At 40.8% G+C, this 69,104-nt stretch overlaps 2 protein-coding genes and 1 long non-coding RNA gene across 4 annotated transcripts; 2 read left to right on the top strand and 1 right to left on the bottom strand.

The window, feature by feature from the left end:
- The first annotated feature begins 11,535 nt into the window (after window positions 1-11,535).
- Window positions 11,536-19,022, top strand: parm1 (prostate androgen-regulated mucin-like protein 1). The gene is made up of 4 exons (XM_084034817.1): window positions 11,536-11,638; window positions 13,076-13,636; window positions 16,732-16,810; window positions 17,199-19,022. The coding sequence occupies exons 1-4, from the start codon at window positions 11,605-11,607 to the stop codon at window positions 17,278-17,280; spliced, it is 756 nt and encodes a 251-aa protein (XP_083890943.1). The 5' UTR covers window positions 11,536-11,604; the 3' UTR covers window positions 17,281-19,022.
- Window positions 19,023-26,889: 7,867 nt separating this feature from the next.
- LOC311029736 lies at window positions 26,890-30,568 on the top strand. Its single transcript, XR_014598909.1, has 3 exons — window positions 26,890-27,047; window positions 27,316-27,380; window positions 28,036-30,568. It is a non-coding gene; the product is annotated as an uncharacterized lncRNA (long non-coding RNA).
- Window positions 30,569-36,413: 5,845 nt separating this feature from the next.
- spp1 (secreted phosphoprotein 1) lies at window positions 36,414-42,227 on the bottom strand. Of its 2 annotated transcripts, none has more exons than XM_084034606.1 (8): window positions 42,109-42,227; window positions 38,734-38,806; window positions 38,512-38,553; window positions 38,355-38,402; window positions 37,889-37,951; window positions 37,671-37,757; window positions 37,249-37,590; window positions 36,414-37,020 (listed from the first exon to the last, which is right to left on the bottom strand). In XM_084034606.1, exons 2-8 carry the CDS (start codon window positions 38,785-38,787, stop codon window positions 36,664-36,666), a joined length of 993 nt encoding a protein of 330 aa, XP_083890732.1. In that variant the 5' UTR covers window positions 38,788-38,806; window positions 42,109-42,227; the 3' UTR covers window positions 36,414-36,663. The 2 variants fall into 2 exon arrangements, with proteins under 2 accessions (XP_083890732.1, XP_083890733.1); XM_084034607.1 differs by having other exon boundaries at window positions 37,255-37,590.
- Between the last annotated feature and the right edge of the window lie 26,877 nt (window positions 42,228-69,104).

Here is a 69,104-nt window from a genome sequence, read left to right as displayed (position 1 = left end):
TATTTGACATGTCGATTCACACTTCTTGGCTAAGAAACAAGTAAAATTATCTTTATCTATTATCTGTTTATAATTGAGTTTCACTTTTATCTTTTTAAACCACACAACCACAGTTTGATTTCAGTTTTGTTTCGGTGGAATTACAGATAAATGGGCCAGTATTAGGAAATTATGATGAAAACTACAATTGAATAAATTCCCATTAACAATTAAAGTATTACTTTGCAGGTACATTTCAGTTTTGTTACCGAAAATAATGTTAAAGAAAAATAATATATATTTATAGATTTGTGCACACATTTCTGAGCACTTAATAATGTAATATTCTGCAAGAAATATAATACTAATAATTAAATAGTATACATGCAAAAAAACATAAAGCAAGTTTGTACTTTGTACTTTGTAAACTATTAGTTACTTACGTTGCCATTTAAAACAAAAAAATCCAACTTCTAATACTGCTGATATATATTTTAAAAATACTCTTGGGACTTCATAGGAACTACTACCCCGCCCCCCCCTCCACCCTAAACTGGCACACACACACATCCTCCTCCCCATCTTAAAAAAAAACACACACCCTTCTCCTCTGTCACAATTTTTATTTCCAGTTGATACGTTCAAATATGAGTCTCATGCAACTGTAGTATTCCTTGTAATGTAAGTGAACCTACATTAATGTGATACATGTTCATTTTATTCACAATTGCCATTTTGTTCGCTTCGTTATTCAGTCTTACATTGTTTGTGTTCATTAACGCCGTTGGGGTATTTTGCCCCAACCAATCAGTCGAGAGTGATATATCCATGGCGCCATCAGTATCAATTGACAACAACGCTGCAGTAGTGGTTGCTAGGAATAAGATCTGTCACGTCGATGGAAGAAATATGATGATTTAAGTGATCTGTAAATTAAAACAGCAGCTTGACCCTGTCCACACTGTCCACTGTGGTGACTGATGAAAGCATCCTGAAGATTAATGTTGGAAATCTCTTTCTATGAAACATAAAGGACAAAGCTGGAGTTATTCAATTTTTTTTCTTAAAGATCCAAAAAAAAAAAAGTGTGTCTTACCGTTGACTACTGTTCAAATATTACTGTACATATTTTTCCAAATATGGTTCTATGGGGGACACAGGAAGGGATGTGACCTACCATCTCAGTAGTTGTCAAGGTATTTGAATCTGGACAAAAGGAGCAAGCAACACTGTAATGCTGCTTCCTGTGTATTAACTGTTAAGCTACCAATTCAAGAAGTACAGTCCTCGTCTAATACCGCCTGTGTTTACAGTACTAGTTTAATGATAAAACACTAGCACTGTTAAAGTTAGCGAGCTGCACAATAAGATTGCTCATCATAAGTGTTTGGATTAATCTAGTACCTTGGGATTCAAATTCTACCTCTCTCACAAACCTGAAACCTGAAAACCTTGAAAAATATGCTGTTCTTTTTTATTTTTTCAGCATTAAGCCATCCAATCTAGAGTTTCAATGTTGTGATCAACAGACACTCTTGACTTTGCAGGGCTGCCGTTGTGCCGTGCCCCAATGGGACAGAATGCAGCTTCCAACGTCCAAACAACACCATCAGAATTTGCAAGAGGACGACAAACCTCTCTTACTCCCACAGCTGATACAGACTTTGAACACACAACCAAACAGGTGACAGAGGATGCCTCACAAGTCATACCGGCCACAACTCTCCAGTACTCATCCACCCGACCTACCCCGTCACATGCTGAGGTAACTGCTACAAATTCAGCTCAGTCCACCAGTGATGCTGATGGCAACTTTACAGTACCGGCTCAATCCACCAACCGAGTGACAGGCAGGATGGGAGAAACCAGCACCACCAGCACTGTCAACGATCCAGCTTCATCACCAGTGGACTCCTCCTCAGTTCAAGCATCTTCCATCCCACCATCTCACTCAACTTCAGGGTCAGATGCAACCTCTGTGATCCAGACTACACCAACCATGTCCACAACCAGCCCACCTAACAGCAGCATCAACAGCAGCTCTTCAAATAAGGAAACTGGCTCTGTCAGCCAGAATTGCTCAGGTAAGATTCCTGTGAGACTGTACTTGTCTCTGTGAGACTGTACTTAGTCACAGCAAAAATGCCAATGTCACCATGGTAACATGCGATTTGATATGCTATTTGGCACATATAATGTTTGGCTTCTTGTTTTAACATGTTAGCATGCAGACATAAGCACATGTAACCTACAGCTGAGGCTGAGGGGAGTGCCATTCGTTTTGCAAGTCAAAGTATTGGACAACTTGTAGTTCTGACCCAATAATAATAGCAATGTTAAAGTTAGCTAGTAGTCACATTAATAATGCCAATCGCCCAGCCAACATTTCAGTCAGCCATTTATGTGCATGTTATACTAGCCGTGGCTCCATAGCCTTCGGCCACAAGCCACAAATTTACAAATGCTTTCATACAGTATGTCAGAACAGATAACATCATGTTCAACAACATATAGGCTAAAGTCAAAGTGAACAGCTGTTCATATTTGATTAGATACAAACACAAATATATGTACGAGATATACGAATACCAGGGCATGGGAGAGGAAGACGCATACCAGGACAAGGGAGAGGAAGGAGAGTACCAGGACAAGGGAAAGTAAGATGAGTACCAGAATAAGGGAGAGTAAGATGAGTACAAGGACAAGGGAGAGGAAGACGCATACCAGGACAAGGGAGAGGAAGGAGAATACCAGGACAAGGGAGAGTAAGATGAGTACCAGGACAAGGGAGAGGAAGGAGAATACCAGGACAAGGGAAAGTAAGATGAGTACCAGAATAAGGGAGAGTAAGATGAGTACAAGGACAAGGGAGAGGAAGACGCATACCAGGACAAGGGAGAGGAAGGAGAATACCAGGACAAGGGAGAGTAAGATGAGTACCAGGACAAGGGAGAGGAAGGAGAATACCAGGACAAGGGAAAGTAAGATGAGTACCAGAATAAGGGAGAGGAAGGAGAGTACCAGGACAAGGGAAAGTAAGATGAGTACCAGAATAAGGGAGAGTAAGATGAGTACAAGGACAAGTATAATATACGAGTACTTGACAGACTAGCTCAGAACATACAAAATATTACCACATGCATTTTTAAACGTTTTTTGAATGCTGCTTTTGCTGTCAGAGCATCAGCGTTCCGAATCGCAACTTTAAAAAAACACAAGAAACACAACCTGTACTGTGATAGGTGCGTGGTTGGCCGAGCAACCCCCCCTCCCCTCCCTGCAGCGTTTCAGCACCAGGCAGCCACAAACCGAAGCAGTGAGGAGTCCAAAATGATAATAGCATTTAACAAAGCTTATAATATGAAGAAGATCATTTAAACAATTCAGATTATTGTAATTTTTTGCTTGTGTTGAGATCCAAATAAAGAAAAATGTACGTTCTGCTTCCTGATGAAAGAAGGCATCCTTAAACCTCCAACATTTGGCCTCACCCATCTATGCTCTTATAATCAGTCAGTCACTATCAGACAGACACACTCCGACTATCCACACACAACGAACACAGAGCTGCATGCACCACGCGAGTCTTCGATTTAAAGAAAACCACAGTGATGAGGTTCGGCCTGCAAATTCTGCTAGCATGAGTAAACTCTGCCATGCACCCACACTTGAATGTTGCTCGGCCCTGAAGACAGAAGTATTGCCCGCTGAAGAACACCAACCAATATTTATATATAAAATATAGTAGTGTAACGATTCATGCGATGCATCAATGAATCGGTTGTCAGTCCTACCAATTCAACTAAATCGATCAGCTAAAATAAATAAATAGTATGAATCGCTTTGGCTTCACCAATAATCGATATGAATGCGTTTAAACTTATGAATCTTATATTAATTAATCGTATTAATATTAACTGGAAAAATGGTTGAATAAAACGGTTACACCCTTTAACATTTGATAAATATCTAACTCTTAGAACACTATTTCTTAAAATAATGGAATTAGATGAAATTATCACAAAAATAACAGATGGGTGAGGTGATCCCAGTTGTTTATTTGACATGTCGATTCACACTTCTTGGCTAAGAAACAAGTAAAATTATCTTTATCTATTATCTGTTTATAATTGAGTTTCACTTTTATCTTTTTAAACCACACAACCACAGTTTGATTTCAGTTTTGTTTCGGTGGAATTACAGATAAATGGGCCAGTATTAGGAAATTATGATGAAAACTACAATTGAATAAATTCCCATTAACAATTAAAGTATTACTTTGCAGGTACATTTCAGTTTTGTTACCGAAAATAATGTTAAAGAAAAATAATATATATTTATAGATTTGTGCACACATTTCTGAGCACTTAATAATGTAATATTCTGCAAGAAATATAATACTAATAATTAAATAGTATACATGCAAAAAAACATAAAGCAAGTTTGTACTTTGTACTTTGTAAACTATTAGTTACTTACGTTGCCATTTAAAACAAAAAAATCCAACTTCTAATACTGCTGATATATATTTTAAAAATACTCTTGGGACTTCATAGGAACTACTACCCCGCCCCCCCCTCCACCCTAAACTGGCACACACACACATCCTCCTCCCCATCTTAAAAAAAAACACACACCCTTCTCCTCTGTCACAATTTTTATTTCCAGTTGATACGTTCAAATATGAGTCTCATGCAACTGTAGTATTCCTTGTAATGTAAGTGAACCTACATTAATGTGATACATGTTCATTTTATTCACAATTGCCATTTTGTTCGCTTCGTTATTCAGTCTTACATTGTTTGTGTTCATTAACGCCGTTGGGGTATTTTGCCCCAACCAATCAGTCGAGAGTGATATATCCATGGCGCCATCAGTATCAATTGACAACAACGCTGCAGTAGTGGTTGCTAGGAATAAGATCTGTCACGTCGATGGAAGAAATATGATGATTTAAGTGATCTGTAAATTAAAACAGCAGCTTGACCCTGTCCACACTGTCCACTGTGGTGACTGATGAAAGCATCCTGAAGATTAATGTTGGAAATCTCTTTCTATGAAACATAAAGGACAAAGCTGGAGTTATTCAATTTTTTTTCTTAAAGATCCAAAAAAAAAAAAGTGTGTCTTACCGTTGACTACTGTTCAAATATTACTGTACATATTTTTCCAAATATGGTTCTATGGGGGACACAGGAAGGGATGTGACCTACCATCTCAGTAGTTGTCAAGGTATTTGAATCTGGACAAAAGGAGCAAGCAACACTGTAATGCTGCTTCCTGTGTATTAACTGTTAAGCTACCAATTCAAGAAGTACAGTCCTCGTCTAATACCGCCTGTGTTTACAGTACTAGTTTAATGATAAAACACTAGCACTGTTAAAGTTAGCGAGCTGCACAATAAGATTGCTCATCATAAGTGTTTGGATTAATCTAGTACCTTGGGATTCAAATTCTACCTCTCTCACAAACCTGAAACCTGAAAACCTTGAAAAATATGCTGTTCTTTTTTATTTTTTCAGCATTAAGCCATCCAATCTAGAGTTTCAATGTTGTGATCAACAGACACTCTTGACTTTGCAGGGCTGCCGTTGTGCCGTGCCCCAATGGGACAGAATGCAGCTTCCAACGTCCAAACAACACCATCAGAATTTGCAAGAGGACGACAAACCTCTCTTACTCCCACAGCTGATACAGACTTTGAACACACAACCAAACAGGTGACAGAGGATGCCTCACAAGTCATACCGGCCACAACTCTCCAGTACTCATCCACCCGACCTACCCCGTCACATGCTGAGGTAACTGCTACAAATTCAGCTCAGTCCACCAGTGATGCTGATGGCAACTTTACAGTACCGGCTCAATCCACCAACCGAGTGACAGGCAGGATGGGAGAAACCAGCACCACCAGCACTGTCAACGATCCAGCTTCATCACCAGTGGACTCCTCCTCAGTTCAAGCATCTTCCATCCCACCATCTCACTCAACTTCAGGGTCAGATGCAACCTCTGTGATCCAGACTACACCAACCATGTCCACAACCAGCCCACCTAACAGCAGCATCAACAGCAGCTCTTCAAATAAGGAAACTGGCTCTGTCAGCCAGAATTGCTCAGGTAAGATTCCTGTGAGACTGTACTTGTCTCTGTGAGACTGTACTTAGTCACAGCAAAAATGCCAATGTCACCATGGTAACATGCGATTTGATATGCTATTTGGCACATATAATGTTTGGCTTCTTGTTTTAACATGTTAGCATGCAGACATAAGCACATGTAACCTACAGCTGAGGCTGAGGGGAGTGCCATTCGTTTTGCAAGTCAAAGTATTGGACAACTTGTAGTTCTGACCCAATAATAATAGCAATGTTAAAGTTAGCTAGTAGTCACATTAATAATGCCAATCGCCCAGCCAACATTTCAGTCAGCCATTTATGTGCATGTTATACTAGCCGTGGCTCCATAGCCTTCGGCCACAAGCCACAAATTTACAAATGCTTTCATACAGTATGTCAGAACAGATAACATCATGTTCAACAACATATAGGCTAAAGTCAAAGTGAACAGCTGTTCATATTTGATTAGATACAAACACAAATATATGTACGAGATATACGAATACCAGGGCATGGGAGAGGAAGACGCATACCAGGACAAGGGAGAGGAAGGAGAGTACCAGGACAAGGGAAAGTAAGATGAGTACCAGAATAAGGGAGAGTAAGATGAGTACAAGGACAAGGGAGAGGAAGACGCATACCAGGACAAGGGAGAGGAAGGAGAATACCAGGACAAGGGAGAGTAAGATGAGTACCAGGACAAGGGAGAGGAAGGAGAATACCAGGACAAGGGAAAGTAAGATGAGTACCAGAATAAGGGAGAGTAAGATGAGTACAAGGACAAGGGAGAGGAAGACGCATACCAGGACAAGGGAGAGGAAGGAGAATACCAGGACAAGGGAGAGTAAGATGAGTACCAGGACAAGGGAGAGGAAGGAGAATACCAGGACAAGGGAAAGTAAGATGAGTACCAGAATAAGGGAGAGGAAGGAGAGTACCAGGACAAGGGAAAGTAAGATGAGTACCAGAATAAGGGAGAGTAAGATGAGTACAAGGACAAGTATAATATACGAGTACTTGACAGACTAGCTCAGAACATACAAAATATTACCACATGCATTTTTAAACGTTTTTTGAATGCTGCTTTTGCTGTCAGAGCATCAGCGTTCCGAATCGCAACTTTAAAAAAACACAAGAAACACAACCTGTACTGTGATAGGTGCGTGGTTGGCCGAGCAGCCCCCCCTCCCCTCCCTGCAGCGTTTCAGCACCAGGCAGCCACAAACCGAAGCAGTGAGGAGTCCAAAATGATAATAACATTTAACAAAGCTTATAATATGAAGAAGATCATTTAAACAATTCAGATTATTGTAATTTTTTGCTTGTGTTGAGATCCAAATAAAGAAAAATGTACGTTCTGCTCCCTGATGAAAGAAGGCATCCTTAAACCTCCAACATTTGGCCTCACCCATCTATGCTCTTATAATCAGTCAGTCACTATCAGACAGACACACTCCGACTATCCACACACAACGAACACAGAGCTGCATGCACCACGCGAGTCTTCGATTTAAAGAAAACCACAGTGATGAGGTTCGGCCTGCAAATTCTGCTAGCATGAGTAAACTCTGCCATGCACCCACACTTGAATGTTGCTCGGCCCTGAAGACAGAAGTATTGCCCGCTGAAGAACACCAACCAATATTTATATATAAAAAATATTGTAGTGTAACGATTCATGCGATGCATCAATGAATCGGTTGTCAGTCCTACCAATTCAACTAAATCGATCAGCTAAAATAAATAAATAGTATGAATCGCTTTGGCTTCACCAATAATCGATATGAATGCGTTTAAACTTATGAATCTTATATTAATTAATCGTATTAATATTAACTGGAAAAAAAGTTGAATAAAACGGTTACACCCTTTAACATTTGATAAATATCTAACTCTTAGAACACTATTTCTTAAAATAATGGAATTAGATGAAATTATCACAAAAATAACAGATGGGTGAGGTGATCCCAGTTGTTTATTTGACATGTCGATTCACACTTCTTGGCTAAGAAACAAGTAAAATTATCTTTATCTATTATCTGTTTATAATTGAGTTTCACTTTCAGCCTATCTTTTTAAACCACACAACCACAGTTTGATTTCAGTTTTGTTTCGGTGGAATTACAGATAAATGGGCCATTATTAGTAAATTATGATGAAAACTACAATTGAATAAATTCCCATTAACAATTAAAGTATAACTTTGCAGGTACATTTCAGTTTTGTTACCGAAAATAATGTTAAAGAAAAAGAATATATATTTATAGATTTGTGCACACATTTCTGAGCACTTAATAATGTAATATTCTGCAAGAAATATAATACAATTAAATAGTATACATGCAAAAAACCATAAAGCAAGTTTATACTTTGTACTTTGTAAACTATTAGTTACTTACGTTGCCATTTAAAACAAAAAAATCCAACTTCTAATACTGCTGATATATATTTTAAAAATACTGTTGGGACTTCATAGGAACTACTACCCCGCCCCCCCCTCCACCCTAAACTGGCACACACACACATCCTCCTCCCCATCTTAAAAAAAAACACACACCCTTCTCCTCTGTCACAATTTTTATTTCCAGTTGATACGTTCAAATATGAGTCTCATGCAACTGTAGTATTCCTTGTAATGTAAGTGAACCTACATTAATGTGATACATGTTCATTTTATTCACAATTGCCATTTTGTTCGCTTCGTTATTCAGTCTTACATTGTTTGTGTTCATTAACGCCGTTGGGGTATTTTGCCCCAACCAATCAGTCGAGAGTGATATATCCATGGCGCCATCAGTATCAATTGACAACAACGCTGCAGTAGTGGTTGCTAGGAATAAGATCTGTCACGTCGATGGAAGAAATATGATGATTTAAGTGATCTGTAAATTAAAACAGCAGCTTGACCCTGTCCACACTGTCCACTGTGGTGACTGATGAAAGCATCCTGAAGATTAATGTTGGAAATCTCTTTCTATGAAACATAAAGGACAAAGCTGGAGTTATTCAATTTTTTTTCTTAAAGATCCAAAAAAAAAAAAGTGTGTCTTACCGTTGACTACTGTTCAAATATTACTGTACATATTTTTCCAAATATGGTTCTATGGGGGACACAGGAAGGGATGTGACCTACCATCTCAGTAGTTGTCAAGGTATTTGAATCTGGACAAAAGGAGCAAGCAACACTGTAATGCTGCTTCCTGTGTATTAACTGTTAAGCTACCAATTCAAGAAGTACAGTCCTCGTCTAATACCGCCTGTGTTTACAGTACTAGTTTAATGATAAAACACTAGCACTGTTAAAGTTAGCTAGCTGCACAATAAGATTGCTCATCATAAGTGTTTGGATTAATCTAGTACCTTGGGATTCAAATTCTACCTCTCTCACAAACCTGAAACCTGAAAACCTTGAAAAATATGCTGTTCTTTTTTATTTTTTCAGCATTAAGCCATCCAATCTAGAGTTTCAATGTTGTGATCAACAGATATCTCTTGACTTTGCAGGGCTGCCGTTGTGCCGTGCCCCAATGGGACAGAATGCAGCTTCCAACGTCCAAACAACACCATCAGAATTTGCAAGAGGACGACAAACCTCTCTTACTCCCACAGCTGATACAGACTTTGAACACACAACCAAACAGGTGACAGAGGATGCCTCACAAGTCATACCGGCCACAACTCTCCAGTACTCATCCACCCGACCTACCCCGTCACATGCTGAGGTAACTGCTACAAATTCAGCTCAGTCCACCAGTGATGCTGATGGCAACTTTACAGTACCTGCTCAATCCACCAACCGAGTGACAGGCAGGATGGGAGAAACCAGCACCACCAGCACTGTCAACGATCCAGCTTCATCACCAGTGGACTCCTCCTCAGTTCAAGCATCTTCCATCCCACCATCTCACTCAACTTCAGGGTCAGATGCAACCTCTGTGATCCAGACTACACCAACCATGTCCACAACCAGCCCACCTAACAGCAGCATCAACAGCAGCTCTTCAAATAAGGAAACTGGCTCTGTCAGCCAGAATTGCTCAGGTAAGATTCCTGTGAGACTGTACTTGTCTCTGTGAGACTGTACTTAGTCACAGCAAAAATGCCAATGTCACCATGGTAACATGCGATTTGATATGCTATTTGGCACATATAATGTTTGGCTTCTTGTTTTAACATGTTAGCATGCAGACATAAGCACATGTAACCTACAGCTGAGGCTGAGGGGAGTGCCATTCGTTTTGCAAGTCAAAGTATTGGACAACTTGTAGTTCTGACCCAATAATAATAGCAATGTTAAAGTTAGCTAGTAGTCACATTAATAATGCCAATCGCCCAGCCAACATTTCAGTCAGCCATTTATGTGCATGTTATACTAGCCGTGGCTCCATAGCCTTCGGCCACAAGCCACAAATTTACAAATGCTTTCATACAGTATGTCAGAACAGATAACATCATGTTCAACAACATATAGGCTAAAGTCAAAGTGAACAGCTGTTCATATTTGATTAGATACAAACACAAATATATGTACGAGATATACGAGTACCAGGGCATGGGAGAGGAAGACGCATACCAGGACAAGGGAGAGGAAGGAGAGTACCAGGACAAGGGAAAGTAAGATGAGTACCAGAATAAGGGAGAGTAAGATGAGTACAAGGACAAGGGAGAGGAAGACGCATACCAGGACAAGGGAGAGGAAGGAGAATACCAGGACAAGGGAGAGTAAGATGAGTACCAGGACAAGGGAGAGGAAGGAGAATACCAGGACAAGGGAAAGTAAGATGAGTACCAGAATAAGGGAGAGTAAGATGAGTACAAGGACAAGGGAGAGGAAGACGCATACCAGGACAAGGGAGAGGAAGGAGAATACCAGGACAAGGGAGAGTAAGATGAGTACCAGGACAAGGGAGAGGAAGGAGAATACCAGGACAAGGGAAAGTAAGATGAGTACCAGAATAAGGGAGAGGAAGGACAATACCAGGACAAGGGAGAGTAACATGAGTACCAGAACAAGGGAGAAGAAGAGGAGTACTGGGACATGGGAGAGGAAGACACAGTACCAGGAAAAATGAGAGTAAGATGACTACCAGGAAAAAGGAGAGGAATACAATCTAACCATATGGCGGTATCGGTGCAACCCACTAGATGGCGCTGTGAGGCCCACTAATGGGTTCCAGCCCAGTTGTTGAAAACAGCTGCTATATAACGATACCATATTGAATAAAGTACAATAAAAGGTACACAGGATACACAGGTACTTTTCATTCTAAAAATATACTACCGGTACAGTCTCACTATAATGTTACTTCCTGTGGTCTTCAGTTTTTATATCTTCATATATGATCCCCCCCCCCTTTTTTTATGTGACTCAGTCATCACATAGCCACGCCCCCAGGCTGTTATAATAAGTCACTTCCAGTCACAGGCAGCCGCCTGTCCATGGGGAGCACAGAGCACACAGCTGCAGCTACAAGTGTTTGCGGAGATATACAGTGAAAAGAGCACAATGTTGAGGGTCAGCCTGCAAACTCTGATAACATGTAAGTAAACTGTAACATTAGTGCATGCTATTTGATGCGGTTACTTGCCTTGAAATCTGATTTCTTTTTATGTATAAGACTTGTCAATGTCTTGAGCAAGTCAGAGTATGGGGGAGATCATATGAAGTGTCAAGATAATTTGCTAGATTGAAGAAAAGTTTAGCTGGATGAGGTTGTGGGAAAAAGACATGTGAATTCTGATTAATATCCATTCTCCATTGCAAAAAAATGTCCTTTCCATTTAATTTAACTTGCTGTTTGGGCGATATCATTTCCTGTTTATGATTATATCAGGCTTGTTTCAAGACAATTATTTCACAATTCAAGTTACAAGATCTCTTAAGAACAGATCACAAGTTAACTCAATGACATTACCATCACAAGCTGGTTCTCCCTGATGAGGGTTAGCATTACACAACAGAATGCTTCTTTGTTGTGTAACATTGTTTTTTACTTTTACCTTGATAAACGGTTCGATATGCATCTAGATACACAGGTTACGATTCGATTCAAACGATATCCTTTTATTACAGACCGATTCGATTCAAATCCATTCCATACAGTGTAAGAAGGATACGATTCGATTCTACGGTTAATATTTGTTGTAGATATTTTATAAAATAAAGAAGCTGATTCTATGAAAGTGACAGTACAATAGTTTCTTTTCAAATATGTAAAATACCACATATCCCCAAACATTGTGGCTGTATGGCACTGGCGCAAAAAAAAAAACTTGCGTTGTTTTAGAGACGCTGGTGTAATGCCGCCCATAGATATGATGCGGCCGACCGCTTCAAAGTCTCGCGATACCCGATCCATGACTCTGTAACCGATTCATCTAGGAATTCATTGATAATTCGTATCGATTGAGGAGGCTGCTACCGATGCGGCCGTATCTCTCACCTGTTGAACCGAATATCCGGTCGCATCGGTTTATCGTTCACAACCCTAATGTGTACGCGCATTATGGAGACAGGGGGAAATGGCGACACAGACGGTTCGGTGGGGAATTCAAGCCAGACTGTAAAATGATGCCTCTCACACATTTAATTTCACTTCATATCACACATTGGATTGTGTAAATTAGCACATTCTGGAACTAAAGCCAGTCATTACACTCCCTATCATCCTTACATGAGCCCCAGTAATAATGCCGGCCAAGTTCACCATCACAAGACTACAAGAGGAAATTGTGCACTGGCAAGGTTTTATAAGTCTGATATTTTTTCCCGACTTTTGTGCGCATGAACACTTTTAGTATGGATCCTGGGTCCTGTTTTATATTTTTATAACCCTAGCCCTTATATTTTATATTTGGTCACTGTAGTCTCTTATACAGTTCTTAAACAGGAGGAATTAGTGCATTTTTCGGGGACTATTTTCAGCAGCAGATTAATAAATGTACTTTAAACAAACATCTTTTGTCTTGAATTGCAGTTCAACTGTTGTGCAATGCAGTAACAATGGAGGACAATATTACAGTTTCTGCATCAACGTCCCAAAATACCGAACAACTCCCTCAAACAACTGCACTGACTTTGACCACGTCGACCAACGTGAGCACCCAGTCTACAACTGTGAATTTATCAACTACTCAACCTACCATGTCAACTGCTTATGTCAACAATACAAATTCTACGACTCCAACTCTGTCCATCAACAATACAGCCTCGACCCCAACAACAGCCAGAACTGTGGTAAACTCCACTAAAGACTCGACAACTGCACCAGAAACACAAACCCTGCCCTCTTCATCTTCTTCCTCATCCCGACCTATCACAACTAACACCCAGGACTCTAGCAACAGCATCAGCACCAGTCCTACATCCAGCACCACACAAACCATCAGCCCCGCCACAGCCACCAAAAACACCAGCCCAGCAAGTACCACCAGTACCACCACCAGTACCACCACCAGGAGCACCACCAGGAGCACCACCACCAGTATAACTAAAAGCACCACACTGGAAAAAGAAAGGTCCGAGGCTCTGAGCTCAGGTATTCATTTATATACTTTTTAAATCTTTAAAACTGTAGATAGGCCTATTTTCTAAGTTTAGTCTTTATTCCAAAACAAATGTGGAAAAAGACCAAGAATTAAGCTCTGCTAGCAGTTCTGAGAGGCTACACTGACACTATGCTCGTTTGAGCCAAATGCTCATATCAGCATTCTAACGTGCTCACAATTAAAATGTTAACCTTATTTTTAGTAGCTATGATATGAACCATGTTTGTCAGCATAGTTTAGCATGTTAGCATGCTAACATTTGCTAATAATGACTAAACTCAAAATGGCTGAGACATCATCGGGTTTACAGGGAAAGTGTATGGTAAATTAAAGTTTAAATCAGATGATGGATGCTGGGTGAAAGGACTGGGATCACAGTTATTGCAATTCAACTCTGGGGACTGAGCATGTCTGTCCCACATTTTATGACAATTTAACCAAATGCTGTCAAGAAATTTCAATAACAACGAAAACATTCCATCAGCTAATGGCACAAGAGGAAAAGTCAACAACTTTATCAGGATGCTTTGTCTGGGGTCCTCTAATGTTCTTCCTAATGTGCCAAAAAAAATCAAATTTTTTAATTTGTTTCTGATGTAAATAGTCCTTCTGTCTTAAAACCCCAAATGTGAGTGTCTCTGAATTTGTCAAATCTAAACAAACACACAACCACTGAAAAGAAAACCAACACCTGTCTGATTAAAGAGGTCAAATGTACGCATGCAGTGTCCATGCATCAGATTATCTGTTGTTCCTTCTCTTTGACCTCCTTAAGCATGGTGTCGAACTGTGGTTAATATTTGAAAAAAACACTTTACTATCGCACTTCCTTGTTTACTTTGTAGTTGAATCTTTACAAGTTGAATGAGTGGCAAGCGGCGGCTGTTTGAAGAGAAGAGAAACCTAATAGTAAATGCTAGTTGTACAGGCAACCCTGGCATAGAAAAATCCTTAACTTGATATCTGTGCTAGTACTTCTGACTGCATAATGTTATTGTAGCTGAGATTGAACTCTGTCCCTCGTGTGCTGGAACGGGAAAAGAACTTCCTTCCCGATCAGTAATCATTGAAATCTGATCATCTAAGTCAGAAATGTTATGGCATTTCTCCAGACTGGCTGTTTGAACTTTGAGATATTTCTAATGCAGTCAAATCGACTTAGCAGAACAGTGGCTCAAATCTGGCCTATACTTGCTTTCAAGACTTTCCAGACAAGCAATGAATGATTAGTCAAAATTGGCCCGAGTGTCCACCCAAAGCTGGCTCGGTCCTCCAGTGTCAGTTAGCAACTGCCATTGGCTTGACAACTGACTAGCTGGTTCATAGCTCATTTTTATTGTCATGATTACTGTGAATAATGCCTTTATGAGACAGTGACAGAGAGATGACAGGAAATTACGGGAGCAAGAGATGGGGAATGAGCTCCAACAAAGGTATCTGGCCAGACTTGAACCAGAGACTGCAGTTGATTCTGTGTGTAGCACAGACCTCTATCTTACACTCCACCCACTGATGACACCAAGTAATTTCTAGGATCAGATAAGTTTGTTCCATGACAGATGGTAGATTGATTAGATAAGCTACAGTAAATGGATTAATAACATCATTATGTCAGAGCATCCAAATCCCCCAAATGTCCTCCTAAATTACTGGTCAAACTCCACAAGTTATCTGTCAGCCAAGAAACTTAAACTTTGACCTCAGAGGTAGATGGTCTAATTTCATGGTCTTTATTGATTTTATTCTGCTTCCAGATAAGAGGAGTGAACTGGAGTATGACAGTTTTAAGAAATGTTTTGCTGGGCATCAGTACAATCTCACACATGCAAGCAAACATTCAGCAGTGTATTTGTGTCTAGTTTCCCACCAGGAGATTACTAATTAATACTTAATTTCAAAGGTCAGCGTGGTTGGCTGGATAAGGAATTATCTTAAATGTGTGAAGGCAGCTATCGCGTTGTACCTGATACAGAGTTAGAGATTTACCAGGAGAAGAATAGTCAGTCACAAAGTATAATCAGTTGAGGCCAGCCACCTATTGCATGGGTCAGACCAATCAGGGAACTATGAGCTAGATGACGACATGACAACACCTGGATGGCACATTTTTTTAAAGTTGGACCTTGTAAATCTTAAACAAAAAGGATTCTGTAAAGTTTGATGTCTCAAATTAATTATTTCATGGCTGAATGAATGGCAATGTCTATTGATCTGTCCATCAGCCCACAATTTTGGTTCAGACTGAAATATGTCAAAAACTGTGGGATGGATTAGCATGACATTGGTTACCAGACAATTAACCCTAATGACTGATCTCTTGCTGAGTGTCCTCATACCTCCACCAAGAGGGAATGTCTCAACAACTGTAAGATGGATTGCCATGAAATTCGATGCATGCATTCACATAGAAGTTAGATGCTTGTGTGCGGCCCACACATACTCGTCAGTATTTCTAGCAACACGCTGTCTGCGCACAACATGTAGCTACAGCCAGAGACAGTTCAGAAAGGGCATATGGCCCTGCAAGTCAGCTTCCTATCAAGTGGGTTTAGCCACTGCCTCATCCCTATAGAAGGGAGGCCCGATTGCTCTATAGTCCCCAAAGTAGTATTGGACCCATTTTTCACAAGCCACATATCTGCCGACCATTCTGACACTAATATGGCATTTGTCACGTGACCTGGCAACTAATGTATTTAGTGCGTCAAAACCAAATAAACAGCATGTGGTGAAAAGATGAAACACTATCAACTTTTGAACCAGACGTCAAGTTGCGGTGCCCAATCACGCCACCGGCGATCAATGGGCCATTCAAATCAAAGGGGTCAATCAAATTACTGCAAATGCAATGCCTGATATGGCATGAATACAGCCAAGCACCGGCACTCTGGCAGTCTGCCAGCTACTGTCAATCAAACACAAATCCCCACATACCTTTTTGCTTCCTTTTAATAATAAAACAACCAGCAATATATTAAAGAAATGTTAGGAAGAAACTTAGGCAGGAGGTTAGGAAACGTTGGACAGATCATTAAACTGAATGTATTCTGACCTATCATCTCTTTCTTTCTCTCTCCATCTCCAGGAGGAATTGCAGTCATTGTTATTGTATTCATGATAACTGTCATCCTAGTGTTCATTGGGCTGTATTACTGCAAGATCAGGTGAGTCCAGCACTCAAACAAATCTCCTACAAGTCCATTTTATATGACTGTTGTGCATTAAAACTCAAGTGATGACACTTTGTGGGAGCTGTAAGATCCAAACAAAAAATGTCTTTGTGTTTTCATAAAGCAAACAAGCTGTGAACAGGTTTCGTAGAGACTAATCTAGTAGATGAATGATTATTTCAAGTTTCCAAACAGCTCTAAAATGTATGTAAAAACAAAAAGGCCTTTTTTTAAAACTATATTTAAATGTCATTATCCTTAAAAACAAGACTACCATCATCTAATCTTTGTTTGTGAATACAATAAAGGGATTCCCTCTCACACATATTCTGTCACTCAACTTCTCTCTCACTCTATTTTCTCCACTCCCTTTCCATTCCAGACGGAGATCATACGGCCCTCTTCTGGACAACAATGCCCGCGGCACTTTTGCAAACTTCAGCAACCCCATGTACGATCCTTGAATCTTAACTTGTGCGCCTCTGATTCCAGAAGGGACCCCTTAAACCCAAAAGTCCTTAGTCTGCAGGAGATGTTCTGAATGTAGTGTTTGTAGTGTGTAATGAGTCACATTTTATAACTGTGACATGCTGCCTGATATCTTGATTGTCAAAATGAAAAACAAATGTTTCTATTGATCTTTGTTCAAGTAGGCGTATTGTTTTATTGCTAGTTAAAGTAAACATGGAAGGACATACAATTGCAACTATTTTTGGTAGCTTTCCAAACAGCTCTGTCTACATAGACACAGCGTGTAATCATATTAGGACATCTGAAAGGTTAAATTTAGAGTGAAAACTAAAAAAACACAGCGTTGTAATCGGGGTTATCATCAGTCTCCCAAGATACTTTTCCTTTTCTAAGTTTTGTCTGACAAAAATGAGGAGGGATTTTGTGAACCCAACCAGGATGTTTTTTTGTAAAAATGCACAAACAAAAAAACCTTACTCACAGCAATTGTAAAAAAGATGGCTTAAGGCAGTATTTAGGATTGGTTATAGATGAAGAAAGTGATTTTCTACTGTCTTTAAGCGGCAATGGAAAGACAGTATTATTACAAAAATCAGGCCAACAAGATGTGTGATTAACAAAGTGATGAAAGCCTCCATTTTCAGTGAGAACATGAATGAAGTTCAGTAGATAGACTACACCATGATGACATTGTTTTTTTATTTATTTGGACTGTACCTACTGGGATAAAATTTTCTTAAAATGATGAGATTTCTGACGTGAAAAAAATGGTATTTGTTCAGATAGCAATGTGAATGTAGGCAGACAAACAAAGTTCAAAGCTTGAATAGCACTCTTCTAGAGATGTCCTGCTTTCAACACTGGAGGACATGAAGAGTTAACCATTCACCTTTGGAGGAAATGGAAATTGTGATAAAGGCACTAAAAAGGATGAGGATAAAAAGATATAAAAGCTGTTAGGGTTAGGGTTAGGGGTTAGGGTTAGGGTTAGGTTTTTTTTTAGGCAACACAAAGGGGTAAGGTTATCGTTAGCAGCTAGTACCACCCAGAAAGGAATACAATAATTTGTGGAAAATGTCTGAGGTTTCATTCATTATTTTTCAAATGTAGTTTTTATTGTGTTTTTACATTCAAGGATTTGCATCACAGGCGGTCCTTTATAATGTATATGAATTGTTTTCATACTACAAACTGAATGGTGCAGAGGCAGAGACTTTAAAAGGACAATTCCTGGTTGAAGCAGTGTTTCATCCTGCTGAAGCGAACATGAGCAAAACACTGAATCCCTTTCTGCTCCATCTGCTCGTGTGCAGCCTGAATCGTGTCAACGTATCATCATATATTACGCCTTACCTTTGACCTCTCTGTAGAGCAGCCAAATTATACAGCAATCATATTAGAATGGAGAACATACATTCTAAGAAAAATGTTCATGGCCTTAATTCAATGCGGGGCAGGGAATTGTGTCTCTTTCATCCTCGAATTCAACTACTATTTATGAGTGAGTTTCTTTATTATAGAATGTTATGAATTACTTATTTTTTCATGTTCCAATGTGATTTTGCTTTGCTGTAGAAGCTCAGGCAGGCTTCGTTTCTGAGTGTGATTGTCTCTCCTTCAGTATTTCATATTGCATTGTTTGTTTGAATTCAGGTGAAGAATAATGTGACAACATGTATTGTGTGTGATATGATTGTATTGAATTGTTAATGCAATAAAAGTATTTAAGGAATAATGTGAGCTCCTTTATTCTCAGAACTTCACAAACTTGTGTACATTATTTGCATACATACGCATTGCAGTACATCATTTGCATACATACAGAGGTCAAACTGACAAAAAATAGTGAGGGATGCAGTTATATCAAAAATCCAAAAAAACATTGTTTACAAAAATATCTACAGGCGGCAATCAAGTTTGACCAGCCTGCTGATCAGTTCACTTTACAAATAAAATCAGAATCCTGAAGGGGAAAAAATCCCTCAAATAACAGTTTGTCACATTGCCACAATAAATCCATAATTTTCTCTGAATAATCCTAGGTTATGTAGGTTATGGACTACACAGTGCCAGCAACAAACAAACAAACAAACACACACACACTGGTATAGAGAGCATATTGGTGAAAATGGCATTGGAGGACAGAAAAGGTTCAGATCTTCCAGCTCCTTGTTATCCAGAATTACTTCAGTAGCTATGTTGATTACAAAAGCATGAGAGCTTTTGAAGCATGTGAAACAAAACACGTGATATGATAACGGAGCACATAAAAACACACATGGATGCTAAGGTTCAGCACAATGCCTTCATCTCTGCTCCTCAATGAGCTGCAGAGCATTTATTAGTGGGAGCTTTAATGATGGTCCTGTCATGGCTGCCCTCCCATCCTAACGGCTTCCATTCTTCCTCGTTCTTAAACCCTTTCCCATGACATCCTCCTCTCATGCCCACACTCATCTTCTCTCTTCCTACTTCACCCCACATCTTCCTCGTGTTATCTTTCTAGCCTCTCATATTCTTTCATCATCTCTATCGAGATCCGAAAACTGTCACCTTGTAATTTAGTTGATATATTAAATATATTATTAATATAAAATATATTAACTATTGTTGCCCTTTTAAACCACAAAATTCATGCTTGCATATAGCTAAAATTGTGTACTGCAACTGAACAATCATTGACTGGTTAATCTCAACAGAGTTGAGGAAGAACCTGACTGTCACCAGTTATGTCCATGTCTTTTCTAACCTGTGTTAAAGTTTAACACTCCCTCCCGATTCATTTCCACGTTTACTTCCTGTCGTATTCGCTAATACAAATCCCACAATGGACATGTTAAACTGTGTTCAGATCCAGGAGAGAGATAAAAACTAGAAACACGATAATGTGAACCGGCCTTCATTACAAGGAGCCGCCTTGCATTAAAAATGTTATACTGACGCTATGTAACTTTTTGCTGAACAGCGACCACGTGGCCACAAGTTCATTTTTCAAATGTCTTGAGTAAGGTGCTTGTTTTACTGTTTACAAGTATAAAATGCCATAACATAGAAGTACTCAAGTATATACAGTTACCTTTTAAAATGTACAAAAGCATTGAAGTGTAAATGTACTTAGTTACTTTCCACCACTGCTGCATCGCCTCTCGCTTTGACGTCATTACTGGGCAGCAGTAATAATAGAGGGTGCAGATTTCTGTGATGCACTGTTATTATCAGGCCTTAAATACTCTAAGCAGTGTGTGTGAGTGTGTATGTGTGAGTGTGTATGTGTGTGTGTGTGTGTGTTTCTTTATAATTACACTGAGAGAAAGGCAGGACCATTTTACAAACATCTGCACAACAGCACTCCAAAAGTATATACAGCCGAATGCCTTGTACAGTCCTTTAAATGAGCCACAGTCTGTCACGGTGGCTGTTATCGACAGATATGACCTCTCTTGAGGATATACTCTATAGTGCACGTATGTGTCAGCAAACAGATATGAAGAAAATGAGGAGTAAAAGTCACAAGTGATGCTCAGAACTCACTGGACAGTGTGTGTGAAGTGAAGACTTTGGGACACAGGAAGAAGCTCCTTCCTGCCTCGTTCTTCACTTGCTCAGTTTCTAACCGCAGTCTGACAACATGCAGTGTGAACAGAATGACAGCGCTTACAAGCTGCCGACATTCACAATGTGTTACCATGACAGCTACATTTACAACCTGCGTTTACAAGAATAGTTCATTTAAATTCACAAAAATTGTTACAGGATAATTAATTAATATTAATATGCTCAATATGATAACATATTCTGACATGCGCTATACAGTCTGGTTGATCAATGACATTTAAAATCTGACAATGTATCATACCAATGCTTCAAAATGACTTGCAACCTATAGTAAAAAAACAAATATCCAGCTGTATTGATTAATGTAGTTTATTGTTCTTGAGTCTGAATCCATGCTGTAAAATGCATCTGTGAGAGTAGAGTTCATGTTGATCTTCAGCAGGTATAACTTTACCATGTTCACCATGTTCACCATTGTTGTTTGTGTGTTAGCATGCTATGTTTTTTAGGTATTTAATCATTAAACAAGATGAACAACTCAATAATTGTACCTGCTGGTGGCGGTATAGGAAAAGTAAATGCCCTAAAAAATATTATAATTCATCCTTGTGGCACCATGGATATGAATGTAATCCAAATTTCATGTTCATCCAGCAATTATTCAGATATTCTGGTCCCCAATTTTGAAGCATTTCATGTTTTTGTAAATGTAAAAAGATAAAAAGTTATATAAAAGTGTACCAGTTGGAATATGAAACCTAAACCACACAGGCAGCATTTGTGAAGGGCAATAAATCACACACACACACACACACACACACACACACACACACACACACACACACACACACACACACACACACACACTCACACACATGCAGTGTATTGGCCCACACACACACACACACACACACACACACACACGCACACACACACACACACACACACATGCAGTGTATTGGCCCACACACACACACACACACACACACACACACACACACATGCAGTGTATTGGCCCACACACAGACATCTACTAACAGAACGGAAACCACTGTTGTTTCATTTACTTGCAAACAGCAGTTGCAGGTTTCACATTCTGCCGCACTGTTTCAGGTTTCTTCTCACTTTTATACGTTATAACTTCAGGACAAGCTGAGTCTGACAACAACTAGTTAAACTATTCATGACTTGTTTGATAAAGTCCAAACTGCTCTGCTCTAAACTAGAAAGAGGCGTATTAACCTATATAAAATGTATGCACACACACATGCGTTGTTTGGTGAAATTCACTTAGAAAAGCAGTGTGACCACTGTTATAGATATATAGATATATTGCTCTTGCCACATTATAATGTTGACTAATGCAACAGACACACTGACAGCTCATGATGCCATAAAACAAAAACGTACAAAAATGATAAAGCTGACAATATAAAAGTGGCATTCAACTTTACACAAATAAATAATACAACTTTAAATATCAATACGATATGAATGATAGTTTACTGGGAGACTGCGACTCCTAAAAAAACACAGTGGTGTTACATTTCTAGTAATCATCTTCCAGCTGTTACTATTTAACCAAAGTACTTGTTGCTGTTTTGACAATAATTAAGGCTATGTGTGATTTTTGTCAATCTTCTAAATATTTATTGTCGGTAGGATACCCTGTGTGTATAAATTTAGGGACATAGAAGATAATTAATTTGTACTTTCCCACCAAAAGTGATATACCATAGGTGTGCATAAAGAAATGAGGTATAAGTAGTCATCTATGGTGTATGGTCAGTATGAGTGTTGCTACTAAAGTGTTGTATTTAGAGCCAGAAACTAGAAAGTGGAGGACAAAGGTCCTCTTTCCATTTTGATGTTGGCAAAGTGAGGTGTTTCTGTTCATTTGTTAACCCCCTTGTGTTTACTGTAGGTTGCACATTATTTTTTATCACCAGTAGAGGTCACTAATCACAAGGGTTTGTACTCCTCAGATAAATGAGTATTTCCCAGTGCTCGTGTGCTCTCCCTGCTGAACACACTCTGATAGTGCAGGTAAAATTGTATGGTGACGGAGCAATACAATTTTCTGATTGGCTTAGGCTGACTGGTTTCAGTCATGTGAGACTGTGGGGCTGCACAGGAACAAAACCAGAACCTAAGACAGGCAGCACATTGAAATAGTAAAACCAGCAAACAGACATGCTGAACAAAGGCATTTGTGTACCATGAGGTGTAACAACAGCATTCGTGGACTCCTCCTGATGAATTTTGTTTGAAATAAATGTGAGTGAGGAAATGAGTCCAGCCGCGGCCCCCGGGCGTATCCCGAAGTCAAACCATGTGTGACTGACACTGTTTTTAGCATGGAGCAGTATTAAATCAGTGACGATGCCTCTCTGCAAGAAAAACAGTTGCTTCGTTCCTTCAGTGAAACTCGAGCTTGCTAGGTTTAGTCCAATCAAATCGCAGCTCAAAAGCAATCCTGGAAAATGCGTACCAAAGTCCTCAGCCAAGGCCAAAAAACACCAAAATTAAACACAACAATTTGGGCAATACTGACCTTGCTAATAGTTGCAACAATTATTTTATCTCCATAGGTGAAAATCCCTCTAACAAAATGAGTCAAACATAGTCGCTACTTTCAGCAAGTGACTTCAATTTTTCATTCTTTTTGATGCCAACTGACAGAAATGAAGTCTCTAAAATCATAGTCGCACACTGCGCTGATGGGTACTTGCACTGAAGAGTTAAACCATTTTCATCAACACACTGAGTCTTTGTCTCTGGTGCCAATGTCAAAAATGGTTAATAATATATACATATATATTATATACATATATCATTATATATATATATCTCTTACAGAACAGTGGCACTGTGGAATTAAGTCGTATTATCATGTACTCTGTACGGTGGGTCATTCTCATTTTCTCTATTGAAGCGTGTTATAAAATATGAAAAGTATCATCAAATCAACACACGCATGCACAGACACACACACACACACACACACACACACACACAGACAGACCACTAATTAGACTCAAAGAAAACATTCCATTAAGCCATATCACCTCACTTGCAGTTACCTCAATTACCTTTTTCATCTACAGGTGCTGACAGCAGAGTGTGCTGATTCCAAAACAGAGGGATTTTGTGGTTTTTAATTTGCTTGGGGAAAATGAGGCTGTTTAAATGAACTTGAACTTGGTTTGAAGCTTTAAAGTCAAGTATTATTTGACTTTCCACACCTTAACCTTGCCTTAGATGCCACTAGGGAAACATTCTGACATAGAGTACAAGATGTCCTTCTGCAGTCAGCGTACATTGTATGTTATCAATAATCTCTATCGTATGTATGTTGTATGTTATCAATAATCTCTATCGTATGTATGTTATCAATAATCTCTATCGTATGTATGTTATCAATAATCTCAAGCAGTACTTGTTTCTATGTGTTGATTTGTTATTAAGAGGCTTGAATTTCTCTATTATAAGGAATTGGCATTGATTACAGTGACAAGACATAATCAGAAGTTTGGTTTTCATTTGAGTTCAGTCTTTACTGTGAGGCATTTGCAATCCTGTTTGTTACTGTAAGCACAATGTTTGTAATAACCACAACAGCTGGAGACAGCTCTAATTGCTAAAATGAGCAGCAATGTTGCAGAAAATGTTGTCAGACTGTCCTTGAGCAAGAGATTTATGGGAGATGCTCGGTAGCCAACAGACTAATTATTTTTATTTTACATACTCTAATAAAAGTAAAAGCATGATGTCTTTAAATAACAGGTCATATTCACGAAGACAGAAAACAGAGAGACACTAGGCCTTTAACTATCACAGGAGAAAGTAGGCTTAAGGGAAATCTTTTACCGCCAGCCCCTACGGCCTTTCCTCAATTCTCAAATCATCACAATGAGTTTTTTTCAGAGATTTCTTTCTACTAATTAACCAAAGTTGAACTTAATTGTGTTAGTTGTGTTAGTTATCCAACTTCCACAAGTTTGTTCACTAACTAACAGTTAACTGACATAACTTGACCTAAATGGGCACTTCCTCTGCTTGACCATACCTGACAAAAGACTGCGGTTGGATGACGTTAACAATTGAGGGATGATTTTCTCTTCATAGCTCTGGATGCAATCTATGTGGTTAAAATTGTTTCCACAGCTGTTTCTGACTCAGATTACTGAACATGTACCAGGACCTTTATGTGCGTACATGAACAAGGATGATTGTGCAGTAGGAAGTGGGTTTATGTCTCATGTTGTAAGAGACACAGGGTTTGTTTGCTGTGATGATTATGGATATGTATCTGATCTATACTGAGTGGAGCATAAGTGTCTATTTAAATTTAACAATGTATTCTCTGAATTGTTTCATGCAACATCCAAAATGTTGCAAGAACGAGCCAAACCTGGTGTTCGCGTGAGTACAGTATCGTATAGCTTCAGCGAGAGATGTCTTATACCTCCAACAGTAACAATACAACAGAATTTGACTTTTTTGATATGCAAAATTATCTTTTAAATTGACAAACATCATATGTGTATTTCAAGCCACAATTCAAACGGGATCAAACATTGATCGACCTTTCGCCATTGACTTCCGTACAGGTTTTTCCAAAATAAGGTCCCCCGGATGGGGTATGACTCAGCCTCTCTATTGACCTCCCTAGAGCCACGCCGCTACCATGGCTAAGAAAATGCCCACAGAAATTCCCAGAGGCCAAGACTTGTTTTGGATTTGATTTGTGGTACTGATCCGTGTCCTTAAGCTGCTAATTTAAAACCTTTTCATGATTCATCTTGTTTATGATTCACCCTGAGGTGAAGAGAGAGGAAGAGAGGAGAGGAAAAGTTTCAGACTGATGAAGTCACACAGTGGTGTCACACAGGTCTGATCAAAGTGTGACTCTACTGTAACATTCCACTGGCTGCTTAACCATGAGCCCGTCTGTATGCTGGATCATTTCCCCATCACCTCGTTCAGACTTCCGTCTCCTTTCGTCATTTCTCTGTCGCCTCCTGTCATCATGTCGCATTTCAGTTCAGTGTTTAACAACAACGTCATGCAACATCCAATTCCAATGAGATTTCTACATGGAAACTATGGTTACTTGCGATTTGGTAACAATTGTGGTTACGGTTTAAAAAATTGTACTTTTAAGACATGACTATTCAACATCACCACCTCAACAGTCAACAGCCTTCTTTTCTGTCTCACTACATGCCTGCATTGGTACAGAATATGTGCATTGGAAGTGAAACCTGAGGAGCACAAATTGATCCTTCCTGTGTACCACCCCGCTACGTACAAGCTTGATATAAAAGAAACACGGCCACATCTGTTCTGTTTAGCAGAAAGCTGTAGTTTGTATTAGATCGTTTCTGTGGCAGGCAATAGCTTTAAAAAGTTGACAGCACTGACTACAGCCTGCCATGGAAGGATATGTCACAATGAGAACCTTCACTCAGGTAACTTTTCCTGTAGGGTTGTCAGAAGTTGTGTATATCCAGAAAGATAACACCAATAGTTACTTTAGAGTGGTTCATAGAGATAACATATAGAAAGTGCATCGGCCCTGATCTTCCCTGGATAATGATAATTCATGTCTTCTTAAGAAATAAGGACGAAGCCAACCAAGCTGACGTTGGTGATCTATGACACCAATGACCTCCATACTCCATAGTAATGTTACCTTTAAACAGATGTAGCTGATCTAAGTATAACAGGAAAGGGGAACGTTGACTGAGGTTCTGCCAGGTTCCAAGCTAAGATCACATCAACATACACCGCAAACTATAACGACCTGTCTGACGTACGGAGGCACACAAAGGAATATTTAATTTGGCTGAGAAAATATATGAATCATAAAATATATGACTCATGAAACAAAATATTGTTTACAGCGATTCATCTAGCATTTTGGTGATCTGTGAATGTATGTGGTTAACTTCCTCTCCTGCCCCTCCATTCCAGCCCATAGCAATAACTCTTGCCCAATCCTTTCCACAGGTCCCTACCCGTCACAGCCCTGCCCAGCCCAGCCCAGCCTGCTCTGTCCAGGCAGCATATATGAGCAGCAGCCAGTCTGAGTGGAGGTCAAACGTCTTTCTGGACTGAATCAGAAAGTTGTCACAGCTGCACAGAATCCAATTGATTTCATTCTGAATACAAGAGAGGAAAGAACTAGTGCAGAAAACGGGTATGTTTTTAAATTCATTTAAATTAAAATTCAATTTTGATGTACATGTTTTTAATTAACGTCTTGTATGTCTTGATATGTTATGGGTTTATGACCAACTTCTCACCAAGTTTGTGGTCATTTTTTTATTTTTATTTTTTTAGATAGATTATTGCAATTCCCCTTTGTTAATCCGATTGTTCTGCTAGTGTCTCTTTTAAGGTTGCTGTGTAGTAAACAATGTGTTTTTGTTTGTGGCTTCCCTCCTTCGCTGACACCAACCAATCAGAGATGAAGCTTTCGACAGCCGCCCTCGTCATCGTACTTCTGTTTACAACAGCCTCCGCCAAGCCGGTAAGCTAACCGCAAAGCTGAATCTTCCCTCATCCAGTCAAACTGTAGTGTTTTTATAGCATGAATATTTACAGATTCTCCTTGAGATGTTCTGGTTTAAATCATCTCTATTCATTGTCCTGTAGTGTACATATTGAGACAATTCTCTGAATTTCCTCTTTCTGTCTACAGCTTTGCTTTATGTTTGTTGATACCTGCTTTCCTCTTTTGATTATAATTATCAGAAGACCTTTCCTCTAGCGCCAAGGACAATACCTTTCATCCCAGTACTGATAAGCCTCTAGAATTGCTACATTGTTCCTGTTATGGAATGTAATATTGTAACCTCTACTAGTAGAGATGCATGTATCGACACTGATGTTGTTAAATTTACACCGAGACCATTGTTAAAATTACATATTGGTCCAATGCCTGCACTTCATAGCTTACTGCCAGTATGGAGAACCTGATTACAGTGTTTTTAAAAGTTGACAGCATTTACTTCCTGCCTCACTAATGTAAGACACACTTCCTCCTGCATTGGCGCTGAAGGTAAATCATGTTCTGAAGAATCATGCAATTTAGAGGTGATATTGAGGGATACTGGGCTAAGAAATCAGGCAGGAAAGTGTGGGCTTCACTTAATAGTTTCATTCATTTTATATTCCCTCCACAGATTGGTTGGCCTCGGCATCAGGATGCTGATATCGCCAACAATGTCTTGACACAAGAATGGCTGGAGGGGAATGCCAGGGTTTTTTTTAGGTCTTCCGATTCTTCTAGCGCCTCGTCTTCAGAGTCAAGTCAGTCACAGGAGTCACGGGAATCTAGTGACTCTTCAGACAGCGACTCTTCGGAGGAGTCCTCTGAGGAAGTTTTAATCACGGATGAGACCACACCGGCCGTGACCATCACTGCCATGACATCCGTCACTGCAGAAGACGGGAGTACGCCCACCCTTGAGCCAGACACAACAGATGAGTCGAGTGTGACACCCCCTCCAGCGACCCCACCTGTTGTTGCCACGTCACCTGGATGTGACAATGGTTGTTTTACCGCTGAGATTCCAACATTTCCCATCACAGACAACAGAGGCGACAACTAACTAACCACATTCCTATTAAAATGTGTCACCTTCAGGACTTGTTTTAGTTCAGCTGCGAGAATTGTGATGAAGTGATAATCTGATTTCCTTTTAAATACATTTAATTTAATTCTATCACTATCAATGACGGCATGAGTTAATGCAATGGTAACTGAGCCTATGGCCCACTGATGTAAGCCTTGTGTATGCAGTATTACAAACCGTCTGTGGTGACATTCTTGGGAAAAATCACAAGCGCTCTCTACACTGCAAAAACAGCCCTTCTAGAAAGAAGTAAAATATTCTCATATTCAATCAAATTATCTTGTATCAAGCAAAAAAATCTGCCAATGGGGTAAGCTTTTTTTGCTTGACAAGCAATTCTTAAAATAAGCCCAAATTTCTTAGCTCCGAAAGACTAAAATGAGACTTTAAACTAGACAGAAAATCTTAAACTAATCCAAATTCTTCTAAAACAAGCAATGAAAAAAACACTAATTCAAGATTAAATTACTCAAAATTAGAATTTTTTGATTTACTCATTTAAGAAATTACACCTTAATCTGGGATTGATAATGAGCATAAAAGTAGTTAAAATAAGACATAATTTCTTAAAACAGCATAACAAATATAAAAGTGATGTCTTAAATCAAGATACCAAAACTTTCTCAGTTACTTTTTTTTTTTATGGCTGGAGTGCCATGCAAGCCTTTTTTATTTTTATTATGAGAGAGACAGTGTGGAAAGGGGAGATAGAGGGGGAAGACATGCGCGAAAGAGATTGCCGGGCCGGGAGTCGAACCACTGATTTCCGCGTCGAGGCTGAGCCTCCGTACATGGGGCGGCTGCCTCATCCACTGCACCACCGGCTGAGCCTCCGTACATGGGGCGGCTGCCTTATCCACTGCGCCACCGACCGCGATAATTTTTTTTATTAACTTTGCAATACAATTGCTCAATTCAACATCCCAAAAAAAAAGGGCACTTCTGCATTCCAGATCCATCATAATCAAACAGATTGAAAAGCCAGTTTTGATTTGAACCTCACTATCAAAATAATAATACATCAGTTATTGTAGCAGCATAGCAACTAAACATCATGTTGCAGCTGGTTTGCAGCATAATATCCCATATGGTTTTCAATCTCACCAAGCAACTGTCCTGTAATGAAAATGATAATATTAATAATAAAAACTTTTGTCCTTGTTTCATGGCATTCTTGAATTGAGATGTTGTGCAAATGGTCTTACTCTTAAAATAAGGCAAATAATCTTGGTGCCCCGCTGGGTTTGATCGTAAAACATTTTTATACTCTTTTTCTGGTTCATTCTAGCTCAAAATTAGCTGGAATATCTTATCAAGAAAAAGTAAGGCATACTTTCTTAAAATGAGATATTTTTTCTAATGCAAAACTTGCTTGACAAGATTAATATTCTTTTTGGACAAAAAATAAGACTTATTTTCTTGATACAAGGCTTTTTTTACTTTCTTGAAATTCCATTTTTGCAGTGTAGGAATTGAGATCCAAAATCACACCTGCAATTGCTGCTTATGGGCATAGTGTAGGTGCTGTCAAAGATACAGATACTCAGCGAGGCCAGTTTGACACAAACTAATGAACACATTCTAAATAGTATATTCCATTTCCGCCAATAAAACCCCCTAAATCCTACACATGGTTCTTTTAAGTATTAACTGCCACACCAGTATATTTACAAACTGTGGAGGGTGTGTCAAACTCGAATGTCGAATTATTGCCACAGTGGGTGGGTTTAATTATGGGTTGTGAGTTCACATATTCCCAAATTAAATATGTGGTCTGAAGACGGTTCATTAAAGTTGTCTGATTGGTTGTTCTAACACGCGTCGTACTTCATTGCGTTGAACTGGATCTAAAATTCCTCTATAGTCCAGTAGTGGTATCTAACCCATGCAGGTCATTTTGTTTGTGTGTGTCAGTATTGCAACTACTCCAACATTAAGGTGAATGGACTTTTATTTACAGGAATCACAGCACTGAAAATTATATTCAAATGGTTCAACAGCAATATCTCTCTCACATGCTGTATTTGCAAGTAATATTGACCCTGTGGTCTGAGAAGTTTTTTAAAATTGCTAAAAACGTGCTCTGATCACTCATGTTCATTCCTATAACTCAAGTCTAAAAAAAATAAGAATCTGCCCCATCTAGTGGGGAACAAAAGTTGTTACAGTCTAGTTGGACCTTCAGGATATCAAACAGCTTTCTGGCTGATATTTGGAACTTTTAAACACTTATATTGCCCAACAATACCCCTGTGAAAAAAGTCTGGTCCGTAAATAAAAGTTCTCCACCGGCTAGGGGCCCTGAACCTCAACCCCATCCAACACCTTTGCAAAAATGCAATATTGGGACGCAGATTATGTAACATTTTATTAGCAAAGTATAAACTGAGTGTATACTGGCAGCTTGCGAGTGGTGTGGGCATCTCTTAACTCCAACAACTGCATTCTGTCATCCTCAAATTACTAATTGAACTGTAGTGAGAGGAGGTCTTGGCCCAGATATCCGGGACTACTCGGAACCGCAGAAATATTAGCACCCAGAGGGTACATCCTCGTCTCTAACCCTAACCAGAGTACTTTACTGGGCAGCACTACGCAAGATAAACTGCGGTAGGTCCATTAAACTCCTCAATGTTTTTCTTTCCTTTATGGCTTCTTCATGTCTCATTTCTGACTGCAGAATTACACAGGTCTCCCCGTGTGACTCATGGATGAATAGCCTATAGTTATAATAATCAGCCTATTGTCCTGTTATTATTTGAGTTTTACATAAAGTAGGAAAATAAAACCAAATCTCTGCTAGACCCTCTGCAGAGCTACAACAGTCAACAGACTAAACAAGACATTAAATATCGGCGACATTAACACAACGACTCCAGTTAACAGACACACAAAAATGCAAAGTACATTTAAATAAGTATTCATAACAACTATTTAGCAAATATACACAGCAACAGACACATTCAGCCACATTAAGCCAGTAGAAATAGTTGTTGTAGGGTAGCCGACAGCTCCCTCTAGTGGGCTTGTGTGTGTATGGACTCGGGCAGTCGTCACGCGTCAGTCCTGTTATGCGCTAACTCGTTCAATACAGATGACTATGAGACACAGCCCGACTCCGTGTATTCTTCTATGCACCTTCACTTGCAACATGGTGTCAGAAGTGGTTTTGGAAACCAGAGTGCGTGCTACGTTGCCTGTCAATGGAACAGCGTGCGTTTATTTGTTTTGCTAGACATAGTTAGAAGTTTGGGCTGCACGGTGGTGTAGTGGGTAGCACTCTCGCCTCACAGCAAGAGGGTCCTGGGTTCGATTCCCGGGTCGGCCCGGGTTCCTTCTGTGTGGAGTTTGCATGTTCTCCCCGTGTAAGCGTGGGTTCTCTCCGGGTTCTCCGGCTTCCTCCCACAGTCCAAAGACATGCAAGATGGGGATAGGTTCATTGGTGACTCTAAATTGCCCATAGGTGTGAATGTGAGCGTGAATGGTTGTCTGTCTCTACATGTCGGCCCTGTGATAGACTGGCGTCCTGTCCAGGGTGAACCCTGCCTTCGCCCAATGACAGCTGGGATCGGCTCCAGCCCCCCCGTGACCCTAAATACAGGATAAGCGGTAGAAAATGGATGGATGGATAGTTAGAAGTTTCAGTTAGCCTGTTAGCGTTAGCACCGCGCGGGGAAGATGGCTTCCAACATTCCGCCACCGGAGCCCATGAAGATGACTGGGGATCTTCACTGCCACTGGGCTAGCTTTCGTTCAGAGTTTGAGGATTATCTGCTTGCGACCGGGATCGACAAGGCAGAGAAGCCGGTGCAGGCAGCAACGCTCAGGAGGCTAATGGGGAAGGATTGCCACCATGTTTACAAGCACAACCTGGGACTCACAGAGGAAGAGCAGAAAGACGCGGGTGCGATACTCGACAAACTGGGGCAATACTTCACACCCAGCAAGAATGTGATCTTTGAGAGGTATGTTTTTGGAAACCTTAAACAAGAGGATGGAGAGTCAGTGGATGCTTTTGTCTTGGTATTGTGTTATACTAAAGGAAGGGAGATGTTGTAGGGTAGCCGACAGCTCCCTCTAGTGGGCTTGTGTGTGTATGGACTCGGGCAGTCGTCACGCGTCAGTCCTGTTATGCGCTAACTCGTTCAATACAGATGACTATGAGACACAGCCCGACTCCGTGTATTCTTCTATGCACCTTCACTTGCAACAATAGTGTACATCAGGGGTCTTCAACGTTTTCCAGGCCAAGGACCCCCAAACTGATGGAGAGATGGAGCGGGGACCCCCTACTTATATATATATATTGTATAAAATTGTGTTTTATATTAAACCGGTCCTATAGTGCCTTGTAGAAATGTACCTTGTTGTTGTGCATTCAATACTAAGATATTCAAATAATAAACAGGTTCATATATTCATGTTTTTATTTTGAACATGCAAGGTACAGTGGTATGGGTGGCCGTGCCACTGCCATTTATAAACATACCTCAAACTGATACCTGCCAAGATTATGTCTGTCAATTGCATGTAACCATGCACAAACACTATTGAAATTGACATTTTTAAAACATGTGCATATGCATACAATACTTAACTATTAACCTAACATTGACAGATCCATGTCTTAATTTTAAACATACATGTAGTATGGGCAGTGAATCCTGTGAAAAGTGAATCACTGAATACATACTCCCACATTAGTGAGATGTCTGACCCTGATGAGTAGCACACAACTTGTCTAACCTTGGATGGATGGACCTTAAAAACAGCTGTATAACATTTAAAAAGAACTTCATATAATTTTCTGTGTGTTTAAAAAAAATTGTGGAGGTGAATATAAAAAAATGTCTAATCAACCAGCGGACCCCCTGTTGAAGACCTCTGGTGTACATGACTCACGTTATTTGTTTATGAAGCCCGTTCTTCTTTCGTGGTCATGAAGTTTATCGTCATTACATGATGTTTCGTTTGTTGACAAACTGCTAGCTTTAGCTAACAAGCTAACAGCTAGCTAGCATCATTAGCTACATAGGAAAATTAGCTAACTATTGCTGGCCGTTTCTGAGGATTAAATCTCATTTCTAACTGTCCAGAACAATAATATCTCACTTCAATTCACGTTTTCTCTTGTTAAATGTTACAGTAACTGTGACTTTATCTGACTATTTGTTGTTTTTCATTTTAATGTATGGGTAGACACCTTTTAATAAGCACAATTAACCTTTCACCACAGTGGCTGACTGACATTTACCAGCAATTATACGCAAGGGGGCGCTGTTTTACTAATTTGAAGAAAACTGGGGAATGCCACAAAACAACATAAAAAAGTACATTTTATGTGACAAAGACAGTTATTAAATGTTTCAATGAATTAAATGACACAGATTGTTTTAATATCAGGGAGTCCTGTGATGACACTCTCCCAGAAGAACTTTTGCTAACCATATATTCATGATAATCTGCCTTGCTTTAAGCAGTGTCTCTTTCACACAGAGGGATAATAAAGTAAACATAAATCACTGACATGGGACGTCAGTGTAATCCGACATCAGAATTACAATGATACAATGTCCACGTCAGGGTTCGCTTGATAATCCAGCTTCATTTTATTGTTAAATATATAAATAATACTGAAAGTGAACATTTTCTTATTGTTCCTGCAATAATTCATCATGGTGAAAAATTGTGAAATGCAATCTAAAAATTAAATGACACCCACTCAGACTAATTAACACCTACTGCATGTTGAGCTGAGGCTGAGTCAGAGACTCCCTTATATGATGTAATATGATGGGAGGGGGGTATGTCTTGTGAATGGAATGGCTGGTTAATTGCGTTCTTTGCACAATATCATGTACAACAATTTTTTGCACTGTTGTTCAAATGTTTTTACTTCTCTTTCTTATGTTTTTAATTGTCCTACCCATACGGTTAACTAGCTGTGTGTTGTGTGTTGTATGTCATGTGATATCCTACTGTGATGCAGCAACCAACCCAAAACCGAGACAAATTTCTCCCCTGGGAGACACAATAAAGTGAATCTTGAATCATCTTGAAAATCATGATTAAAATCTCTTAATAATTCTTTATTGAATAATTATTTTCAAGGAAAGCTAAAGTATAAATTTTGTTTAAAATTCAGCCTGCAAGTGGATTAATGTACATAGTTATATGATAAAGAGACACTATTAATTAAATGCAAATTAAAGAGTGTCCTGTTGAATCACAAAACAGGTACTTCTTTACTACAAGTGATGACAGGAAGCATATTTATGAAAAAATCAATAAATGGAAGAAACGTTGCGCTGATCAGTCTCACACGGTCCTGTCCAAAATTATTTTTCAGATGCATGTGAAGCCTCTTCGCCTGCACAAACGTACCCAGCATGTTTATTTCCCTGTAAACTGTGAATAGTTATCTCTGTAATATCACTTTCACTCCATTGACGTATACTGGATGATTAGCAATCACAGTTGTGACAGGAACATCAATCTGAAAACATTTTCTCCCTGCTGTCTCGTCTTCACCCCTGAGGGGCTTCGCTGCTGCAGCTTGGTGTCACAGACGATATGAGGCCTGTAATCAGTCAGAACCCCCTCTGTGTTTATGTTTCTACACTTTTGAGAGAGGTGGGGGGCATTAACGGATGACAATGATGAATATCAGAGAAGATGAAGTCTAGACAAAAAACTAGGCGCTTCAAGAGGTTTATGTAGAAATCACTCTAATATTGCTAGTTGTTCTAAACATAGAGGAGGACGGATTGATTCTGTCCCTGAAAATTGTGGAGTAAAATATGCAAGGAAGAACTTTTCACAGTTGCTTGCTGGTTTATCATTGATTCTTTGACTTCTTTTATCACGATGGATGGGGCTGATTGCAGGAGTGTAGGCCAAGATGGTGAACAACTTATGATATGATATGCGGTCGAGTTTAATTCGACAGCCTATGAATCCTTGACAATTTTTAATGCACGCAATTAATAATGTTTGTCTCCAATGCTGAAAGTGCTTGCTCTGCAGGACTAGATAAAACATTTTGGGAAAGAAGTTTCTTTTGTGTGAGATTAGAGGATCTATTTATCAAAATCATGTCTGTGTGTTCAGTGGGACTTGGGGTCATGAGGCGATTAGCCTAGCTAAGCATAAAGCCCTGGAAGCAGAGGGTACAAAAACGACTTTTCTTATCTTTTCTGATTTTTGTTTTGACATTTGCATTGGCTTATTATCTCTCTTCTCAGCCTGTCATCTCACTACTCTTACACACGTCTTCACCTCTAAAACAAATGTAAACAACCAGCATCTCTTTTTTATGAAAAAGAACTTTATTAATATTTTATAAATGGTACAATATGATACATTACAATAAACAACATGGGACTAACAACATGTAGTGTACGTAGGTAACTGTGCAAATCAACAGGTGTGTGTGCATGTGTGTGTGTACTGCATCTATACCTGACTGAACCCTGTGATAGATGGGGCATCTCTCTCTCTATTTACATCCTTTTATCTCCACCAGCACATTTGATACTAGCCAGCAACAAAGCAAACCCACACAGGCAGCAAACATATGGCCTAATGTCAATTTTAAAGGTTATTATGCTAGAAATTATATTACAAGTAGTTAAATAAATTGTGCTCTTTCCTCTTTTCAAGCAAGAAAAAGATGTAGGTCTGCATTTTGCAGTGAGTAATGGTTAAATGCAGTATTGTGCTGGTGTAGATATCAAGACTCAAATGTTATTTCTTCGTTCCTTTCCAGTTTTGACATTTTACCCAGCTCTAGTGGAGGGGAGAGAGGCGAGGACAAAGGTCATGAGGTTTGTCAACCTCCACGTTGCAGTCGTTAGTTTCAACATCCTACAGTTTTCCCCTGTGGGGTCAAACATGGGATTTACCACGGCAACCAGACCACAGGATGCAGGAGTTATTGGTTTATTTAGATACAATCCAGAAGGAAAAGCATTTCTGCTCCCCAAAAGATGCACAAATAATCACAGAAATATTGTCTGAACACATAGAGATCAATAAAAATGTATGCATGGCTGTCCCTGTTTGGCCCTACAGTGGGAGGTAGGGGGGCGAATTGCACCTGGATGCAACATGTGCTCTTTATGTGACTCTATCTGACACTACCATCCACCCCCATTTCCTAGAATGGGTCGGCACTTATTTGGCAGTGATGACCACTGGCACGTCAGTGGTGGCGTCGGGTGCCGCAGCCTGCTCATCTGAATCACTCCCGGCACTCTCATCTGAATCGCTGTCAGCAGCTCCGGGTGTGGCTGTGGCCTCGCTGCTCTGGCTGTCCTCATCCTCTGACTCCTGGCTGGCGCTGGCGGCGCTGGCGCTCTCCGAATCTTCCTCTGGGGCGCTGGAGCTCTCGCTCTCGCTGGTGGTGGCATCATTGGTGCTCTCCTCTGGGAGAGAGGCCTGGCGGGGGCTGGGGTCCTGGTCAAGGCTCTGGCTCTCCACCTCAGGGGTGCTGGTGTCCTCCTCCAGGAGGTCGGTGTGGACCTGAAGGGCCTGGAGGTGAGGCAGAGGAGGATGAGAGGATTAGTACCTGCAGTGCAGCCGTTTTTACATCTTGGTGTATTCAGGTTTTTTGTAGAATGAAGTGAGAATGGTTTTGTGGAGTTCCAGCTCTGATTCACCATATTGTAAACCCTGACATATGGGTAATAGAAATGTTACAGACAGACAGTTGTAATTAATGTAGGCTCTACGGACAGATGTTAAGAAAATCAAACTAACCTGTACCTTATACACCTTCAGTGACTTGTCCACCTCATTGTCCTCCGTCATGTCGTAGGCCGTCTTCTTTTCCACGCCCATATACTCGTAGGACTTGTAAGGAGCAGGAACCTTGTGGTAAGATTTATCCTCCACGTAAACAATGGACTTATAGTCGCTGGGGTAGCCTCCCATGTTGTCGCCGCGGGTGTCATCCGTGACGATGGTCGGCACAATGGGCTCAGCAGTGGTCTCGAACACCGCCGGTTCTTCTGTGACGATGACAGGGGTGACGGTGGCGGGAGCCGCCGTGGAGGCCTCACCTGACTCGGAGCTGTCGCTAGAATCATCCTCCTCGGTTTCCTGGAGACACAGAGGTGGAAGGTGAGCACAAACCTCCTAGCTCTGTGTGCAACCAGACGTGCGATTGGCATGTTACTCACACTGTCCTCTGCATCGTCATCGTCATCATCGCTGTCCTCGCTGTTGACAGAGTCTGTATTGGGCGATGCAGTTGTGTCTGCCGCTTGCTGCAAGAATCGTTAAAAGAGAGCCATAAACGTCACCAGAACTGTAGTCTGCAGACAAAAAGAACATCTGCAAGATGTGTCTAGGTAAAATATGATTGATCTGATTTAATATATTGATTTGGCATTCTTACCTGGTCTTGATCTGAACTGTCTGCGCTCTCGTCTGAGTCGGCAGCTGCTGTTGCTACAACGTCCTGCAACGTGACAGAAACAATATATCATGTTAGTCCTCCTTTTACGTTTGACTGTTTTTTGAGGCTTTTACATTCTTGTCACCTGTCTCACAAATAAGCTGTTGGACTCCCTTAGCAATAACAGCACAGGACATCAGGATGAGGTGTTGATGCAAGACTGGAAGGGATAGTCCAGTGATTTAGTTCTGCACTTCCATACTTTTCAGGGGCTCACAAAAGACAATTTGAAGGAGGAATGTAAACATTGAAAGAGCAGAGGCTGATTATGATTTGCCCAGATTTGTCCTACATTTCCCATAATGCAACTTAAATGCCCACTTTTTTTGGACTTTTTTTAAACTTAATAAGACCAGAGGGTGTTCTCCAACCAAACACAAAGCAATGAAAAAATGTAATATTTTACCTGCGTCACCTCTGCTCCTTGTCTCGTGAGGAGTGTAGCTGCTCCCCCCTGTGGATGAAACCAACATCAGTCAATGTGGAAGTCTCTCTCTCTCTCTCTCTCTCTCTCTCTCTCTCTCTCTCTCTCTCTCTCTCTCTCTCTCTCTCCAGATACTCACCACTTCTTCAGAGCTCTCTGAACTGCTGGCAGATCTTTTCACCTAATAAGCAAAAAAGGATATATGCACATTTTATCGTATGTCAATAAACCTAAACTGCTGTTGGAATTCATTGAAACTGCCGTCAAAAAATGTTACATGATATTAGGAAAAAGCCGTCATGCAGTCGTAATTCAGCAAAATGTATTGTGAAGTTTTGACGTTAAAGAGAAAAAAACTCACCGGCCGGCAGAGGACGGTGGCGAAGAGCAGAACGAAAACAACGGCCACTTTCATTGTGTCACAGTTTGTTAGTCTATATTGGGAGAAAAGCAGAAATACACAGATTTAAGTCACACAATAAAACATAAGCTTGTACGAGACCAGAATACTCGCCCGGAGGCCATAAACTAACAATAAACCCAATGCCATTTCAAACTCTCTAAAAATGGATGCTGCATGGTCACATGACCAATAACTAGCAGTGGCACTTCCTGGGAAGTTCACAGGATTGTCATTATCCTTAATTACACATCAAAGGGAGTGGTTGTGTTTCGGACAGAGTAAAACCATTTCTCTCATCAGAGAGAGAAAATCCCATCGCTGCGTGGTTTATTCAACTATGAGACGGGAAGTTTGTGGACGATTTTGGTCCAGTAGATGTGAAAAAATAACCGTTATGATCAAGAAAGAGATGAAAGTGGATGTTTGGAAAGTGGATGTTTGGCAGAGTACAACACATTTGGTGCTCTAGTGAGTATTTACAGCACCAGGACTGTGTATATGGGATTGTGTCCAGCAGTGTGGACCCACTAATGTGCTTTTAAAAGGTTGTGGCAACAACAATGGAGCTCTATGGTACATTAGATATATCAGCTTTCAGGTTCAAAAGACAATACTTGTTAGTGGGATCCGTTCATTGTTGGTTTTAGTCTTGGAATTTGCTGACAGTAACTATTTTACCGAAGTGAAATATCAGCTAAATATAATGCATCCTCTTTTGTCACTACAGGTGTTAACAGCAGCTTAAGAAAACCCTTCCATTGTTTCTCTGTTCCCCTCCCTTCCTGGAACGAGCTCTTCTTTTCGTGTATGTCGTGGCAGGAGCAGTCTGCGTCGATCCGTAATGGTGGACTCTGCCTATACTGTGTAATTCCCAGGTTATAACTGGAAAGCCACAGAGCAGCTGAAACACGCCAGACGCCCATACGACTGTATGCGTGCGTATATTTCTGTAAGGCTGTCTTTGGGAGGCCCGATTTAGGATTCAGACCTCGAGAGTAGGCTCTGGATAATTTGTCTGGTTCCCACTTCTTCCAAGTGCTGCTTGAATGTTACATCTTGGTTTCAGAGTTGAGGTTCAGAATTGGGTTTAGATTTAGGGTAAGAGAGCTGTGGTTGTTTTGGGAAAATATGCTTACTTGCATTCTTCCCGAGAGTTATAGGAAAAGATCAATGCCAGTCTCATATCTGTCTGTTAGGTCAATTAACTTAGCTTAGCGTAAAGTCCAAGTTACTAAATCCACCACCCACCACTCCGAAGCTCACTAATTAAAGGGTTGGTCCATCTGCGTTGGTTTGTTTTTCAAATGGAAACTCTCACACACTAATTAGCAAAAAGAAATGCAGGAGTTTTCCAAAGCAATCGATAAGGTTAATAATAAAGTGAATATGAGTCCACATTAGCTGTGCTATGTTTGCAAATGGGTAAAAAGGGTAGTTCAGATTATTTTGAGGTGGGATTGTGTGTATATTCCCGTGTTCTGAGAAATAAAATTACTGTTCTTGTCAATAAAGTATTGTGGCTTTGAAAAGAGTGCACGGCTTCAGTTCCATATCCATAAAAGGGCTGTGATATCCAGGTAAAGCGGCTGTGGACGGGAGCATCAGAAAAACTATTTTGTTTCACCTAAACAGAGGCACACCTAAACAAGAAGCCCTCTCTGGAGGAGAACTGAAGCCATTACATCACTGTCTTTAAAGCCACCAGACTTAATTCACAACAGTAGTATTTTAACCTACTTGCTTGTCTACTGCTGCATGAATCGATTAGCGGTAGATAGCTTGGATCCTGTGACTGTCTGCTTCACCAAACTGGGAGCATGCCTACAGCCATCTAAATGACTGCTGGTAACTGACTGGACAAGGTTATCTGGATGTTTGTTACATCAGGTCACATGAATGCAAAATTGTGATTTATGAGGAGTAATGCATCAGCCTATTTCTTATTAGAGCATTGACTTCCTGGATTCTTGTCTTAGGCGACCAGCGACTTTTAGCCATAACCTCTTATTTTGAAAGTGGACTGAGGCGTTTAACAGGATGAGGCCTCCCACCTTTCTCTGCAGTTTGAAATGCTGCTGACCGAGCTGCTAGTTAATCAGCATGCATGTGTTGTCAGTGTGGTTACTCAGTGTGGTTAGTCGGTGGGTGGACCTGGTTGGTCATGTGACACAAAAACCCACAGAAATTAGTGTCCTGCTGCCCACAGTTTCCCCTTTCCTGCTTTGGTGTCGCTATGCTACTAATCAATCAATCAAACACAGCCTCCCCCGGCTTCACCTCCGGCCAATCACAGGCGGAACCTCCATGGCCCAAAGCTTTAAAAGAGAACTCATAATTAACTACAATTAAGTGCAGCTCTTGTATGGTGGATAACCAAACCCTTTTTGTGGCTCCACAAGTTTAATATTAGTTTGACCCTCACTTTTTGTTTCTACTAATGTTGTGCAAGTGTGTTGGAGAAAAAAGAGATAAATGTAGTGGGTTAATGAAAATGAAGGCCTACAGTTAGACTTTACCAAACTGAAAAACAATCAATATTGCTTTTAACCTGTTTTTAATTGAGATGAGCTTCTTATAAGAGTATCTTGAAACGGCATTGTATTTAAAGGATCAAAACAAATGGATTTTTCTTTTTTAAAAAACATTTAAAACTTTGTTCATATTGAAGCTGAATTGAACTTTTCTTTTGTTGTCTTGAGAAAGTAAGACATTTTGGACATTTCTTTTTGCAAGTTTTTGATTACTTGTATTGACAGTGCTGGGAGAAAAAGAAGAAAGCATATGGACTAAAATATGATAGTTGAACATGTCGTTCCAAAACAGCCTGCTGCTAAATCAGCCTGCCTACTCCCATTTAAGTGCATTAGTGAACTCCAGCACTGAAGTTTGGGTTCCAGTCCATCCCAAAGGTGTTGGACAGTGTTGAGTTCAGGGCTTTGTGCAGGACGGTCAAGATCATCCACACAGAACTGAGAAAACTATTTCTTTACAGAGGTTTGGAGGGCAAGGACCCGTTAGCACAGTTGGAAGCACACTTTTGTCTTAAAGCATTGAGGTCCAGTCCACACCCGGATAACGGCCCCAGGTTGGGACAGGGTTGTCCACATACTTCTGGCCGTGAAGTGTATTTCAAATGCACGGAAGACCTTTTTACACTGCAAGTTTCTTAATGTTGAATTGTATTCTTTAAGCTTAATAAAGGATATTTCCAGCAGCTTATGCAAAAAAAAAAAAAAAAAAAACTGGACCTGCCCTCCCACCTCTCATCACACCAGCAGTGCTGCAGAAAAACTACATCCAACAGTAAATATAATGTCATATCTGTATTCTGACCTTGTATCGGAGTCGTAGGAAGCTTCAAGAGTTCAGCGGCTGCAGAAACAGACAGACGTGGTTTCTCTTTAGTTTATCTCCTGGGTTTCCCTGGATGTTGTTCCCTGCTCAGTGATGCTGCTGCTGAAACCGAAGCTCCTGGTTGGCTTATAAACCCTCCAGTCTCAGGCAGCAGCCAATCAGCTTTGAGATTGTGATGTCATGAGGTTAACCGCCTCTCCTCTCTCTCTCTCTCTGTCTCTTTCTTGCTCTCTCTCTCTCTCCCACTCTTCCTGTGGTCGGTGCTGTGGTGGTGTGGGGGCACACACAGACGCACACACACACACACACACACACACACACACACACACACACACACACACACACACACAATGCAAAGACAAATACATGGATAAAGACATTCAGACATTTACAGCCCAGACAGAAGTATGTGAAATCACTTTTTTGCCTCTTTACTTCCCTCCCCCCCTGTCTCTCTCTCTCTCTCTCTCTGCGTATAAAGTTAATTTAAGGACATGTAGTGACAGGCTCTGGGGGAAAAAAACTCCATATAGCGGCGGTGGTATGACAATGAATCAGCTTCCTCACAGACATAAGAAAAGCATCTGACTGAGGTCTCTGGATAATTGAGAATTTGTCTGCAACACCAGACTGATGGGTGTAACAGTCTATGTAATGTCTCCAAGTATGTCACTTTTTCAAAAATGTATCATAAAAACGACATTCCCATACAACAAAACTGCATTGTTACATTTCAGGGGAATTCATTTCTTTCCCCAGATTACATTTATTTTTGACACAAATATGTTTCATTAAAGTCAGGGGAATCTGTTGACACAGTGCTGCACATTTTGGCCTTGAAAATATTTTCATTTTACATCAACACTCACTTTGATTTGAAAATAAGCCTAAGGGGCATGTTTTCATGAAGGGAAAAAAATGAAAAGGGGGTGAGGTGGGTTTGTATCCAGACAGACATGCATTCTCTGAATTCTCTTATAATTTGGATGTTATGGTTGCAGATTTCCCAATCATTAAAGTGGATTTGGCTCATAAAGTGTCTGAGTCTGTCTGATGATATCCACTGTGAACATACATGAATATGCAGAGTTTTTCACATACACTCGTACACTAGACATACGCAGACACATCCCTACATATTTTGAGATAACTAGAGACCACCTTGGGATGGGATCCCACCATCCGGGACGCCAAACCGGTCAGGGGGATGAATCACGTTGACAAAAGTCTGCCCCTGTCAGACAGACAGAAATATTAACATTAGGGCGTTTAGTAGATGCTTTTATCCAAAGCGTCTTACAATAAGTGCATTTGTCGAAAGAAAGAAACCACAACATATCGTTGCCGATAAAGTAAGAGCGAAAAAATAGAAACAAGTGTTCTGTCCTCATCTGAGTAAAGTAGTAGCTGTTCAACAAGAAGCATTTTGCCATGATGACACATGCACAGATGTGAAGGAAATACTGTGGCAAAACATGTGTTCTTAAGTTTGTATGTGTTACCTGAGACTGAGAAAAACGTGACCTAAGTCACTGCTGAGCACCATCACCTCGACAGTCACACACTTTACATTGCATGAGCGACCTGATGCTCAGTTTTCCTTCGTTGCGTTTCTTTCTTCACTATTGTTGGTTAAACTGTAATTAGGATAAACACAAATGATTCATAAATAGTCATATAATGCATGGGATACACTCATTTTTGAACACACACACAAACACAAAGAAGACAGTTTATCTGTCAGCAGCGTTGACTGGGCTAACACGCACGCTGACAGCCTGATTATAGTAACACGGTGTGTCATCGCTCCGATCAACTGCTGAACTCTGACAGCTCCATGAGTTCTGAGGCCTTACAGTCACAAACGTGCAATTACTTAACCACTCGAATCCAAGTTTTTCTTCACCGACACACAATGTGCACACACACAGGTCCTGCTGGGTCTTGTTTGACCCCAGATAACCGTCGCTGTCTGATAATTGTAGAATACAGATCTTAAGTGTTTTTAAAGATGTGTCTGTCGAAGAGCTGAAAAGTATATCCCCCAAAGGAACAGCAGCACTTTGTGACCTTAAATTAGGAAAATGGGATGTGTGTCTGTCTGTCTGTCTGTCTGTCTGTCTGTCTGTCTGCGGCTACTCTCACATCAGCCTAATGATTGTAGTACTTGTTCATCACCGTATGCTCAATCTCGTTACTGTGGTGATAACTGGCTTGTTGGGATGCTACAAGTGACCAACGACTGCTTCAGTAGCAAAAGGCAGTCTAAAATCAAGTCCTTCTAGTCTCTTTCGGGCCACATGTTGTCCTTTGTCTTGGCTCAAAAACTGATGTCAAAAGTTTGACTCAAGTCTGAACCATGTAATCGGAATGTTAATTCCATACAGGCTTTATTAACATTCAATAAAGTCAGGCACGATATGAGATTAATTAAATCCCTTTGCTGTCGAGTGACATACAGACTCTTCTTTTTTTGGGATGGGAGAAGCAGACACACCTGTTTTTGCCCTTTAATACGTTTTTCAAAAGCATTTTTTTCTACATTTTTTCCATCCATCCATCCATCCATCGTCTACCGCTTATCCTGTATTCAGGGTCGCGGGGGGGCTGGAGCCGATCCCAGCAATCATTGGGCGAAGGCAGGGTTCACCTGGACAGGTAACCAGTCTATCACAGGGCCGACATGTAGAGACAGACAACCATTCACTCTCACATTCACACCTACGGGCAATTTAGAGTCACCAATAAACCTATCCTGTACATTTGTTGTCACTGAATATAAAATGTGATTTTGCATTTTGTAACCAGATTGCTGGATTTGAGCTACCTAATATAATTTTGTATATCAGTGCACCCAGGAACCCCATCAATGAGCCTCACTGTTCGTTCATTACCACGGACTGTTTATTTGAAAGCACCATCACACCGTCCTGCTGCTTAAAATATTCACTGAAGCAGAAATGTGTATTAGCCCGCAGCTGAAAATAGTCCCCCAAAATACACTAGTTCTTCCTGTTTGATGACGGCCTCATTTGACCTCACATGTGAGGGTTTGGGTCTGAAATCCTCAGACAGGGTGAGGTCACACAGGATTGTGAGGCAAACTAACACAATGTTGGTTTTGTTTTGTTTTTTAAATGAATCAATAGCATCATACCAGCCTCATCATTCAACATGTAGATTAGATTTGGTCTGCAAGCAAGCAGGATGTGGTGTTCACGAGCACACATTCAAAAGTAATATGAATAACAATAATTGTGCAAACGGGCAACTCAGGAAGAACATTTCCCGTGCAATCGTCTGTGTGGACAGGTGTTTATGCTTGTGTGTCATTAAATAGTTCAATTTTAAATCACCAAGAAATTAGACAATACACATAAAATGTCCCTGAGTTATAAATAAGCGGCATATTTGTTTTCCCTGATGACTTGTTGAATATCAGGTGTGGCTCAATACAAGTGTATACAACCTGTGATGATTTGGGCTCTCATCAGAACATATACATGATTAAAGAAGTTATGAAGAAGGAACCAAAATAGCCTGAAGAATGTCAAAATAAGACAAAACCACTGCAGCAACCATGAAAAGAGTGACAGTAAACACATCAAACGTGGCGAGTGGAGGATGGACTGGTCTGGGACACGGTGTCTCCTGAAAGGACTTCAGTTTCCAAAGTTAGGAACAAAAACAATCTGATGGTTTATTTGGAAAAAACAAAGTGTCATTTCATGGTTCAATAAAAAAAACAATTGTGTGAACTAAAAACAGGACAAGCGGACTTAAATGTGTGTTTGTATCTCTTCCCCTCTCTCTCTCTCTCTCTCTCTCTCTCTCTCCATTTGTGTGCGTGTGTGTGTGTGTGTGTGTGTGTTTGTGTAGGCATTCAATTGTGTCCGTTTTCTCCATTTTTTTTGTGTATGTAGTCATGTGTGTGTTTATATTTAAATACACTTTTTAACTTTGACATCCTCCACCAATAAACACAGAATCACCTTCTAGCCCACAACACTGAAATCAGGGGCTCTGTGGTTTCACAATAAACCAATTATAGGGATGTTTAAATAAAAAAAAAAACTGCTAGAATTAGCTTGTCTTTCCGTATTGCCATGTGATACTGCATGGTTACATTGATTAGATGCACTGTGCCTTGTTTTTTGCATGACACACATTATTATTGTATTACAGCTCTTATTAATGTATTACAACAATTGAAACACTGTGAAGCTGATGTCATATAGGTCATTTTTTACTTGTAGCTTCTTGTTAGATGAACGTGAAAGGCCTCAATCTCTGTGGTCGTCTCAGTGTGGAAATATTCCTTTTAAAAGCAACCTCAGGATATTTGTGCGTTCATACAAACTGCTGTGTTAATCTTTTATAGCCCATTAGTCCATCAGATTCTGTTATCGTAAAAAGACTATATATATGCCAGGGAGAGATCAGATGAAATCTGGCTGCTGGTGGAGATGGAACACACACTCAAAGACATGTATGCATATAATGCATGGAAACACACACACAAACACGTACACAGGCTATAAATGTGGTGGAACACTGGCTGGCAAACAGTGGAACAACATTAATGAGAAGAGATGTGAAACCCACTATAATAAGGACTTTCCCAGACTTCTCTCTGTGAGGACAACAACAGAAAGATGAGAAATATACTTTAAACTGACATCCACCTGCTGCATCAAATACATAAATCCACTCAATCTAATATTTAATAGTGGTTTCATATCCTGTAACTGTGCTGTATGATGTTGATGATGAAAGAGCAGCCAGAGGCCTGTACTGCAACGTTCAACATACCCAGGGTATCTTTCTGTTATCAAATAAACACAACAGCAGCTTAATATAGAAAATAGCAAAAATACATCATTTATTTTTTTTTACCATCGCTTTGGCGCCCCCAATGGTGCAGCTCCCTTATGCATCGCCTATAGTGCCTATCCACTTTTTGTGCTTTTATACACTGATCTCTTATCTGGAACATAACCTGCTCCGGAGCAGGTTAGCTCTGCAGCATATGTTACCATGGCGATGTACCCCGGGAAGAAGTGAACCAGCATTGTACTGAAAACTCAGAGTTAACCCTGAAGTTACCTCGCTAACCCCAAATCCTGCTTCGGAGAACAGGCCTCTGGAGAAGACGTGAGCAGAAACAGGAAAAGATGACAACAGGCAAACAGAAACTGAAAGAGAAAGAAAAAAGAAGCAGAGAAACGGTAACATACAAAATGTTCCAGCTCCTTTTTGTTTTCACGAAGCAAAATCTCTGGAAAACAAAAGCTCTCCAGACGTCTTAACAGACATAACAACAAGCTTTAAATCTGTTTAACTAAGGGAGCTAGAACAATGGTGAAACCGGCCACAGTTTGGATCTTTTCTGCCCGAATTTTGCATCTCCCATAAACAAAGTCTGGATGAGCCGCGGTTGTTGAGACAGGAAATAAATATGTTGTGAGACAGACACGGCTCTGGCTTTATGTGGCTCGGGTTGCCGCTCCGCCACGTGTAACAGGCCGAGTGTTTGTCCTCTTCAACACAAACACAGAGCTCAGTGAGAATAATAAAGTGGATCTGGTGGACGGCTTTTGAATAAACAGCAAACGACATGAGGACCCAAACTGGCAACCCAAGAAACGGCTCATCTGGGATGTTGTTGCTGATTCTAGAGCAGACATGGTTTTCAGTGTTTTTGAAAAACAGAAAGATAAAAATCTTCTTTCAGAGCAATTTTCATTCCTGATGTGATTCTTTTCTTGTGACCACAAGTTCACAGATCACACACACACACACACACACACACAGGTCTGCCATATTCTTAGCTTCCACCCTCAGTTTCCACCATGACTTGGTGGCCGTTTACTTCCTGTATCTGGTTTGGCGTCCGTGTCTCATTTCCTAGGACAAAAAGCAAGTTTCCATGGAATGACATGGCTTTCTGTGTGTGTGTGTGTGTGTGTGTGTGTGTGTGTGTGTGTGTACATACGACAGACAAACACATTTTTTGGATGAGTGACGCGTCGTGGCTTCAGATGTTGTCACAAGGATATTTGAAAACAGTGCATCTAAAATGTTGCCAGGTGGAGCTTGAATGGTCATTTTCAACTTTAAGTAACCTGTTCTCATATCAGCAGTTATTATTATTAGTTATGCTCAGTTAATAGGACTGTGATTAAATGGAGAGCAGGATCAATCTCAGGAGAAAAAAACAACAGGAACAAATAAACAAATAAATAAAAGTATAGATAGAAATGGCAGGATGACAATCTAATAAAGCATCTATTTGTGCATTGTGTGACCTCTAATACAAGTCATTGGATCAGACCAAAGAAAATAAACGTAAGTGTCGTGTGGGGATGTTGACTTGGTGAATGGTGCTGTATTGTCCTTTAGTTTGAAAGTGATGCAGGCTGATGGGAACATATGACTGGTGTTTTACTGGTTTTTAATCAGAGGAGAATTACAGGATAGAAACAGTCGTCATTATTTTATCCCAATGAACATATCTGATAAAAAACGATCTGCTGTGCCAGGATATTACTGTTTTGATGCTTCTCAGAGCAGCTGATTTGACAAAAATGAATGAAAGTGATCCCATGTGTCTTAAATTAGATACATTTACTCTGACCTTTACTCACATATCTACACAGGGAGCACGTCCTGGCACCGTCACATTTCTACTGTAGCCCAGAATGTCCAAACCAAGCTCCAGAGCCGTTTGAGTTTTTACTCACGAAGCCTGCAAGACCTGTGATTGGTCAGCTTGTGTTTGCTCTCTCCTTTCTGGTAAATGTGGTCAACACAAGAATAAGAGTGTACAGCCATGCTCGCAGTTCCTTGACTGTGTACTCGGCAGCACAGCGACGCTTGGAGCTAATTGCTAACATCAGCATGCACTCCATGGCAACAACGCTTACATGTTGCTTATTATTAATACTTAACACATAGAAGGCCTAATACATACATGAATGCAAAAAAAAATGCATATGTTGTCAAATATGTGCACAATATTACCGGGAATGTTAATAAAGTGTTAAAATGTTTTTTTATTGTTATTATTTTAGCTCAACTTTAAGGTAACGATTTGAAGTTTATTTCAGCTTTTTTTTGTCTGTTCTTCTGTTTTGTAACATAGATTAGTTTAATGTTCAGCTACTGTAACTGCTGTATAATTACCTCAAGCTTTTGGATCCCAGAGTGTAGTTTTTCCTCTCTTTGACATTACCTCCGACATCACAGCAGGTTGTCTGTGACTAATTACAGACACTCTTTTCTGCAGTAGTCTGGCATTGACACCAGACCACCGAGTTTCCTGCCAATCCCAGCTGTACAGTATTTGCGTAGACCAGCACAGCTGAGTGCATGCTGCGTAAAGCGAGTCACTTTTTTGGAAGAAAGTTTCTGCTAGTTTGCCCTGGCTCAGAGTGAGAGTTGTACGATAAAACTTGTACGGCAGGAATTCCTCATTCAGGAGTAGAGAGGGATTTCTGTATATATCTTCCATCTCAAAACTTGTAACATCACATCATCATCATCATCTGTAATTCTAATTCTACATCTCTGTTATAAGAAATTATATTTCATCTTAAATTGTCTGCCACTTCTCTTGCATTATTTCCCAGCAGAATGCTGCTTTCACTTTTGAGTCCTTACCAAAAATGCAATGACAGTTCTCTAAATATAGGAATGGCCTTTTCTCCAGATGCTTCAGCTAAATGTCTTGCATTTAGTTTCTCCTGCTCTGGTGAGCTCAGATTTGAGGTCGGTATTTTCTGCATCACCAGGATCTGCGTCAGTTTAATGCACACAGACACAGAAAAGAATTACAAGTCTGCGATATAAATCCAGCTGCATGACGGTGTAAGGAGGTTAAAGCAGGTTTAGTAGGGAAAGACAGTCCTTGCACAATGTTACCTCTGCCAATGCCCACAATTATGTTGTGTGTCCAAGTCCTGGTGTGTCTTGGAAAGAACTATTACGGGCGACCATTAGAAGCTTTACTGTGATGCTGAGAAGATGGTGGGCCAATGTTGGGCCGTCCCACATTGGCACTCTGGTGAGTCAACAAGTCACACTGGGAATAATAATGGAGCCCCAAAAGAGAGAGTACAAGCCAGGAGGAGGTAACACAAACCATACGTTTATTCTGAGCTCTGCATAGAGGATCTAATGTGAAGAACTGGACCACCAACAAGGAGGAATTGATCTCAGACTGCTGGGCAGGCGCGTATTTTTGTCCCGCGCCATTTGGAGCAATGACTTAAACTTGGGAGAATATCCAACAGACATTTTATAGTTGATTTTATGTTGTTTTTAAAGGTCACTGTGACGTGTTGAGGACACATCACATCAAACAGCGAGTGGTAACTGCTGTGTCTGCCAACAAGTCCTGTTTCTGTTCTATATTTTGACTGACTGGCAGCAGGGCGATACATCAAAGTTGACCAACCCTTAGCAGCACTAAACGCTACCGCAAACCACCCCTAATCTCATTATTTAATATTTACATAGCTTAAAAGAGACCTTTTTGTTTTTCCGTATATTAAATTGACATTTTCCATCTTTGTTTGACTTTTTTAATGACATATTAGCATGCTAACATGCTCAACTAAGATGGTGAACATGGTAAACATTATAGCTGCAAAGCATTAGCATGTTGGCATTGTCATTGTGAGGATGCCAGTGTTAGCATTTCTCAAAGCAAAGAGTCTCACAGAGCTGCAAGCACAGCTGTAGACTCGCAGTCTTGTTTTTTACTTGATGGATTACTTGTTTGGTCAATAAAATTGTGTTTTGGCCGATTTCATTGCAAGTTTTCATCATGCAGATACGATTTGGATACAGATTATGTTAATACCTAGTCTAAAAGGGTCTTCGTACAGGTTTTTGTTGACTGAGACGTCAATGTGACCAATCCCCCAAAGACGATTCTTAAAGGGGAGGATGAATGTCTTTTGCTTCCAAAAGTTTGATTATCGGGCTGCTCATAGCACTCCCCATTCCTAGTACAGCGATAACAGCGTATAAGTGTTTGAATGCAGATCGGCTCAAGGAACACGGATGTTGGGTGGAAGAGTTGGGTTTAGTTGGGAAGTAAACCGTTCGGTAGAGACTGCCAAGAAAACGTCTTGAGAATGACATCCAGCTCAGTGTTGTGTTCCCTCGACATGTCGGCATCTGGCTTGTTTGGGTCATTGTTTTGGGATATTCTGCTCACCAATAATATTTAACAAGCAAAATGATAAAAACCATGCCATAAAGTCATTGTTCTCTTCCACCATAACAGTTTAAAAATGCTGTGGTGTCAATAACACCAAGAAATATTTTGCTTTATAGGTTATTGGCGCTCCTGAACCCGACCAATCCCATGTTTTTTGTTACGTAACCGTTTTTTTTTTTTTTTTTTTTGTCTGTGAATCTTCATACCAATACTTTGGTTATATATAAATCCAGGACAAGAAGATGCTTGAGCAAGTCACCTGTTTGTCATTACATCTCTGAGAGGATTCAGGCCTGTATGGTAGCTCTGTATAATTTCAGCTAAAAGCAGTCTAGTTCCCCACAAGTGCCTGCGTAGTCTGTACTATATTTGCATGAGGGTGTGGCTGCAGAAGAGTTGCATGGGGTATTTTTTTTTTCTGTGAAGATGGACGGCTGTGGTCTTGTTGTGGTCAGACTCTCCGATCTGGCCAGACAGCTCTGCAGAAGAGAGAAGAGTGGAAAACATGAGTAAAGAATAAAGTAGGTGTAGGGCAGGAGAGGAGAGGAAATTCATTGTTTCAATGGGTTCATGAGGTTTTTTCTTTAGGTTATTTCGGAAAATGTTGAGAGAATTTTCATTACATAACACACCACACACCCCAACAACAGCCAACTGCACTAGTGACAAACGCTTTATATTTAGCCATATTTGCTGCACTGAATTAGTGATTCACCGGCCAAACAAGACTAGCGGCTTTGTGAGAACGTACACCTCTAGTGACCTGCTTACATTGACTCTACAGTTTGTTTTGGACAGCAAATGAGTTTGGTCCCTTATAACAAGAAGCCGACCTCATGTCATACGCAGCCTCACTGTGGCGTCTGATACAGTATCATTGTGGCAAACACTAACGTTCGCCACAGCTTCCTATCATTGTCCTCCGAAATCTACAATATAAACAGTGGTAGCTACTGTTGGAAAACCCCTTCATTGTGTTTCCACCAGCTCGGTGCGTTGTGGGAAAATCAGGCAGAGCGACAACAGACAATAGCTGCCGTCAGACGAATGAAGATGTAAAGATGCATCATTTACTATTTTTTATCTGTTGTATTACTGGACCAGCCAGATTTATCTGGTTCTTCCCCATAATGCAGCAGTTCCTTTAGGAATATATGAATGTAAATATTTATATTATATTAACATAATGATACACTGGCATATCTCAAATACAATCCTCCTCTCTGTAATTTTTCCACCATATAATTAAAAAAAGGGCTCATCCAGTGTTTTGCTGCGATATACACATCATAAATAACTTGTCGAAACCAGAAAACTGAAAACATTAATAGTTCAAAAATGTATGTGCTTTCCCCAATTAAAAATCCATGTATAGAGTCCTGCCTCATGTGCTGACTCCTCATAAACATTTAGTTCCCAAACATCTTTACTTTCTATTCCAAAGTGACCCCAAACCTCTTTGATGTTTACAAAAACTTTCCTACCAGTTTCTGACCCCACCGATTCATGCATTTCTCATGAGTAGGGTTTATATGTAAAATCGGCAATAAAGCTGACCGCTGTGCGCTTAAAAAATTGGATTTTCACTGTGCATTATAATGGCATAGGCATCACAGCCACAGTGTGACTCTGAGATCAGAGACCCAATAAGTGTCAGTGTTTCCCCTACCATTGTACAGGCCTGGCGGGGCCGCCAGGCCAAGGAGACCTGCCGCCAGGCCAAAAAAAAAAAAAAAATACGCCAAAAATAAGCTACCTATCAATTAATTCATAAATCAATAATCATTTACATTAGGAGCGCCTCCGTGCAGCACAGTAGATGGGGCCGCAACAATCCTCGCCGCGCGCTCCCGCTACGTTCTTCTTCGTGTACTTAAAGCGCTTGATGTTGTTCTGATGCCGTTCCGCCTCGTCAAACCACCACGATGTCGCTTTCTACTTTGAAAACACGGAAAGTTGACACTGTATTTTGACAAGCTGTTGCACTCTTTAGACTCGTGGTGTGAGCGGAACCGGACCGGTACCGGAACCGGACCGGTACCGGAACCGGACCGGTGCATTTATAAGAAAAATGCCGCTGTGTGTCTCCGTCCAAAATCCGCTTTCCTTGCGCTGCCTGCTTGCACAGATCCGCTCGTGCGCACATTCGCTGATGCAGGTCGTGTGTTTAATATAAATATATGCAGAGACGGCGCTCCTTCAAAACAACATCAAGCCATGCGTGTGTAGTATTAGGATGTGATGACGTTTGTACAATCGGCTAACGGGCCAAAGCCCGTTTGGGCTGGAGCAGTGTGAATGCAAAGCCGCGGGGGACCCCCCTGGGGCAATCGTGCCGAGGCACGCTACTGATCGCGCCCTTAGGCAGCCTATGTTAATAAAATAAGGATTGTTTTTTGATAAGCTGTGGAACTCTGAGTTAACCTATTCCTACCTGAATTTCTATGAACTATCAGGCTGTTGAGTAAACCTATAACTTATATTTTACTTGATAAAATAAGACAATATATGCACTCATATGTCGTTATAGTGTTTTACAGTATCTGTAGCTATTAATGTGATGCTCATCATTTTCCAGCCATATTTTTCCGGCCCCTAATTTTGGATCATTTCCATCAACCGGCACCTTATTAATAAGTCACTCTCCCCTTGAATCCTTGAAAACCTTGAATACACTCTGGTTGAACAAAAATGTTGAATGCAAATATAATAATAATAATACAGAATTGCAGACTGCTTGCTGTGCCACCTGACTTAATCCAACTGCACCAATACACCATCCCACGCGTCTCGTCTGTATAGGGTTTTTTCGGCGGGTACCACCGGGCCTGAAAAAAATTCTAGGGGAAACACTGAGTGTCTTACTGTGGGATCAGCAGTACAGCTGTGACCTAGCCCTCAGAAACCAAAGGGAGTGGGCTGATTTAATAAAAGTACTGAGTAATGTGTTGAAAGACACAAACTCCGTTTTTACAAATATGTTTCAAAAGATTGTCTGTCCGTCCATCCATTGTCCAACATTCCAGACATCCCTCTCCCCAGCTACACTTTCCAGCTCCTCCTGAGGGACCCCGAGGTGTTCCCAGGCTAGATGGGCTATGTAATCCCCCCTGTGTTTTCTGGTTCTACCCCGGGTCCACTTCCCAGTTGGACATGCCTGGTAAACTTCTAACAGGAGGCGTCCAGGAGGAATCCTGATCAGATGCCCGAACCAGCTTGACTGGCTCCCTTTCAATGCCGGAGGAGCAGCGGCTCTACTTGGAGCTCCAACCGGATGTCTGAGCTCCTCGAAGACTGAACCCTGCCACCATATGGAGGAAGTTAGCTCATTTCAGCCGCTTGTACACGCAACCTCATTCTTTCAGTCACTTCACAAAGCTCATGAGCAACGTAAATGGACTGGTAGATCTGGTTTGCGGCAGAGCATCATGGCCTCGGACAGAGTTCGCTAAAGTCAGAGTTAACTAAAGTTGGAATTAGCTAAATCTGTAGGTGGGTAGCATTTAGCATTCTTACAAAAATACTCTAAAATCAAGTCAATGGGCCCTAGTTTCGTAGACCAGGCGCAGTCAGCATTCAGCGCACCTGCGCCATGCCAACGGGGTGTGTCCGCCTGGACTTTGCAAGTTTCGTGCACCGCGCAGGCACACCTCCCGTCTCGCCCACCGGCACAAGTGGGAAAGAGGGAGGAGAAGAAGGCGTGAGTGGGAGACGAGGAGGAGACGAGGCGTGGACTGGGATTAATACAGCCGATTCAGATCTTCACCAATCAAATGAGCTCCTCTCCTCTCCTTTAATGCGTTAGGGGAGTTTCAGTGCAAGTTCCGTCACTTGACAACCCGATGACAGAAGCAGCGCCACCGCTCCCACCATGCGCATCACGCGCTGTGCGTGCGTATCATAATAATAACAATGCCGATATTATAAAAAACAGGAGAGAGAGAGGGAGATGTTTTGGTCCGAGAGGCTGAGTTTCCGTTACGCGTGCCATCCGCCTTTCATCTGACGTCAGATGTGACGGGACAATCTATATAGATATAAATTCATGTGTTGATTCAGTATGTTGCATTAAATAGTGTTTGTTGTGATTATTTATTGCATTTAAATGTGCCTGGAACTGTGGAAACCTGCCTGTGAGGTCTCGGTGACGTGTACGCACTGCACGCCATCAGCCAAACTTCCACTCCGCCAGCTGTGATTCGCCTTGAATGAATGGACTTTATTTGCGCCTTGCGCCGAGAGTAGACCAGGTTGGAGCTGGCGAGGCTTTTTGCCACGAAACTTCCGCTACGCCAAGCTGAATCTGTGACGCCTCCCCCTGCTGCGCCGCCACACCCATCTTGGCGCAGGCGATCCACCAAACTGCCAAACTGACCGTGCGCAAGGCTGCGCGGGTCGAAATTTGCATTGCGCCGGCTCCGCCACCCTGCGCCGCCCTGCGCTGCGCCACGAAACTAGGGCCCTTTGTCTTCTCTGTTAGGCCCCACTAAAATAAAACAACAAATTACAGTTTCAGCTACACAAATAAATAAAACTCTGACACGATAAAAATGTGAACTATATGTGAACATTATCATCATTGCAGTCATTCAATCATTGTAGCGAGTGAGTGAGGAAGTCCGGTGAAATAGCCTGAGGGCAACTGGTGGGCAGGTATAGCAATGGCAATTAATTGTCTCGAGCAAGGGGGAATCCGAGACAGAGAAAGGGACAAAGCATGAGTCAACAAAAGTCCGAGTTAGCTTAAGGCTGAGTTAGCTAAAGTGGCTCATTAGTGAGTAGGCATATACCCATTAATCACAGTGTTCCAGTCAAGCCTACACCCTGGCAACATCCCTCTGCTACAGAATGACAAGTTCCAGCAAACACAGGGAGCAAAGCACCAAAGAATAATCATTTCTTCACATCATGTTGGAGAGAAGCCAGGCAACTCTCAGGCCATTACCTCCACCAAATCCATTAATATTGAGAAATGGCACTATACGTAAACATAAAAATATGTATTTTTGATTAACTTTGACAAACAACCTGGTGGGTAAAATCCCAGCAAATGAACAGCACTTTAACTTAACTACGGTATTTTTGTTTTCCTTCCATTCCCAATGTTCTCAACATGTGTTTTTTTTCCACAGACACATGACTGACACATGACTGTGTTGACACTGTATTTCTAATGCCGTTTCTAATATTAGACACACAAACACTCACACACTCGCCACTACTTGAACTCTGCACTGGGCCAGTGGTTCTATTTTCATCTTTACAAGCTCATAAACCCGCCGTTACCTTATTGCTGTGAGCAGCATCTTCGTTTACGGTATCTGCTATTAAACCACCACGCAGAGAGACATCACCAACGCACGTTTTAATTACCAGGGGGTTACGAGCTTATTTTAAGTTGGATAAACATGGCTAGAAATGGACCTCAACTTCTTGACGTAATTACAAACAAATGGCCAAGTGTTTAAATATCCATGATGGTTACAAAATAACCTTGCCTCCGTTTGCCGTTGAAACTGGTACAATATACAGACTTCCCTGCAGGGAGGTTCTCTGTATATTCTAACATATTCTGCCATATGTAGTCCTTGAGTTACAGTAGAACTGGTGTAGGAGTTTATGAGTATGTTAAATGCAATAAAAAAAGAAAACCAGCTGCCTGATCACAGTCCCTGACCACAGTGACTTCGGAGCAGACAAGCGGTTAAATAGGCAGTTCTGGAAATGCAGTATCACTGTTTTCCTTCTACTTTACACATTCACATTTGTTTCATTGTAGGGTCTCTGTCAGCCAGCACAGTTATTAGTGTTATTATCTACACCTGTGCTTTTCCTACGATGTCTCAAAATGCCTGCATTCGTCCCTGCATCTCCAGCATCCATTAGGTTTACAGTTGTTACTACAGAATGTTTAAATATACATATTTGAATATGTAACAATCACAGCTCTCCATAACAATCCCATGCTTTCGAAAATAAAATCTTGAAATTATATCCCAGTATGTTATTTGCTCATGAAACCAGGAAGTGATTACTTTGAGGTGAGATTCTACCCGAGTCTATGTAACCTTTGAAATAACAAATAACACAATTTATTTTATGAACAAAATTTTAAAATATATATATTTTCAAGAAGAAAAAAAAAGTTCACACCACAAAATTATGGCAAGGTCATTTTGTAAGTGATCATATATTTTTTAAGACTAGAAATGTTGATGTTTAGTTTAATTTTTTGGAATACATTTAATAATGTATTAGTAAAATATTTTATTCATAAATATAGATTTAATAATAAAAAAGCTATTTTGTTTGGCTGCACATAAGGAGTCATAACGTGTGTGAGAGAAAGTCAAATGGGAGAGACTTTAAAGGAGACATATTATGCTCATTTCTGCTTGTTGACATGGGTCTTTGATGTCTAAATGGAATGATAGTAACATGCTTTGGTCGAAAAAACCCAAGGATTGAGCACAGCAGGGTTCTCAACATACCAGTTTCACAGCCCTGTTTTCAGCGGCCGGATTTCAGTGACTTTCCCTTTAAATGCTAATGAGCTACTGCGTGCGCCGCCCAAACGGTCTTGGCACCGCCCACCTCTTCCTGCCGGGCGTAAGACGTGAGGACGCCATTTTGTAACCATAACAACGGTTGATTCGGGGGAGAAATGGCTGCCGGTCAACAAACTGCGGTGCAACCTTACCTGTTCGAGCCGGAGTCCGACCCAGAACAAGAAGAGGCTCCAGTAGCTCACCGTCCGTGAACTCCTGACAACGCTACAGCTGTAGTTGCATGTAAACAAACACACAGCCATTTAGCACAACATGCTAAGTAATGAACATAGCTAGCTTGTCGGGAATAAAAGACCATTTTATACCGTGTCCTCTGCGGGTTCACGGCGGAACAGTAGCTCACCGTCCGCGAACTACTGACAACGCTACAGCTGTAGTTGCATGTATACAAACACACAGTCATTTAGCACAACATGCTAAGTAATGAACATAGCTAGCTTGTCGGGAATAAAAGACCATTTTATACCGTGTCCTCTGCGTGTTCACGGCGAAACAGTAGCTCACCGTCCGCGAATTACTAAGACCAATTAAAACAATCTTCCCTGCGTGTTCACAGCGGAACAATAGCTCACCGTCCGCGAACAACAGAGACATTTCACCCGTCTCCTCGCCATGTTCATGGCCGAGCAGGGGTTCAAGGCCGGTTCGAAGCGATACAATCTCAATGTCCTAATTCATTTTCTCAAATCACCGTCATGTTTTAAAAGAGTGCTGATATGACAAATTAACGTTTGGTAACATTAACACTATAGTGAATCCGACTGCCAGTAAGCACAACGTTGAACACTTCACATGTAATGTTAGCTCAGCCTCATTCGGCTAACACGACGGTTAGCATTAGCTCATGTGCTAAATGACCAAAGTAACACAAACTATACTCTTTTTGTAAATACTTACAGTTGCAACATCTGTGGCGTCGGCACGGACAGTGGGTATGGATCCATCTTTTAGGAGCAGTCTTGTTGCCAATCCAGCGGTATACTGTCCGTGGTTGGAGAAACAGTCCGATGTGAAGTGATTCGCACAGACCAGGACATTTTTGCTCAATGACGCTGGGACGTTTCCCTGGTAAACAAAATTTAGCCACTTCGCTTTTAAATCCTCTTTGTTTGGGAGGCGATGTAGCGACATATGAGGACCCGTGCATCCGATGACAGAGCAGCAGTGCTTGGCTTTCGGCTTGTACATGGTGGCGGTTAGGCTGTCGAGTACAAGTGAAGCGAGTAAGAAAAAATGGCGGATCCTTGTTCAGGTAGCCGGCGTAATGTGGGCGGGGATATGCCATGAATATGCAATGACTATGCAAGAATATGCAAAAGACCGGATTGTGACGTCACAATACGGTCAAAATCCAAACGGCTCGTTTAGAGACTAAATTCCTGACTCTGCCAGTTACTAAATATTGACTTAGTTGTCAAAACTCATGTTTAAGGGGTCGGGAGACACCCCGGATACGCAAATATACAAACTAAAGCAAGGGAAAGTCAGTTTTGCATAATATGTCCCCTTTAATGGACTACACTGCCCATGATGTGACTCACTTGTTATTTTGTGTGTTAAATTGGACAATCGGGCTGTGTAATGTCATGTTTTAAATCCTAATTTTCTTCCTTAATGTTGTCATAGATTTCAAGTTAGAAACATCTGTTTCCATGTTCTTCAACGTTGTTTTATTCTCATATCTCATAGATCTTCCAGTGAAATATATTTATAAACTCCCCAAAATTCACCCTGACATGTTTGCTATCTGGTGTGTCTGCCTGTCCGTGTGTGTATGGCGATATTTTATTTTGTGTGTGTGTGTGTGTGTGTGTGTGTGTGTGTGTGTGTGTGTGTGTGTGTGGTCAGTGACACATGACAGCAGACTCATCCTCTTTCATGAGTCCACGCCCAAAACAATGCACAGCCCCATAAATGCCATATTTATCTTTGGGAACCAAGATGTTGGAAGGTGTGTGCATTCTAGATCTATCTATTCTAAATGTGTGTATTTTTGCTTGTGGCCAGTCGTCTCTTTATTCCGTGCCATGAAGAGATGACCCAGCCCGCACGGGTGTCATTTTTTTATGTGGTTTTGCTTGCTTTTGTCCTTGAATGACTTATCAAGCTGAAGGATTTTAGCTATTTACAATGACTGTAATGTAACACAGTTTGCCTCATCAATCATTTCTGAAGACATATAGAACATTTGTAAGGTTAGTTTAAATGTTGAAATTTAAAAGACTGTCGCATCTGTGAATAAAACATACTCTAGGCCAACATCATGGTCAGTATCAAATAATGTTTTGCTGTTTATGTAAGAGGACGTGTCTCCATGACCTCGTTTACACTCATTCTCCTCATGCATCCTGGGGTTGATGGGATGACTATCTCATCTCAAAAAAACATCCACCTCCGAATGTGGTTTGAGACGCATTGCGTCCATCTCTCCATCTTTAAGGCTGAGTTATGCTTCCGCGTCGACACAACGCAAGGGGGCTTGCGGACCCCTTACGTCCTTGCGGACCCCCCTTACGTCCAACGCAAGGGCCTGACGTGCACCTCCCAAAAATCCTAGACGCGCGTCGAGGCAACGCAACACCAACGCAGCGGCATTGGCTGTGATTGGTCCGCTAACTACATCCGCTGGAGACCGCTATCCGGTTTCCACTCATAAACACCGCCATTTAAACTTTTAAAAGGCTACTTTTATTGTTTGCACCTCGTTTTATTGTTTGCACCTTGTCGCTTTTGCACAAAGAAATAAAACACCAAGTTCTGAAAAATTGTGGACGTTTAAAGCCGGAAAGTAAACAAATAGGCTATAACAAGGATACGACGATATACGTCAGAGTCTCGGTCGGTCGGTCAGTCTTTACAAAAAACATAGCGCCCTTTACCGGTGTGGCTTTGAATTGCATTTCGACACGTAAACCCAACGCAGAACCATCACGGTCTCCAAGCAACTGCGTGGCCGTTGCGTGGCCGTTGCGTGATCACTACGCAGAAGCATAATCAGGGCTTTACTCCTCCCCATGTATTGTAAATGTGTCAATAAGCAGTCTGTGGAAATATCCATACTATCTGATGTTCACAACGCATTCATGGTCTGTCTCCTCTCCATCTCTGTCTGATGATGGCAAATCATTTTAATCTGTTTTTGAAGCCTCAAATTGGCCATTTCGCCCGTCGCCATCTTGGATTTCTGGAACAAGAATGGCGAATAAAGACATTTTTAGGTGACGGAAATGTTACAATTTGCTTTCATGAAGTGAAAACACTGTGAAAGGGTGAAAGTTCTGACAACCCCCAGAATAGACAACGCCGTGGTAGCTATCTGTCAGTCACAAGGTAGCCCCGCCCTAAAGCATGCGCTGCTTTACGGTCCATCTAAGGCACTTCCGTTCCATTGGCTTCACTTTTCAGAACCCAGCTCACATAACGACTCTTCCCCTTTTTTTTGTTTCGTGACTCCTGCCAGTTGTCACGGCAGCTCTCTCAGACGAAGCTGCATTGCATTCATTCTGGGCAATAAATCACGGTCTCGATATATGAATAAATATACGCTTTCGTGGTTTTGTCGACTCTATACCATGGTACTGGTCAATTGAGGGTTGGCATCTTTGCACCGTCCACTGGAAGGAAACAGTCAGCCACAATCACGGCATCTCATGCAGACGTGACGGACGGTCCAGTGTAGCTCAATGTGGCCTCAAGAATTTGCTCTGCGACCGCAGAGGGCCTCCCTACACTCGCATGTGTACGCGTCGTCCTGAAATAATGCAGGAAGCGAAGGAGCCCATGCCTCTGAACCTGCAAGTGACCTCACGTAAACCTCGTGTTCTCAGTCCTGTATGAGACTGGTCCAGCAAACATCCTGCGCTGCCAAACAGCTTTCACATTGGTGAAAATATGTACGGACAACCACAATACACTGACGGAAACACAAGGAGTCAGACCATTTTTTCCCCCTAAGCACAACTGTGCCTAAGCACAGCCTCACAGAGCAGCTAGCATGGCTGTAAAAAGAATGTACATTTCTGTACTACACTTATATACATACCAATGTATTTGTACTTAAAAATACTTTTTTGCCTGCAGGGTTCAGACTTGACAAAACTGTCCCTCAAGCTCACAGTACCGGACTTACTAATGTCTCTTTTAAGTCCACTTCTGGGAATGACTGTTAAACCACTGATACCATTGAGACTGACTCAGCTGTAATCTAATTACCCCACACTGGTCTCTGTACTGTCCCATGGTTTGGGAGGTTTATACATTTTCAGATCTGCATTTATGCATCAGTGAGATTCGGAATACACATACATGCTTTGTCATTTACCACTGACCACTACAGTGCTGAACTGTGCCTTCAATGACCAGTCAGCACCTTTTCTGCCATAATGAATGAAAGAGCAAAGATGTGACTTTTATATACTATATTTCTATTCTGTAGGGATCTGCTTTGTCACAAATGTATGTCTTGTTCTTCAATAACAATAATAATCTTTGCTCAATTAAAATGTTGCTTTCATCATCAGGATGTGATGCCTTATTGGTTTCCATGGTGATTTACCCAGCTTTGTGATACAGAAAACTCCAGTAAATCTACTTTCCACAATGTGCCCATGTACACACATGTAATACGTGTACAAGGTCAAGGGGCGAGTAAATGTATTTTTTCTTAAACTTCCTGTGCATGTGTGAATATATGATTGCACGTTTACACATGTGTGTTTCAGCTCTAATTTGAGACATGTTTGGAGGAAGTTCCTCCCCATCTGAACACTAACGTGGCTCTCTGAGACTCCAGCCCTCATTCTACAAACCTACAGTAATTACAGACCACCGGGCAGAGGGCGCTGGCACTCCCAGTCAGCGAGCCCAGCCAAGAGGCCCAGTTTCTGGGGGAGGAAGTGACCTTACATGGGCAATCCTCTGGATCTCTGGCCTGAATCTCTACTGTGTGGTTCCCTGGAGCTGCTGGCCTTCAATAACCCTGACAGGCTGAGGTGATAGTAAGATTCTGGTTTGCAAATATGGTCATCATAAAACAGGAAAAAAAGAATGAAGGACTGGGGATAAAACAGCAGGACACACCTGGCTCTGCAAAACATTTTAAGGATAGTAAAACATAGTTTGAAAATCTATGTGTACTGATGTGAATGGTCCCCAGAGGATGAATTTGGTCAATCACAGAGCCAATACAGTAGAGGCAGACCAGAAAATAAACAACATTCACTTCTTATTTTTTGTCTGTTTTTACTACTTTGACCTGTCAAACACAATTTTTCTCCTTTCAGTGTTTTCAAAAACACACTGAGCTAAAGATAGATTTTTAATGACCAAATCGCAAAACCAGGCAGCAGGACAGGCAAAGCAGGCTTGTGTGCTAAGAAGAGACTATGGCCAGACTGTTTTCATCGTGTTGAGACGTACGCAGATCAGATGTTCTCCATTATTTGGAACTCCTCACCTTTGGTCGAGTGAGTGGGCGGTTTCAGACTCGGGGGAAGAGTTTCCTCCCAAAAATACTCCACTATATAAACGTGTTTTTTTTAATGATGTCACCTAATGTTATTGCTTGTTATTTTTAAAACATCGGGTAATTACACAATTTTGAATGTTATTCTTACGTGAGCAACTGCGTTAAAGACAGCTGCTAAAATTACTTTCCCAGACAAGTCTGTTTTTAACTCTACGAGTCATTTTGTGGATATAGGTGTGAATCTTTCCCTTCAGTCATTATGAGTCGCACGGTTATTGGCATTGGCACAACGAGGGAAAAAAGGAAATAAATGGGAAAAATCAAATGATTTTCAGACCTGTGTGATATATTTGTATATGTTTGTTATAGGGATTCATACTGTATGTGATTGTTGTGGTGTTGTTGACATACTTTATAATGTGTTGGACTAAAGTTAAATTAATAGTTTAAAAATGCATAACTGATTAGTGACACTTTAGTGAGAGAGATAGAGAGATATTTGGGTGGAGGCCTCACACATCTGCTAGCAACAACTACTATGTATGTGTGTGGTATTCTGTCTATAGGACGAAGGTTAGACCTCACACTTCATGCAGGTCACAGTGAAGTTGAATTAACATTCTTTTTTTATGTTTGATCTGGTCTTTTTTTTACATATGACATATTACGCATGAACTCTGCTACTGAAAAGGAAACAACAACTTGTGCAAGTTGCTTAGATCAACAGTTATAAGTCATTCTTTCTCTACTTTCCATCAGCCCATATTAATAAAACGCCTTTTACTCACTACTTTGGATTTTTTGAATAATTGTCCTACCTCTTGAGAGTGAGAGTTATCAGAGATCAGCATCCCGTTTCACACTAGAAGGAGACGTATTGTTCGGTCTCACTGTGATGGCATTAACAGGATCAACTCGGCATGTAAAAGTTTCATTAGAGGAAACACTGTCTTTTGTTGCTGGGTTTTATTGGGTTTCCACATTTTATTTGATGCTGTGCTGGCTCCACAAAGTGACTATTTTATTTTTTTTATCACTGATGGCTTTCTTGTCGGGCTTTGTTCCATTTCCTGGTTTTAGCACAGCTTGTAAAAATCTGTTTGAAAGAGCTTGAGCAGATTTGAGTAGAGAGAGAGAGGGGAGAGGGGTGAAAAACGAGGAATGGATCTCATTTGACACTTAGATGCTGAGCAGTAACCCATTTGCTGCTGTTTCAATCACCTGATCCTTCCCACCCATCCTCACCTGCTTCTCAATTAGTCTAAAACTTACACCAACTATTACTCAACTCTGAATAATGTGCATAAACAATTTTGTTGCAATGCTGTTTGTAATTCCAGTTCATATTTAAGTTTTGTGTTCTGCACTTTGAAAATACACTTTTAATATGCAGTGCATGTCATTTACCACTAGATGAGGCTGCTGTTTAGTTCTAGATTGAGGCTCTCCTTTGCTGATCGTCAGCCTTCATCAGGAGAGCCTCATTGTTTTGGTCTTGTACTCCATTTGCCACCAGAGGGCAGCATTTTCCTCTTGAACTCCTACAAACCTCAGTAACCTGTTCAACCATAACATGCAGGTTAAAGGACTTGTGACTCAGAATGTATTGTTTAAAAAACACCATTGCACCTGAAGGTGATAACCTCTCTTTCTTTTTTCATGATGCCGTAGTGAATGTGAATTTGTTCACAATCAAATCAGCGCAGCTCGGGCAAAATATGTTAATATCCTAACACAGGATGGTTTTGAGTTAGACACAAAAAACACTGAAACAACAATACAAACTAAAAAAAAACTCTACCTTTTTCACATTTTTATTTTTTTAATCAATGTTAAGAAAATCAATAATAAGAGGGTTATTATTCATGCTGTGGTGCTTAAAAAGTCTAAACATAAATCTGATTTAGAATTTACATTTATGACTGCTTTGAATTGAAGGGTTAGGGATACATTTAGGCTTTTAAAGGAAGATTTAACTATCACATGTGTTACATTTCATGTAGAGGAAAAAAATATATACCATCCCTTATGAAATGATGTGGGCAGCCACCAATGCTCTATCGGTGCACCTACAGTACGCCTGCGGAGATATAATATGAACAACGGGCTGTGTGACAACTATGTGCAGAAGCTGAACAACCAGGCTTCACATCCTACATCTCACATGTTTTTAAGGTTTAAGGTCAGGGAAAGATGAAATATGATGGTTTGTTATAAATTATCATTGAAATGTTCAATATACAAAGCTGCAATCATAAACATTTTCATATTAATGACGAAACAGTAGAAAATGATCCCCTGAAGATTCACTTTCTACGGTAATTCAGCTCATGGTTTTGGTTGTCTGATTTTGATTCTGCATTGATTTACTGTCCCGGCTGCCATCGTTTCCAGCAGCAGCTGCTGTTCTCAGCAAAAAGCTCTGATAAACCCACCGGACAGCAGAAAATGCTTTTGTTAAACATTTGCTGTGTTGCTAAAACTTCCTATTTTTCCTTAAAAAATAAATAAATAAAAAATGTATGCTTTAGCCCGACAAAAAAGAAAGAAAGTATTTGTCTGCATTGTGTTCAGGTGGCAGCAGAAGCCTCAACACATCCCTAAACATCAAGAATCTAAAATTGTCTGCCTGGCTAGAAACCACTGGAAGTACAGCAATTGGGGAAATTCGGGGTGCCTCGGGTTACAGTAAAAGTAATAAGAGAAACACACGAGAACAAAAAAGACACACACAGACAGGATGCATTTACAGTGATGCCAAGACAAAGGGGGAAAAACAAACTTTCAGATAACAGAAAGTTAACTGAAGCGTGAAGACGGAGCTGGAAGGCCGAAGCATCAACCAAACAACAGAGAGGAAGAGATGAGTCAGAGGCCGAGAAACAAAGACGGCGAGTGAGAGTCGACTCGGATCGCTGGCGGTTCTACATGTTTCCTGTCAGTGATAATAATAGCGCCGTGTGTTCCTCTCTGCGAGAAGCGTGGGAGGGTTTACAGCGACGTGACACGTGGGACGGTCGCTTGTTTCTGTCTCGATATGGGAAACGGCAACATCCCCTTTAACACGCACAGACGCACACACTTACACACTCAGGAACTAGCTGGCTGCTGTGACACGTAAACACACATATTTATTTATATGCAACTTCATCGGAATCCAAAAAGCACCAGAAGTCAATTCAATGAGCAATACGCAACATTGGTAGAGTAAAATGAATATATAGTTAAATGATTTAGTTCCGTCACATAAGAAACTCTGGGACGAAACAAACATAAGCTGAACTTAATAACTATATATTACATATTTTTGCACATAATAAGCCTGGTGTCAGATCTGTGAATCACCATCTCCAATTTTATTTCAGTGATTCAAATATAGAGCCGAAGTGCTGAGGTTGCTTCCGCTGGCAAAGCTGACCTCGTCGCAATCTCAGTAACCTTTCTGAAAAAATAGTGATCCTGGTTTTCACTTCCCATATTCCAGGCTGAATTGGCAGCCGTAGGAGGGGTGTTGTTTGTTGTTTGTTTTTTGTTGAGGACGACGGTGTTCAACATTTTGGCCGTCGCCATCTTGGTTTTGTGGAACCAAAAGTCTCAGAGAGTGGGTGGAGCTAAGTACAACCGAACAAGGAACAAGACTTTTTGTTTTGTTTTGTTCTGCCTAGCTGGAGAAACAGTCAAATATTTTCTAGGCAGACTATCTAGATACACCCATGAAAAATAATTGCAGATTGTGGTTGAAAAGCATTCGTTAACAGCTCCTGCAGCTTTGATGTCGAAAGAAAATGCTCGAGTCACTTCTTACTGATCGGTTTGGACACAATAATCTTACGGCCAATAGTCCTAATCAATATTTGGTCGATTTAACGAGTGATTTACATAACTGGATTTTTATTTTGCTGGCCATGGCTACATATTTTATCTTTGCATCTACATAATTGTAACTTATTGTGTTTTAAGTTTCATTAAAAGGTTTTTTAAATGCATGAATTCACACACTCTCATATGAAACAATGGACAGGTTGTTACGAACAGACCCAAATGCAGAACACAGACAAAGGTGAGCAGCAGGTGAATCTGGTCCACAATCATATTGTAACAATCTGACAAGGAATGACGGGAGGCCCGGGGCTTTTAAACTGCATCCTTGATGATTGGCTGAATGGCAGCAGAGCAATGTGAGATGGTAAGATGAGCTGGAGGAGAGAGACACAAGTTAAAACACGGGGGGAGACAGAGAGGCTGGCATGGCCGGGACCACAACACAGATCGATGATGGCGTCAGCGGTCAGAATGAGACATTTTTGCATAAGTGTTGAGAGAATGTCTTTTTGTTTACATGGAAACACACACGACCACACGTGTATATCATCCTGCCTGCCCCCACCACAGAAATGACCTTCACACTAAATACGCATTTGACTCTATTCTCGCAAAGCGGCAAAATGATGTTTTCTCAAATAGATTTATCTTTCCATTAAATCAAGTTTTAAACCCCAAAATCTTAATGAACTCAATTTAGAGTGGCTTGTTAAACAGAAGGTGATTTTTGGTTAAATCTAAGAAAGGTTAAATGTTTTTTAGAGTGGGGGAAAACATCTTGAAATTGTTCAGCTGTCAAAATAGTTTTAGCCCTTCTGAATACACTCTTTTTGAAATCTGCACACAGTCAAAGTGAGTGAAAGGAACTCTTTCCCATATCCTCCTGTAGCAAAGACAATGTGGGAGGTCATACTGTAGAAATGCACCATGGATGAATGAACAAAAATACATGCTTGCTGTCCTGTATTTTGGAAGCTTGTTGGTTTATTCCTGATCCGTTATGCTCTGTTTGTCTGTTTTTTGCTTTGTTCTGTTTTGTTTTGCTGTGTTTTCTTCTTCTTTGTTTGTTCTGTGTGGTAACTTTCTTTCGCTCTCCTCCAAAACGACACGCCAAAGCTGTCTTTGAATGTATCTAAACAATGACTTGTAAGCCCATGCGGGCTGGGCAAGAAAAGATGTGCATGACACTTAAATAAATAAAAATCAATCAATCAATCATACAGTACGAAGACTGTCCCTAAACACAATCATATCATGTGTTGAACTATGAGAAAAGTGAGCAGTTTCTTAACCCGTCTGTTCTCCATCCACATGCCACCCACTGACCCACATAGAGCCACCACATGTTTGCACTACACCTACACCTTTTTATCCCCCAGAGTCCCTTCTTCAGAAGGGAACTGCAACATGCAAATGAGCCATTGCATGGTAACTCCCACATAATTACTGTTACCTCCAAACGATTTTCAAATATATTTGTGTATAATCAAAAAAAGTGGTGCCTCCATAACTCCCCAAACAGGTGTGTGGTACACACTTTGCTGATTCCCATGGCAGTCAATTTCAGTTTGGGGATCAGAGACGTGAACGCTAAAAAAAACCTCTTAGCTTTATTTACAATAACTGAGGTGACAGTTTCAATGTATAATGCCTTGCCTTTTTAAACGCAACCTTGTCTGATAACAGATGTTATGTGTCACAGCTACACTCGTAAGTTAAGTATGTTATGTATGTGATGATACGTAAATACATAAGTACCTTACATGACCAAGCTGCCATAGAGAGGAGTTCAATGATGGTTCAAATGTGAGAGAAAAGTGTATATTCCATCCGTTTGCACATTCCACTATTATTCCAAATTTGACACTATTCAGAATTTGATACAGGT

Source organism: Eutrigla gurnardus (genome assembly GCF_963514095.1).
Source record: "Eutrigla gurnardus genome assembly, chromosome: 19".
Taxonomy (NCBI): Eukaryota; Metazoa; Chordata; class Actinopteri; order Perciformes; family Triglidae; genus Eutrigla; species Eutrigla gurnardus.
The sequence above is the reverse complement of the archived record's forward strand: the minus strand, read 5'-3'. Positions and strand labels throughout refer to the sequence as shown.

Bases quoted from the DNA above. Each gene is read 5' to 3' on its own strand.
- spp1 (XM_084034606.1), bottom strand. From the start codon at position 38,787: ATGAAAGTGGCCGTTGTTTTCGTTCTGCTCTTCGCCACCGTCCTCTGC. The intron at 37,591-37,670 runs GTGAGTAACATG...CTGTGTCTCCAG, and splicing joins ATGACGATGCAGAGGACAGT to GAAACCGAGGAGGATGATTC. The intron at 37,021-37,248 runs GTTAGTTTGATT...CCTCACCTCCAG, and splicing joins TGAAGGTGTATAAGGTACAG to GCCCTTCAGGTCCACACCGA.
- parm1 (XM_084034817.1), top strand. From the start codon at position 11,605: ATGTTGAGGGTCAGCCTGCAAACTCTGATAACAT. The intron at 13,637-16,731 runs GTATTCATTTAT...CTCCATCTCCAG, and splicing joins GTCCGAGGCTCTGAGCTCAG to GAGGAATTGCAGTCATTGTT. The intron at 16,811-17,198 runs GTGAGTCCAGCA...TTTCCATTCCAG, and splicing joins CTGTATTACTGCAAGATCAG to ACGGAGATCATACGGCCCTC.